Genomic DNA, 68,987 nt, shown 5'->3' with positions numbered 1-68,987 from the left:
TAAGTTAAATAAAGTAACAGTTAAAAATCTAACACAAAAATTAACAAAAACAATTAATTCAATTTTAATCAAATTTTAATAAATAATTGAAAAATAAAATTCTAACACATTAATTAACGAAAACATTAATTTGACATTAATCAAAATTTAACATACAAATTACCACACTATAAATTATTTATAAATTAAATAAGTTATCGATAAAAGCGTATCATATAATTTAATAAAAAAATTAATTTAATATTAATCAAATTTTAACATATAAATGAACTAACGCCTACAGTTTTTATAAATTAAATAGTTCAAAAAAAACACACATAGGTTAACAAAAAAATTAAATAAATTTTAGAGTTTTTAGACTTTTTAGACTTTTACTCACACGCTCAAGAATGTAATTATCTTTTAGTCCCGTGGTTTATGTATAAATTTAGATATCCTTTGTAGGAGTTTTACTGTTTATTCATAAATCAAGGTATGGATGCTAATACTTGTTTGTTTATAAATTATGATAAAAAATTCTACGGTTATATGTATTTATAAAAAATGGTAGGAGTTCTACGGATTACATAGAATTCTAATAAAACATATATGTAGTCAATTTTGCATAGTTACAATTACGTAAATATACGTTTTAATTATTTTATTTAAGTAAATTATCTTTTTTTTTTTAATTTTCTCGGAAGCATTTAGGTACAAATATAGGCTATTTTTTATATATTGATTAAATATGTGTATTTTTTGTGACGATTAAATACGTGTATAATTAATTATTGTTAAAAGTTTGGATATTTTTATTTGATAGGGAGTTATTTTAAAAAAATGATATTAATCAAATTGAACGGTGTAATTTGTTTAAAAATAATAAATTATAAAAAAAGATTTGATTTATACTTTTAAATTTTTTATTTAAAAAAAAGTCAGAGAGTCTAATACAATGTTAAAGTTTTTCAATTTCAAACAAACGCAAATCAAATTGTCTAATACAAATCAGTAAATACTGTACAACTAAACAAAAAATCGGAATACCAATAAAAAACACATCTTGACTCATTTTTGTTTGTGTTACATACTATCATGTAACAAAAAAAACAATAAGCTGTGTGTATTTCAACCAATTGTCACGGTAAATTTTAGAAGGTTAAATTTAACAATGTTTGTATAATTTTTTGGAGTGTTTGAGAATACTTTAGATGGTTTCGAAACATTCTAGAATGTCCTAGACGGCCCCGAAATATCCTAGAAGATTCTAGAAGACTCTGGAAGGTTATAGAGTATTTTAGAAGAGTGTAGATGTATATAAAAGTATAAAGAGTGGTATAGAATAATCTAGAAACATTTAGAAAGTTATGGTAGGATAGATATTTGTAAGGAAGGTTTTAGATGATTAATCTGGACCGTTGATTAGATTTAATTCTAACCATCCATTGAGGGGGTGGATGGCTATAAATAGGGGTGAGAGTTAGAGTTTGTATGTGTGAATCATTTGTAACAAACACTTGAGCAATAAAGTGTTCTTCCACCAAAGCTTTCTTTCTCTTGTGTACTCTTGTATTCTTAGCTTTCTTGTTAAGTATTGAGGGTTAGGCTGACTTGGTCTTAGCTCAAAGGTTGAGTGAGTAAGTTTGAGTGCCGACATGATAGCGTTGGAGTGTGTCCAAGGCCGTGACACAATGCTGTAATGTGGAAGTCTAACTATTTGCAGGTTATTAGTGACATGAATTAAAATTAAATTACTTTATTAAAGTTTTTTATTTTAAATAAAAAAATAAGTATGGGCTCGAATTATGAAGCCCAACTAGTAAAAAATATCATTTCACCTTTATTCATGTAAATTTTGCGTGATTAATGAATAATTATTTAATAAATAAAATATTATTTAAAGAAATTAAGAAATTAAATTTTATAGTTTAAAAAAGTAGAAATAGTTAAAATATGAATTTTAACATTAATTTTAAAGATTTTGATCCAAAATTAAATCGTCAGACTAAACCGGTTGAATCAGACCTACTTTAGGCCCAAGGCCCAACTCACTTACCACATAAATTATGAGTTTCAGCTCTTCTTCCGCTAATGATTAGGGAAACACGCCGAAACTTTCAAAGGGAGAATGGAAAGAACATTCAAACCCTTGCTCAAATCTTTTATTCCACCTATCTTTCAATTCAGAACTTTGATTGACAAGTCGTCAACGGCCACACGTTTGTCTCAGAATCCTCTACAAAAGCTACCGTACAATTTGGTAAAAAAATTTGATTTCGTGCCCAGTTCTTTCCTTTTCAGTTTCATGATTTGGGTGTTGCTTTTGAGAGATTATGTGATTTTGGTGGTTTAGGATGGAATTAGCTTTGTGAGTTTGTTGGGTCTTGTCCCAAATGACCGTGGGTAAGATGAGGAACTTTTAACTCTTGTGAAATTGTTGATGTAACAAACCCTATATTGAATTTGTGATAATTGTGTGGAATTAGAGTGAGTTATGTGGTTTGGAGATAAATTGGCAATATTGGAGGCTCGAGACTGAACCTTGGGAGCTGAGTTGGTGATTGGTGAGTAATTGGGGATTGAAACTTGTGAATTGAGGACCTTGGGGTGTTCCGAACTTTAGGGAGGAATCGACCAAGGTATGATTTTGGTTTCTCGTAAATAACGTATAATGTAACTTGAAAACTTACACTAGTTGGTTGCAAGCTAAGTTGAACAAGGTGTGATTGTTAAGGTTTAGTGATTTTGATGAAATTGTTGAGTTTGTTATAAAATGTGTTGATTATTGAGGTTGATGAGGATATGAGATGATTGATGATGATAAGTTGTGATGATGACACTTTGTTGAATAATGATTGTATTTGTGTTGAAAATTTATAGTGAGGACTTGGTTTTAGTCAATTTGAGAATGATCATTCACTTTTTACAAAAACCTCCAACGTTGGTTTCTTAGCAATTCTCACCCATATTGATGATCATGTGCTTGATGGGGATGATTTAGCTGAAATTTAAAATGCAAAAACTGTTAGTGTTGCAAGTGTGAGGAGTGTTAAAATTAGTCCCACATCAAAGAAAGCAAGGAAGAGTGAGGAGTTTATAAGATGAGAGACCCATTAACTTGACACTTTAAGGTTTTGAGTTGGATGTGGTGTCTTCTCATCTTATGGTGGAGGCTCACACTTGAGGGGGAGATTGTTAGTGTTGCAAGTGTGATGAGTGTTGAAGTTAGTCACACATCAAAGAAAGTAAGGAAGAATGAGGAGTTTATAAGATGAGAGACCCATTAACTTGACACCTTAAGGTTTTGAGTTGGATGTGGTGTCTTCTCATCTTATGTTATCTCACTTGATTCCTCTCCGAAGTCTCCTCGGTGGTCGAGAGCTCTCCACGGTTGGCCCAACAAAAACATCTCTGGATAATAGGTTTAAGATCATCAAAGACTTGAGAATCCTCAAATTTTTCATGGGGATATGACAAAAAATACACACAGCAAATCTGGTATAACTCTCTATCAATGGAAGTATACTTTAGATCTTATTAATGATTGGTGATTACTTGGGGGTCAAACTAGCTACAATGCCGATGGATTACACATCCTCCCTGTTTGAAGAATTAAGCTCTCCTCTTCGAGATGCCACTGTCTATAGAATACTCAATGGTAGATTCCTCTACTTGACAAACATGAGTCATGATATAAGTTATTTAGTGGGATGTGTAAGTCAATTCACTGAATCAGTTACTAATATTCATCTTAATACATCTTACATAGTTTTGAGATACTAGAAATAATTTTCTATTATTGGTCTTTTCTTTTTTGCCATGAACACCTTCACATTCACTAGCTACACACATTTAGATTCGGGAGCTTTCAAATACATCAGAAAAATTCATCTATGATTATTGCTTTTTTCTTAACCAAACTGTGATATCTCGGAAGAATAAGAAGCAAACCACTATTTTCAAATCTCTCTTTGAGAAAAAAATATCGAGCTTTAACTCTTGGCACTTGTGAGCTTATCTAGTTGTTCAGGCTATTAAAGAAATTTCATATTTAACCTTCTCTACCTATGGGCATGTTTTGTGACAATAAATCTTTCATCTAAATTGTCTCTAATAATGTTTTTCATGAAAAGAGTAAAATATGTTGAAATAGATTGTCATGTATGGGTGGCAACATGCACCCTATCCATGAGTACCCAACCCAACCCAATCCGGTTAGGTAGAGTTGCCAATCCGATTCGCAGCAGGTAGGGTAGGGTACAGGTAGGGTTCTCGTGCGGATCAGGTCGGGTGCGGGTTGTGCCTCAATCCTATTCGACCAACCTACATCCTATATATGTATATGTTATATACTTATATAAAAATATGTTTCAAGTAGATGTTGAACTAAAGACCTCTCACTAAATACAAAAGATTCTTAACTACTAAGGAAAGATCATTAGTTGATAATTTATTTATTTTTTACATAAAAATCAGTTCTATTTTAAATTATCATCAAGTTATATAATAATGTTGCATCTTTTTGGTAACTCATGGCTAGGGTCGAGTACTCGCATGTTAAAAATGAATAGGATTAAGATTGGAATATTCTCAACCCACGGATAGGGTTAGGGTTAGATCCAAACCCTACCCTACTCATTGATATCCCCATTGTCATGTGGCTCACAACAAGTACAAGAAAGATATTTTCAATCTCCAGCACATTGCTTCAACCTCTTTTCATCAATTCACCTTTTTCCTCCAGCTTTCTCTCATGTTCTCTTGTTCTTTTACTAGAAGGGAACCGGAGATAGTGGCAATTTTTTTGGAAAATTGTGACAGCTTTAAACCACTACAAAATGACATACCAGTGGTTCTATAACTATTGCAGATTAGGGCATTGCTATTTGATTTTGCAGCGATTTTTGCAAATTGCTGGAATGCTGGCACAACCACCACAAATTAGATAATTTTAATTTTGTGGCAGTTGCAGAACCGCCGCTATTTTGATCAGTGGATTTTAAAAAAATATACCGCAGTTTTGAAACCATTGTAAATTTATGTAGGTTTTTAAAAAAAATGCGACAGTTTTGAACCGCTGCAATTTCATACATGAGTTTTAAAACAAAATTGACTAATTACAAGTGGCATTATTTAAAAAAGGTGTAGATTTTAATTGCAAAAACTTTTCTAAAACCATTTTTTTCCTTTGTAATTAAAAAACACTAAATTAAATGTAGAACTGCAGCTGTCTACACATACAAAGCAAATATAAATGGTTTGCCAGCATAACCTTCCCTTTAGGTTCTTCAAGAGCAAACTCAACATATAAATCCTTCAGAGCAATCATAACTGTAGTTATCAACAGCTCCATAATAGCTCCCTGCAAAATAACACACTCCTTCAATCAATCTAACAATGTTATGGAATACAAGAAAGTCTATCTATACAAGTTGATATATAGATTAAACAAAACATGATCAAAATGATGCCTTCAAAACTTTCAGAAGTTAGAATCTCTTGAGAATTCGACATTTTGTACCGGAAATTATTAACAAGTCAATACATCTTATTGCCTCTCCAAAAATAAAAATTGAAAGGAAAAAAGAGTAATGATATACCCTTCTAATGGCCTTCCTACATATCCTTCTAATTCCTAAATAAGATTTAAAAAGAGAAACCAAATGTGTTTATTATGCCAAAATTATAAAAAGCAACCATATTTTTTTCAATCATGGTTACATGAGCTATTTATTGGACCTTAAATGCTTGACACATTATATTTTAAAGTTGTTAACAAAAGCATAGCCTACAAAAGTTCACACCATAGTAGCCAACTCCAAAGCTCAAAAGAATAAACATGACAATATCAAGTTATGCAGTTAGACTAGCCTTCAAGCCTAAAACAAAAATATTTCAAGTGAAGTAAGCTACTCTAAAATGCCTAAATTACTAATACTTGATAATTTTGTTAAATTTTGAAATAATATCAGCTTATTGAAACCTTTAGCGTAACAGCTTAAGAAGCTCGAACTAGTTACATAATTATCGGAAAATGAAATCATGGTGTTTAAATATTTGCCTCTAGTGGTGATGGGAACAATGTCACTCCCCCAATGATGCTAAGTCCAGTGAGATATGCCCCAATACGAACATGGTTTCCACTCTTTTTTTTCAACAAATTAAGTCACAACCTGAACCTCCTTTATTATTAGAAGGAGTGAAGTATCGTTTTTATCCTTAATGTTTGGGATAAGTCTTTAAGTTGTCCCTAACGTTTAAATTGTCCTATTTAATTCTTTAACGTTTCAAAATTGTCTTAATGTTGTCCTGCCGTTAGGGATCTATTAACAGAATTTATGGTAGGACAAAATTGAGACGATTTTAAAACATTGAGAACATAAATAGGACAAAAACGTTGGAGACAAAAACGATATATAGAAATAAATTTTAATTTTATCCTTCAATAATATCAATTTTTTACGTTACATAGTTATTCAATTATTTTTTAATCACGTCTAACTAAATTACACTTAATCACATTACTTTCATTCTAAATAAATTTATTTTTTTTATAATTTTACTCTTAAATATTTTTACTCATAATGAAATATTTGTAGAATGACTAGTACATAAACATGTGGAAGAAAATGATACATATACAATAATATCTAATGTATCATAAAGTATACATTGTACCTTTTGTCTCTAATGTATCAAAATTCTTTAATGTTTAATTTATTTAAACTTTATTTTTAATTTTATTCTTCAATAATATCAAATTTTTATGGTAGATAATTATTCAAGTGTTTTTTTAATTTTATTCTTAATCACATTATTTTTTTCTAAGTGAATTTATTTATTATTAAGAGCAAAATTAAAAAATAAATTAAGTAATTATTTATTATAAAAAAACTGAAATTATTGAAGAAAATATTAAATTTATTAAAAAAAAAACTTTTCTTCAATAATTTTAATAATTTTAATTTTTAATAAATTTTAATCTTTTTTTTTCGATTTCAATTTTAATCAAATTAAAATATTGATATTATTGAAGGATAAAATTAAAATTTATTTCTATGTATCGTTTTTGTCTCCAATATTTTCGTCTTATTTATATCCCTAACATCTTAAAATCGACTCAATTTTGTCCCGCCGTCAATTCGATTAACAGATCTCTAACGCCAGAATAACATTGAGTCAATTGTGAAACATTAGGGACTTAAATAGGACGATTTAAATGTTAGGAACAACTTTAAGACTTACCCCAAATATTAGAAAAAAAAATGATACTTTACTCTTATTAGAACTTACTCATTCCCTACATTAATATACAAAGAAAAACTCTCTTATCCTTTGTTACCCTCTTGTGTGCAGTCTCAGCAACTGATGTTGTGAAATCTTTAGTTCTCAAGGAGAGTTCATACTATTGATCAAATAAAGAAAATATCCTAAGTCAATAATCTCAAGGAAATAATCAACACTTATTTGGCACAAATCCAGGAAGCAGTTAAAATTGGAATATTTACAAGGGTCAAAACTCAAAAATATATAGAGAACATAATAAAATACCTTTTTGAATTGTCTTAGGTAATAGTTAAGTATTTTTTTCATCACCAGCATGCTTAACTATGACAGTGATGAATGGATATTTTATACCTTTTTTGACATTGTTTATATAGTGATTTTAGTTATATTTTGTTAAGTTTTATTATATTTTAGTATGTTTTAGTGCAAAATTTACATTTTAGATGCTACTTTGAGTTTTTGTATTTTTCTTATGATTTTAGGTGATTTTTGGGTGAATTTGGCAAGTTTTGGCAAAATCTGATTCAGAGGCAAAGAAAGGATAGCAAATGCTGTCAAATCCTGATCTCCATGCATTCAAACGAGTATTTATGGAGCTACAAAGGTCCAATTTACGTGCTCTTAACAGCGTTGGAAAACTAACTTTCAGGGCTTTTCAGTAATATATAATGATTTATACTTTTCTGTGGAGACAACTGCCCAAAACGGGCGTTGAACATCCAACTTACTCCCTTTCTAGCGTTCAACGCCCAAACAAGACCAACCTCCCAAGTTGAACGCCCAAACTGGAGTTCAACGCCAGCCAGGGAGCAGGAACTAGAGTTGAACACCCAAAACTTGATTTGAACGCCAGGCATCAGCCCAAACACTCACCAAGTGGGCCCCAAAGTGAATTTTAGCCTTTCTTAGTTTATTTTATTTTTCTTTTGTAATTTTTAATTAAAAACAATATCTTTTAGGTTTAGTCTTAGAGTTTTTATTATAAATAAGAGACTTCCTTCCTCTTGAGAATCAGACCTCCCAGGAGGGGAGAAGCACAGACACATTACTTCTGTTTTCTCTATGAAGTATGAGCAACTAAACCTTCTAGGTTAAAGATAGGAGCTCTGCTCATTCCTATGGATTAATGTTATTATTTTTCTACTCTAATATATGTTTGATTCCATTCTATAATGTATTATCATTCTTCATCTTTATGAATCTGGGGTGGAACGAAAGTATAACCCTTATTCTACATGAGTTTCTTACGAGTCCTGACCCGAATAGTATTGAGCTACAGCTTAAGAGTACATCACCGGTTCCAACAAGTTATTTGGGCTAATTGGGATACATGACATGAAATCTCATTAGTCATGGGTAATTGAGGTCCGTGTGGCGTTAAGGCTAGAATCATAGAGCTTCATTCTCCGATCCGGAAGATCCGACCTTGTCTGTGGCGTTTTGAGTAGGATCATCAGAGATTGAATTGCGTAAGCTTTACCCTCCTCCAGATTGACTGACCTGTTCGAGCGTTTGGTTTGGATTAGAGGTGATTAATGACCACGACCCATGGCTTAATCACTTACAGCCTTGCCATTGAATGAATCACTCATTGTTAAAGTAGGAAGTAAGAAGTATCAATCCGGAAGAACAAGCATCTTCGAGGCCTTAACTGATTTCTCACTATTGGTTTTATATCAACTCTTTATTGCTTTTGTTATTGTTTTGTTTATGCGCCTACGACAACAACAATCAACTTTCTATTCGTCTGACTAAGATCTGCAGGATAACCACAGCTTGCTCAATCCAACAATCCTCATGGGATTCGACCCTCACTCACCTAAGGTATTACTTGGATGACCCAGTGCACTTGCCGGTTCAGTGCAAGTTTCATTTTCGTGGACCAGACAACACCAAGAACACAAACACCAGCACAACCACAAATGAATGTCACACGATTGCAACCAATACATTAGCATATTAAACTATAATCATCCTATTTCCACATATGATATTAGGTAATAAATGAAACTGAATTTAGTTTAGGATTTTCCAAACAAAAGTTCAAAACCTAGTTCTAGTAGTTCCGTCTACAATGTAAAGAGCAAGCTTTAGCAATTAACATCATATAATTGAACACATTTTGAACCAACCCTTCAAATAAAAAATAAATTTAGTACTAGTCCCAGACTCCCAGTATTACCTAAATCTTCTAAAGCAGAATCACCAGCCTTAACAATATCAGAGCATAAGCTAAGATCACTGCCATTCTTGGTGACTTGATAAGCCTTGAAAACCAAAAATGCTGTCCCAAGAGCCCCAGTGTAAAGGGTATAATCCCTTGCATGCCTCCCATTTTTCAAGAGAGTACTATAGCTGACTTTACGACTTGTCTGTATCGAAACTAAAACGAAATACAAAACCTGTAAGTTGAATTCATCATGATTCCTGCATCCTAACATAAGTTGCAGTTACAGAGTAAATGATAGCTAAGCAAATATATCTAAATTAAAGCATAAATTCTAATTCATGATGAGAATAAGATTCAGTTGCACAAACAAAATTACAGCACAAATTCACAAGTTGACTAATTCAAAGCTAAGGTACTTTTTATTTTTCTTGATTAGGACTCGATCAATAATGGTATTGAAAGGTTTATTAACTCACAGTGGCTGTAGCATTATTAGGTAGTGGCATAATGTATGATTTTACATGTCAAAATTTAACAAACCAGAAATAGAAAAACTCAACAAGCCTTGCATTACTAATTACTATATATACTTCCCCACTTCAACTAATAAATGAACCCTCTATCTAAGAATCAAAGTTCTAGTACTGCTATTGTCATAGAACATATATAGTTAAGAGATAGAATTGAAGCAAGCGCTATAACTAAACGCCAAAACTTAATTATGTCTTTGGTTGAAAAACCAACATGAACAGCAAAGACACTTTTCACTCGCCACAATAACACCCCAAGACACAGAGAGACATATTAGAATATCATAATTAGGGAATAAAATCAGGAAAATATTAAAGAGGATTAGAAAAAAAATCAATGTAATTTATTAGGATATTATTCCATAACGAGTGTACCTTTAGCGTACTGTTGGTCTATATATTGGTAAGAACCTTGTAATCATAGAGAAGAAATATGAATAATAAAAATAATACTTTTTTAAATAATTCTTCGTTTCTTTCCTAAACCATTTGTACCATGGTAACATAGTATCAGAGCAGAGTTAGGTTTTAGGGATTCAAAATTCTGACGAATTCACATTACAAATTGTAAATATGCCATGCAATAGTTTTGGCATGCGATCATCACATACTAATTCTGACAATTTGTCAATTGGTTTCAAACTAAACGGATATAATTATCCATTATGGGCAACTCTGATGGAAAAAGCAATTGGTAGAAGAAGAAAGAAGAAACACACCAAATAAATCTGCTTTAAGATTGTGGGTTACCTAAATTAGTGGAAAAACAGTCCCAAGTCATCAAGAAATTAGAGTAAGGGAGTCACCGCTGTAAGCATCCCAAAGGTCACAGCAGCGGTGGCGAGGCCAGAAGAGAGGAAGCAAGTCACGAGGGCAAGGCAGCAGCGGCAGTAAGGGCAAGGACTACTAAACTCCTTGGCTGCTCAGCCCAGACTGCGACTCAATATAAAGGGGAGACACAAAATCAGAATCCAATTAAAAAGATAAATGAATGGATTTTCGATTGTGGGGCTATCGATACTATGACTCGTGACCTTCATGATTTTAACAGCTTGACTATACCCTCAAAAGCCCATATTGAAACAGCTAGTGGAGAATTAATTGATGTTAAAGGAGGAGGCTCCATTATTTTTTCAGAAAAATTGAAATTAAAAAATTGCCTCTATGTCCCTGCACTATCATCAAAATTATTGTCTGTTAGCCAAGTAACAAAGGAACTAAATTGTGTGGTACTCATGTACTCTACCTTTTGTCTTTTACAGGATATTCTTACGAAGGAGATCATTGGACTTGGTACTGAGCGAGAAAGCCTTTACTACGTTGATGAAGTAGCACACCAGGGTCATGCCATGCTTGCTCACGGAACGGTTACTAGGCAACTTTGGTTATGGCACAGGTGTCTCAGACATCCTTCATTTGGGTATCTCAAGTTACTATTTCCTAGTCTTTTTACAAGTAGTACTGAACCCCTCAAATGTGAAACTTGTATTCGTGCAAAAAATCACAGAGTTTCTTTTTCTCCAACCAACACTAGAGTCAATTCCATTTTTTCTCTAATACACTCAGATATGTGGGGTCCAGCTCCTATTTCCCATAATAATTTTCAATATTTTGTGTTATTTGTGGATGATTTCTCTCGCATGACTTAGGTATATTTTTTAAAACACAAATCTGAAGTACCTGATAAGTTCTTTGCTTTTTACCAAATGATTCAAACTCATTTCAACAAGAAAATCCAAGTACTTCGCTCAGATAATGGTGGGGAATTTATAAACCAATCAATGCGCGCTTTTTTTTTTATGAAAAATGGTCTTATTCATCAAACTTCCTGCCCAAATACACCCCAACAAAATGGTGTGGCTGAGTGGCGAATTCGTAAGTTACTTGAGATGACCCGAGCCATGCTTTTTAATGCACAAGTTCCAAAAATTTTTTGGCCTGAAGCTATAGCGACCTCTGTCTACTTACTAAATCACCTACCTATCCAAGTTCTCCACCATAAAATACCCTTACATGTCTTGGCTACTCAAACTGCAATCTCTCCTATTCTAACCTTACCACCTCGAGTATTTGGATGTTCCGTCTTTGTCCATATTCCCAAAGCCAATAGAACCAAACTTGATTCTCGTGCAGAAAATGTATTTTTGTTGGGTATGCTACACACCAAAAGGGGTATAGGTGCTACAATCCAATCACTCGTCGTATTCATGTGACCATGGATTGTGTTTTTTTAGAATCCGAATTTTACTTCAGCCACTAACATGGCATTCAGGGGGAAAACAATAATGAACCACCAAGTCGGCTAAATAACCTTTGTTGCCTAGAAACTGTTCAAACAGAGCAAGTAGATGGAGCCACCGAGCATACTTCACTCAACATAGAAAACAACTCGGTATACACAACCAGTGAGAGTCCTTTTGAGAATGTCAGACAAGAGGTAAGTAATTGTTAATCTGATAATTGAATCTCTATTTTTAATGAGGCCACTAACAATAGCAGTATAGCACTGGAACATGAAGAACTAGAGCCCAATACCTTTATTCTTCCTCCAAGAAGAAATAGAGGGATGCCTCCCGATCGGTACTCACTAGAACATGTTTCTCGTAAGTCAAGATACCCGATAAGAGTGGCTAGAGAAGGGATAGCAGATGTTGCAAAGACTTTTTTCGCCAGACTCTTAACAGAAGACATTCCAAGAACTGTTCGCAAAGCCAATGAAAAAGTTGAATGGCAAAAAGCCATGAATACAGAAATGGAAGCTCTAGAGAAGAACAAAACTTGGGAAAAGTGTATCCTACCGCTAGGAAAAAATCCAGTCGGGTGCAAATGGGTTTTCACCATTAAACACAAGGCAAATGGCACTATTGAACATTACAAGGCAAGGTTGGTGGCCAAAGGTTATACACAGACCTATGTTATCGACTACACTGAAACTTTTTCACCAGTTGCAAAGATTAATGCTATCAGGGTGTTGTTTTTAATAGTAGCAAATGAAGATTGGCCACTCCATCAATTTGATGTCAAGAATGCTTTCTTGCATAGAGAGTTGAAAGAAGAAGTGTACATGAAAGCTCCTCCAGGTTTCTCAACAGGATTTAGAAAACATGAAGTTTGCCAGTTAAAGAAGGCTCTTTATGGACTTAAACAATCTCCACGTGCTTGGTTTGGAAGATTTATAGATGCCATGAAAAGGTATGGGTACAAGCAAAGTAACTCTGATCATACCCTTTTTCTGAAAAAATGGGAAAATTTAATCACTTGCCTAATAATCTATGTAGATGATATGATCATAACAGGAAGTGATGCTGAAGAAATTAAAAAATTGAGAAGGAACCTATTTATAGACTTTGAAATGAAGGATTTGGGAAGACTAAAATATTTCTTAGGAATAGAGGTTCTACGATCCAGCAAAGAAATCTTTATCTCCCAAAGAAAGTACATTTTAGACCTTCTACCAGAAACAAGAATGGTGGATTGCAAACCAATAGATATGCACATGCAAGTTAATCACAAGTTGAAGATAGTAGAAGGTGCCACCCTAGCAGATAAGGAAAGGTACCAATGACTGGTTGGAAAACTAATTTACTTATCACATACTCGGCCTGACATAGCATATGCTGTGGGAATAGTAAGTTAGTTTATGCATAAGCCACAAGAAGATCATATGGAAGCTGCCATGAGGATAATTCGATATTTGAAAGGAGCTCCAGGAGGTGGAATCATTTTCAAAAGGAATGGTTATTTGAAGGTTGAGGCATACACCGATGCAGAATGGGCGGGCAACCTAAATGATAGAAGATCAACAGCTGGTTACTTTATACTTGTTGGAGGCAACCTGGTAACTTAGAAAAGTAAGAAGCAGAAAGTTGTAGCTCTTTCAAGCGCAGAGGCAGAATTTCGAGGGATCGTTAAAGGCATCACTGAAGTATTGTGGATAAGAAAATTAATGACTGAGATTGGGTTTCCACCACAATTGCCAAGCCAGTTGAAATGTGACAATAAAGCTGTAATCAGCATTTCAGAGAATCCCGTACAACATGATAGAACAAAACATGTTGAGGTGGATCGACACTTTATCAAATAAAAAATTGAAAATGGCATTATTGAGCTTCAATTTTTGAGATCAGACGATCAGTTGGCTGATATTCTTACTAAAGTAGTTTCAAGACAAGCCCTTGTTACAGTTCTAACCAAGCTGAGTATTGGTGATCCCACTACTCACCTTGAGGGGGAGTATTAGAATATCATAATTAGGGAAAAAAATCAGGAAAATATCAAAGAGGATTAGAAAAAAAATCAATGTAATTTATTAGGATATTATTCCATAACGAGTGTACCTTTAGCGTACTGTTGGTCTATATATTGGTAAGAACCTTGTAATCACAGATGAGAAATATGAATAATAAAAATAATACTTTTCTAAATAATTCTTCGTTTCTTTCCTAAACCCTTTGTACCATGGTAACAAGACACACACACAAAGAGAGAGGAACTTACCTGCAGACGATGCGGTCGTGACGGGCTTGAGGAAGACAACGACGCGCTCAAAGGAAAGGGGCTCTTGTGACAAGCACACAGGAAGCTTCGACGATGAGGAGCTCACAGCGACGGCGATGAGTCTGTGGAAGAAGAATAAGAACATGCAATGAGTCAGCAAAGAGAGAGAGATAGAAACTTACCTGCATATGATGGCATGACAGTGGGGTCGGAGGAAGACAACGACGGGGTCAGAGGAAAGGGGCAACGGTAACGAACTCAGAGGAAGCTACAACAATGACGGGCTCACAGCGACAACGAGCAGAGAAAAGAGGCGTTATAGAAGTCGACGGGTTTAGGGTAACGGAAGTCAGCAGATTTTCTTAGGCTGTGAAGAGCTGGAGGTAATAGATTTAGAAGTAAAATAGAAAATTCTAAACCTAAAAGATGTTTATATAGTTTTCATATTTATTAATTTTAATATATTTATATTATATATTTTATATTATATTATATAATATTAAAATTGTCTTTTATGATAGTTAACTGTAAAACTGCTGCTTATTTATTAGATTTTGCTGCGTTTGATAAAATCGTGGATCGAACCGCCACAATCTTTTAATTTGACGGTGGTTATATAAACCAACACCAAATGACCACTGTAATCCTCCGCCTTTGTTATAGTGTTTTTTCTACTTCTCATTCTCTTGTTCAGTTTCACTTTTCAATTCACAATCTTCGTTTATTTGATATTATGGTCAATTGCTACATTCTTTGATCTATTTCTTGAGCAGCAAAATTTTGATACTATTTTACACTTTTTATGAATCATTTTTAATAAAAAGTAAAAAATATATTAAAAATTAAAATATATAAAAAATAATAAATATAAAAAAATAATAAATATAACATTGTTCAGTACAACGTATCCTAAAGCTAAATGCTGAGGTCGTGTGGCTTGAAGATATAGAAAAGAGAAACAGCCTCACTGATAAAGATGGCACAGCGCAAATGCAATAATGCATAGACATATTCAACAAGGTGCATGCTATGGTGCCTATATATATTTGCCTAACTTACTAAAATGAGATAAAATTTAATATTTAAATTAAAAAATATAAAAGTAAACAATTTTTTAATATTTAAAACTTACCATAAAAAATAACTTCCACAATTTCGGCACCAAAATGACAGGCACCATAGAATTAGCCATTCAACAATGTGTTCAATGAGGTATTAGAATACCCACGCATTACTTGTTCAAAAAAGCTAATCTTCACCAACAATCCAGCTAATGCATTAAAAATCCATCCATGTTTTTTAGTTATTATATTGAATATTGTTGGTAGTTAAATTAAATATTTTATTGCTGCAATAATGTATAAATTTTGTATTTCTGTACAAGTTTTCCACAATTACAATAAATATAGATCAAATTTTAATCATAGTTATCATATGAATTTATATATAAAAGCTTTTTTTTAGAGATATAAACCAAATTATTTTATTGGTGACAAAAAGTCTCCAAATTTTATTATCGATAATATATTTTCAAATTATTTAAATTTGTGATAAAATTATACATCTGTGAACTAAAATATTCTACATAGTGATGTAGTAACAAAATATATTATGTGACAAGTAAGATTCTGATAATAGTAAGTGAGTCACGCTACATTTTTTCATTAACAAAGTAGGTATCTAATCATATATAATTAGATCTTTTTAACATATTTTTGAATTATTTAAAAGTATTTTTATCAATAATAAAATTTGAGAATATTTTTGTCACTTTTAAAATATTTCAGATACATTTTTGTTGGTTTAACATACAAAAAAAAAGCTATACAAGTTAGCTCCCCAACTTAAGCTCAAATTAAAATTCTGTTCAGATCTTAATTAACACTAAGGATATATTTGGTTCCGAAAAATAAAAAAATAAATTAAAGTTAAAATATTTTATGGATGAATTTTATTTCGTATATAAAAGTATACATAATATAATATTCATTGATGAAAAATTGCCAATCCATGTTTACCTACAAACCAAACCTGCTATAAATATTAGATTAAACATACTTATTAAGAACTGATAATAATGTAAATTACAATTAATATTCTACTGTAATAATATTTTTTATTATTAATGCAGATATTTTTGTTGATGAGTCCTAAAGTGGCAAGCGATGGAAGTGGAGAAGACACGACACAGTAGCGTGGAAGTAAGGACAGAGGTGCAACGCTGGAGCAATGGCTGAACAAGGCCTCTGACTTGGCGACGGTACGACATCACGAAGAGGAGAAGAAGATGCGTAGCGGCGGTATCGCTTGCAGGGAGAACAAAGGTGGTGCGACGTATGGGAGAAGAAAGTGCTGCGGCAGCGTCAAGAATAGGGGGCGCGATGCAGGGAAGAAAAAGAAGGTACAGCGGCGGCATTGATTGCAAGGAGCACAGGGACGGCGTGATGCATGAGAGAAGAAGGTCCAGTGGCAATGTGGCGCATTGTTTCTTCAGACGGTGGCGGCTGATGACATGTCATCATATACCCATTTTCTATGCTTTTTCATACAAGAAATTGATTATTTGTGCTTAAATATTGAATGCTTTTTGTACTTAAATGATATATTTTCTTGATATTTTAATTTTATAAATCTTGTAGGAAATAAGAAGAAAAAGAAGCAAAGAAGCACAAAAAAAGGAGAGAAAAAGAGCTTTGGGACACACTTTGAAGTTGGGGTACACTTTGGAGCCTTAGGCCACGCTTTTAAAAGCGTGGCCCATGACCAAATCAAGGAAGATAAGCAATCAGCGCACATTGCCCTGCCCTTGCCAAGGGCAGGGCAGAATCGTGATGCAAAATTGAGATTGGGAGCAAGAATTTGGCTAAGTTAAAATCTGGGCGCTCACAGCATGACCATGCCTACTTCAAAGGGCTATAACTTGAGCTACAGACGTTCGATTGATGTGCTTCCAGTTGCGTTGGAAAGGTGACATTCAGAGCTTTCCAACGATATATAGAAATCCATATTTGGCGTCCAATTGAGGCAGGAACGAAAGGTATCTTTAAGAGCCAAAAACAAGCGAAAACAAACCAAAATGCTTCCACCAAGGCTCGAAGAGGGAGACACAAGGAACCCAAGGAAGTCTGCCCTCAAGGAGAGCAGAATGCCCTCTTGGAGGGCAATGTCGTGTTTTCTTCATGAAAATTCAAGGAAAATTGCAACAACTTCCTCCACCAAGTTTCGAACACAAGACTCTAGGAAGCCAAGCCTTAGGCGTGAATTAGGTGCCAAGAAGCCAAGAAAAAAATGATGAGCGTGTGCTTCTGCCGTGTTTCGAACTTGGGACGTGAAGGAAGGAACATTGCCCTGCCCTTGGCGCGGGCAGGGCAGCATCTTGTGTGGCGCACCAAGAAGCAACTTTGGGCACCAAGTTTCTCCCCTGGCAGCACCAAGCGCGCGCACCAACACATTTTGGCGCACCAAACTCTTCCTGCCCTGCCCTTGGCGCGGGCAGGGCAGCATCCTTGCGCACCAACAAGCGTCCCACGCACAAGGCTGCACCAACACGCACCAATTCTCGCACCAAGCATCATTTTCTGCCCTGCCCTCCACAAGGGCAGGGCAGCCTCCTGGAAGTGTCATGGGCCAAAAATCAACCAAAATTCAATTTAATCAATTCCTCTCCAAATTGAATCAAGGCCAACCAAACCCATTTCTCCTCAATCCAAAGCAAGAAAAGCCCACATCATCACTCAAAGGCACATGGATCAATTAGATTAGGATTTTCATTTTAATTGTAATTTGTTTTAATTTTTCACTTGTTCTCTAGTCTCATTGATTCCCTGAGATCTTGTCTCTTTAAATTTCACAATTGAGCTGAGTTACATTCTGTGTTGCTTCTTCAAGCAATTTTCCATTTCTGTTTAAATCTACTTCACTTATTCCATCTTTTAATTCTCTGCTTGATTGCTCTTTACTTTTCTTGTTGAAGTTTTAATTCCCAGCACCCAATCCCTTTTACTTTTCATGCAATTTAATTATTCTGCAATTATTCTAAGTGCTGCTTATTGCTTTCCTTTAAATTTCCTGCACCCAATCCCCTTTACATTTCCTGCAATTTACATTTCTTGTCATTTAAGTTTCTGCAATTTACATTGCTTGTTCTTTAAGCTTCCTGCCTATTTACATTCTGCACTTTAAGTTCATTGCTATTTACATTTTGCTGCCACAATTCTCACTTAAATGTTAGCTTGACTAAACTAATCACCCACTAAAGTTGCTTGATCCATCAATCCCTGTGGGATCGACCTCACTCTTGTGAGTTATTATTACTTGATGCGACCCGGTACACTTGCCGGTTGGATATGTGTGTTGGAAATTCGTTTTTCCACAAAAACACCATCAAGTTTTTGGCGCCGTTGCCGGGGATTGATTAGATCAACAATGATTAAGTGGGTGAGAAGTCTAGATCAAGCATTTTCTTTTTTGGTTCTCTGTTTTAAAGTTGAAATCAAGGTGTTTGTGTTTTTGCCTCACTAAGCAAAACTCATCTGATGAGTAATTTCAATTTTCATTGGTGTTGTGTTCTACAAATTCAAATGGAGTTCACCTCATCTTTTAATCAAACAAACTTCATGGGATATTACCCACCATCACAATATGATTCAAGTCATTATTCTAATTATGGTTGGGAATACCACCAGGAAGACACAAATTCTGAGCACTCCAATCCATGGAGGTTTGCTTCAGAACCCCAAGATGAGCAAGAGAATTGAGGGATACCAACCACCACCACAAAATGATTCATATCATATCCTCATGGTGGATGGGAGTATCACCAAGAAACTGCAAATTCTGAGCAGTCAAATCACATGAAAAATTATCCACCCGTACTTCCCAGTTTCTCATTTCAAAATTCTTCATCATTTGATTATGCCTCAACACAAAATTCCCTCCAAGATCCATACAACTCATCTCACCAACCACAAAATTACTCTCAACCTTTATCCTTTGAGCTAGTGGCTGAGGATCCCCTTCAAAAGTCCCAGAATTATTGGAAGACAGAACATTATGGAAGAACAAAAACAACGCTGGACAGAACAAGAATTCCTCCTCAAGAAAACAGAAGGGCATGTAGAGCAAAGGATTCATTCAGGATCACCAAGTTTTAAGGATGAGGACAATCTGTGAGTGAAGAAGAGGAAGAAGAGGTTCCTATATCAATTAAAATTTCAATGGAGGAAGAGCAAGATGAGGAGGCTACTGTATCAAGTGAACTTCAATGAAGAACAAGGTGGTTGAAAATGAAATTGCACTTGAGATGACAAGGGAACATGAAGACTCACAACTCTCACAAACTTTCCTGACCCAACAACTCTCAACACTTGAATCCATGATTGAAAGGTATGAAGAGGAGATGAAGAAGCTTGGGAAGATCACAAACCTCCTCCATGAAAGAGCTACTAAGCAAATGTTGAGTGTAAAAGAGGAAGGGGAAGAACAAGCTAGTGAGGAGGACAATCAAGAACGTCCAAACTCAAGGGAAACAGAGAGGCTCATGAAGGACAAGCTCATTGAACCATCACTGCAAGGAAATCTGGATGAAGATCAAACTCCAAAAATCACACAGCAACCATGTCTTAACAACAAAGAAGTGAAGGCAACTAACAAGAGCACCAATTCTGTCCCTAAGTCAGCAAGCAAGCTCAACCAAGCCAATTTCAAAAGAAAGCTTGCTGAGAGGAAACCAAGAAAGGGGACAAAAGCTGAAACTTCTCCCCCCATGAAGTCATTCCTCTTAACTAATTGGAAGAAGAGGAAGAAAGTGAAGAACAACATGTCAAGCTAATGACACTAAAAGAGCACTTGTTGGGAGGTAACCCAACCGTAGGTATAATTTCTTCTCTGCTTTGTTTTTGTTCTTTACTTTGTTTAAATTCAATAAATGGGCATATGGTTACATTCTAAGTTTGGTGTTGCCTTGCAACAAAATTGTTTTCAATCTTTTTGGATGATTGCATCAAATCAAAAATGAAAGTGACACACCAAGATTCTAAGTTTGGTGTGCCACTTATTTTTCTATGCAATTCATTCAGCAACACTACTTGTCTGCATAATCATAATGCCTCTGCAGTTTTATTTTTTTCTTTTAATTTGACACTTTTTCATTCTACTTTCTTTAGTCATTTTTCTGTTTGCTTTCATTTTAGTTTGCTTATTTACTGTGTTTGTTAATACTTTACCAAGAGAGCTTTATTCATGACAGATTATCGGCTTGGTGATTGTCTTTAACATACAACAGTTTCATTTAGTTTTGTTTTAAATAAAATTGACATATGATTGCATTCTAAGTTTGGTATTGCTATGCAATAAAAATTTGCTTCCAATCTTTACTAGATACTTGCATTAATTCCAAGTGAAAGTGTCACACTAAGTTTGGTGTGCCACTTATCTTTTATGCAATGTATTGCTCACCTTCTTATGCTTGCAATCAAAATGTCGCTGTCTCTTGTGCCTTGATTGTTATTTTTCATTTTTGCTTGCTTGCAACACATGTAACGCTAACATTTCATTATGTAAGACATTCATGATCTATCTTAGCCCCATAGCCATTGTTCTAATTGTTGCTTGAGGATGAGCAAGCATTTTGAGTTTGGCAAGGGAAAGAGGAAGAATAGAGGAAAAAAGACAACAATAATGAAGATGAACTACAAGGTTGTAGAGTTCCTTTTCTTCTAATTTATTTCCAGCACTCTAAATTGCATGATTGTCTTTATATTCTCTTTAGGCATGTGTGGTATGACTAAGCATAGCTTGAATTTTATTTGAAATATGTTGTTGTGACATTATGATTACCAACTTGAGTTTTGTGAATTCAAAAGCAAAAAGCATCATGATCATAAACAAACAAGGAATTAAAGAAGAATTTAGCATGTGCATACAAGTATTGGAAAGCTAGTATGATTGATTGTTGCTCAATTGCATTGGATTTTATTTAATTGAAGTTTTTCATCTAGTGCATTTTGTGAAATCTTTTGAAATCATGAAAACCTTGAAGAAGCAATACAATTAAAGCAGAAAAGAAAAAGGGAAAGAATGAGAACGCTGAAGGCTCTGAGTACCAATGGCAATTTATTTGCTAAGTGCTTGTGGTGTTTATGTGTCAAGCCAAATGCTTGAAAACAAACACTTAGAAGTCAAGGCTAGGCTCAAGTGCAAAAGCACTCCCTCAAAGCTCAAGGTTCTGAGCATCAATGATTAGAGAGTCAAGAAAAGAAAAAAAATGTGCTTAATGAAGTCCTCTAATTAAATGAGGAAAAAAAAAAAAAAAAATCAAAAGCTTGTTTCAAGGAAGAGTTATAAGAAAAAGATTTCATAAAATAAGCTAGATAGAAGCATCAATCATTTACTCTTTTGTAATTGTAGCATGCATAGAAAACTAGCTTGCCAGAACATTGAGTTGCTATTCTTCTTACCTTGGATTGTCAATCTTTATTGCATGATTCTTTTCTTGCTTGGGGACAAGCAAGATTTAAGTTGGTGTTGTGATGACATGTCATCATATACCCATTTTCTATGCTTTTCATACAAGAAATTGATGATTTGTGCTTAAATATTGAATGCTTTTTGTACTTAAATGATATATTTTCTTGATATTTTAATTTTATAAATCTTGTAGGAAATAAGAAGAAAAAGAAGCAAAGAAGCACAAAAAAAGGAGAAAAAAAGAGCTTTGGGACACACTTTGAAGTTGGGATACACTTTGGAGCCTTAGGCCACGCTTTTAAAAGCGTGGCCCATGACCAAATCAAGGAAGATAAGCAATCAGCGCACATTGCCCTGCCCTTGCCAAGGGCAGGGCAGAATCGTGATGCAAAATTGAGATTGGGAGCAAGAATTTGGCTAAGTTAAAATCTGGGCGCTCACAGCATGACCATGCCTACTTCAAAGGGCTATAACTTGAGCTACAGACGTCTGATTGATGTGCTTCCAGTTGCGTTGGAAAGGTGACATTCAGAGCTTTCCAACGATATATAGAAATCCATATTTGGCGTCCAATTGAGGCAGGAACGAAAGGTATCTTTAAGGGCCAAAAACAAGCGAAAACAAACCAAAATGCTTCCACCAAGGCTCGAAGAGGGAGACACAAGGAACCCAAGGAAGTCTGCCCTCAAGGAGAGCAGAATGCCCTCTTGGAGGGCAATGTCGTGTTTTCTTCATGAAAATTCAAGGAAAAATTGCAACAACTTCCTCCACCAAGTTTCGAACACAAGACCTCTAGGAAGCCAAGCCTTAGGCGTGAATTAGGTGCCAAGAAGCCAAGAAAAAAATGATGAGCGTGTGCTTCTGCCGTGTTTCGAACTTGGGACGTGAAGGAAGGAACATTGCCCTGCCCTTGGCGCGGGCAGGGCAGCATCTTGTGGCGCACCAAGAAGCAACTTTGGCGCACCAAGTTTCTCCTGGCAGCACCAAGCGCGCGCACCAACACAATTTTGGCGCACCAAACTCTTCCTGCCCTGCCCTTGGCGCGGGCAGGGCAGCATCCTTGCGCACCAACAAGCGTCCCACGCACAAGGCTGCACCAACACGCACCATTCTCGCACCAAGCATCAATTTCTGCCCTGCCCTCCAGGGCAGGGCAGCCCCTGGAAGTGTCATGGGCCAAAAATCAACCAAAATTCAATTCCTCTCCAAATTGAATCAAGGCCAACCAAACCATTTCTCCTCAAATCCAAAGCAAGAAAAGCCCACATCATCACTCAAAGGCACATGGATCAATTAGATTAGGATTTTCATTTTAATTGTAATTTGTTTTAATTTTTCACTTTGTAAAGCCTATATAAAGGCATCAATTCCGTCTCACTAGGGGGGCTCTCTTAGTTTTTGATTCTAGCTTGGATCTTGGGTGAGAATTAAGAAATTCTGTTTCAATCTCACCTTGAGATCTCTGTTTACTTTTTCTGCATAATTGAAATTCACATACTGCTTCATCTTCTCTTTAATTCTGCAATTTATTTTTCTTCTTTCTTCTGCAAATTGTTCTCTGAATTGATCAAGGAAGGGCTGAGATCTAGACTTGTTCTCTAGTCTCATTGATTCCCTGAGATCTTGTCTCTTTAAATTTCACAATTGAGCTGAGTTACATTCTGTGTTGCTTCTTCAAGCAATTTTCCATTTCTGTTTAAATCTACTTCACTTATTCCATCTTTTAATTCTCTGCTTGATTGCTCTTTACTTTTCTTGTTGAAGTTTTATTCCCAGCACCAATCCCTTTTACTTTTCATGCAATTTAATTATTCTGCAATTATTCTAAGTGCTGCTTATTGCTTTCCTTTAAATTTCCTGCACCCAATCCCCTTTACATTTCCTGCAATTTACATTTCTTGTCATTTAAGTTTCTGCAATTTACATTGCTTGTTCTTTAAGCTTCCTGCCTATTTACATTCTGCACTTTAAGTTCATTGCTATTTACATTTTGCTGCCACAATTCTCACTTAAATGTTAGCTTGACTAAACTAATCACCCACTAAAGTTGCTTGATCCATCAATCCCTGTGGGATCGACCTCACTCTTGTGAGTTATTATTACTTGATGCGACCCGGTACACTTGCCGGTTGGATATGTGTGTTGGAAATTCGTTTTTCCACAAAAACACCATTAGCGGCGATGGTGAGGTGCATTGGTGACGGCATGGAAGAGGAGAGAGAGTGAAGCAACTACGGACAAAAAAGAGAAAGATAGAAGATGACAAGTAGGATTATGATGGATAAATAGAGTGAAATATTTTTTGTTTTAGTGAATCTTTTTGCAACCTATTATTTAGGTTGTTTACATCTATTATAGAACTCATTTTGTACACCAATGTGTATCTAGCGATTTTATAGCTAACAATAATATATTGGTGCTGCCCTAGCTTAGACGAAATCAAACATTATCAACCTTCTATTCACAACTTAGAATTGAACCAATTTTAATTATTAAAGATAGTTGTTGTCTTTTCTGACATAACGTGTTAAAGTCGGTTTTTTGACATAACGTATTAAAGTCGGGGGCATATTTTCATGTTTAATATATGGAAAAGGATGAGAAACTAATGAAATATAATATTTAAGCCAACAGCACATTTACTAACTATCCAATTTTCTTTTTCACTAAAAGTATAGTAAGTTAGTAACCCGGCCTCTAACAGTCACAGAAATATACATGCACATGCTATCATAGTTATTATATAGTGGCTTATACAATATTAAAAAATATTATTAAATTAAAATGACACTTTTTTAATATTTAAAAATAAAATAACAAAGTATTGCAAAAATATGAAGAAAAGATAATATTTATTTTAACAATATTTTTTGAGAGTTTAATTTTGATACACTAACAGTGTAAGACATTTTAATCCGAAAAGATAAACATTTCCAAAACTTTAACTGCTCTCATATATTATCTTTTTACCAAATTTTTAATTGTTTTTTTATTTTCTTGATTATTTTGTTTTATGCGAATTCAACAACAACAACTCTTTTTCTATTTGCCTAATTAAATCTAGCAAGATAACTATTACTTGCTCAATCTAACAATCCTTGGAGGATCGACTCTCACTCACCTGAGGTATTATTTGGACGATCCGGTGAACTTGCCGGTGAAGTTGTGCGAGTTCTAATTTCACGCACCAACCGTGAGGCACTCGTCGTTGAACCTATCGAGGTATTTCCTCGTAGATTCGTCTTGTCTCTAGGTGATTCCAAGTAAGTTGATGGGGTGCTTAGTTTTGGTAATTCTGGTGGTGAATTGGGCCATAATTTTTCTGGAGATGTCGTGAAAACTAGCTATGGAACTGTTCGGGAGGACGTTGAACCATTTGATCGCGGGGCTGGCTAAGGTTACCGAGAAGGCCTTGCACAGGACCGCATCGGCAGCTCATTCCAGGTTCATTATGGCCTCAAAAGCCGTTAGTTGTTCTTGGGGATCCTTGGTCCCGTCGTATATCATGTTCTTGGGCTTGTTGAAGCCCTTTGGAAGCTTGGCCCTTAAAATTTTTTTGATGAACGATGTGGCTCCCATTATCATATGTTCGCTTCTTGCTCATTTGACTTCCCGATGGTGTCGTTAGTCGTCTTCTTCGCGTCGGCGTCTCGGGTCTCGGGAAATGCTACGGTCGTGCCTGTTGCTGTATTGCCGTTCAAGTGACCTGTTGTTCTTAGTTTCACGATGAGATTGGGTTTTGGAGGTCGCACAGCTTCCGTGTTCTGCACAATACCGTTCCTTGGTCGTAACCCAGCCTTAGAGATCTTGCACCTAGAGGCATAGTTCTTGGATTATTTGAACTACCTTTTCTCCCAAGTCATCGGGGGCCCGATTTTCAGGGGTGGACAGTTGTCTTCTTTTAGTTGTTATTGGGCGGGGTTGGTTGGGGATATACAGCGCTCATTATCCTCCCATGGGTCAGAGGGGTGGTACCCCAGTGTTTTGGAGTTGGGCTTCGTGTGTGTGAGTTGCAATGGTGGCTTGGATATTGCTCCTCAGGGTTATCCTCCATGCCGCCACAATGTTGCAGTACCCACAAACGGCGCCAATGTACTGGAAGTCTAAGGTATGGGTTGTGAGATGGATCGGGGACTTGCGGGTCGAGGCGGTTGCCGGATTGTTTAACTGGAACAATAGAGTGGTACTTGCAAAGATACTCCGATGCTCAAGTCAGAATGAATCTGATAGGTATAAAGTGTGAGGGGTGAATGACGTACCAGAGGAAACTTTTACCTCCCCTTTATATAGCTAGTGGTAGTTATTTCATCTTATCTTATCTGTCTAAGGTAAGGGAGGAATTTGAATTCGAATATCGGTTAAAGGATGTGAGACCGTTTTAGGCCTTTTAAATGAATAGGGGGGCCGACCTCAGGGATCCGGGTCTGAGGTCGTCTGGGTGTGGGACCCAAGAGTCGGATCCGTAATAATTTCAATTACAATGAGAGAATGATACGTAGTACATTTTTGTTGTAAAATTAGTAATATATAATAAATATAATAGATTATTAAAAAAATTATCAACAATTATTTCTTACACATTCGATGCGCAGAAAAAATATAATACAAATAATTAAAGTTTTGAAATTTTTACTATTTATTAAATCGCTCTAGTCATTAAATTATATTATTAATTTATTGGTTAAATCGCTTTAATCATAGTCCAACTATAAAAATTATTTTATATTAAAATAATAAATAAATTATTTCCCTTGTTCTCATAGTCCAAAATCTCATGATCATTGCCATATTGAGCAGCAGTTTGTTCGCTAACATTTATCATCAACCCAATTGCATCATAGCTTCTATCACATGGGCTCATGAATATCCCAAAATCCTGAAACATTATTTTGCAGTAGTTAATAGAGTGGGAAATTCAAATCTACTTCAAGAAAGTAATTATCCGACAATACTTCAATTATTGTAATTTCGTTATCAATTTTGGGGTTAGACAGAGATGTGTTTATGAACCAAGGAGATTTTCAAAGAGATTTTCACCTTGAAGGTGATTCAAGGCTTTTCCTAAAAGGTGTTTAATTAAATCTAAAATAAAAAAAAAAGAGTCGGTTAGAAATAGTGTACCAATTGTCATCAAATAATCAATACTTCAATAGTCACGATCTCTAAGTACAATTAAATTACAAAATAAAACAGTAAAACATAATACAAAAAATCAGTAAAGAATCAGAACTAATCATTAATCAATAAAGAACCAATAATCAATAAAAAAACCAAAGATAATCACAAGACATTTATTAATCAATAAAATCATAGGAAGGTTATCAGGTGTACCAGGAACACCGGTATTTCAGTTGTTTTAATCGTTGATCTGAATTATAAAAATTATATATAATATATATTAATTAAAATCAACGGTTAAAACAACTGGAACACCGATGTTCTGAGGAACACCTGATAATTTTCCAAAATCATAACGTATAAAATTTGTAAAAAATCAGAGCTAATCATATCAGTAAAGAACTAATAATCAATAAAGAACCAGAGTTAATCACAAGACATTATTACCAATAAATAAAATCACAACACACAAAACCAAAACCAATAAATGAAGCAAAGCATAAAAAAACGAAAAACAATTGAACAAGTGAGCAAGATATTCATTGACCTTCAAAGACGACGTCAACAGATTCTTAATTGACGGACGATGCCGACCAGACGACGGCAAAAAAATGAAAAGATTAAGAGATGCGCCGACGGCACCTAAAAGAAGAGAGCAAGAGTTTGAGATTTAATTTGAGGGCAGTGGCTACACAGACAGACGGCAGCCGAGCTCGACAGACGGACGACAACAGTAGATTGACCAACCACCGCTAAGATTGGAGAAGGAAAAGTAACGTGGTTTAGAGTTATGCAACTTGAACGAGAGAGTGAGGTGTAAAGAGAGCTGCTTAAGTGTTGTGATTTTACTTTCAGAGTTGTTTAAGCCAAAAACGACTCTATTTTTTTCGAATTGGCCGATTTTCAATTCGGTTCAACTGTCTAATTTTTAACCAATTCAACAGTTTTTCAATATTTTTTAATCAGTAATTTCAAAAAGCTAATTATTAGACTATAATTACTAGAATCGGTCAAATCGACTAATCCAATCCAATTTTGAGAACCATGCAAATAACTTTAGGAAATTACATGCTTGTTCAAATCAGCTACTTTATTTTTAATTTGGAATATAACTCACACTTCAAGATATCATATTATCATGTTTAAAAGAAGGGCTTTCAAAGACAAATAAAATATTCAATAATTTTATTTTTAAATATAAAAAAGTCATGTCATATAATATTTACAAAGCTAAAGTTAAGATGGTCAGCCAATCGTCTAATTAATAAGAATATATTTTATTTTCTTCAAAACGGAAAATCTTAATACCTAACTTTGTCTCCAAAAGGCCAAAACCTTCATTATTCCTTTTATACCCCTTTGAGGAGCCAATGACTCAATAGTATTACAATATACTCATCTATAAATAGTTCCTTCTTGCATTTTCATCTCAATCTCAACCTCAATCAACAACTAACAAGTCTTTCATTCTCTCTTTCTCTCTCTCTCTAACCGTCACTTCCATATGGCATCATCACAAGTCACCATGTCCAAGTCCCTAACCTTCCTCCTTCTCCTCGCCCTCTTTGCGGTGGCCGCCTCCGCACAGGGCACTGTCCAGTCACCGGCGCCTCCTCCTAACGCCGGAGCAGCCGGATCTGTTTCAACCTCTGTGGCCGCTCTTGGAGCCTCGGTTGTGTTGTCAATGCTAGTCATCATTTTAAACCACTGAGTCTTCTGAGTGGATTTGTTTTGTTTTGTTTGTGTATTTGTGTACAAAATCGATTCGCTTCTGCAGAGAGATTCATGTTTTTTTTAGTTAATTTTAATTACCGAGTGAATTTAATTGTCTCTGTATATTGTGTGCCATAGAGTGAATTATATGTTACATTGTTTACTATCGATTTTTTTTTTTTTAACATTGTTGTTGAAATTTGTTTATATATATATATATTATCATTGTAAAATAATGAAGGATATATAAATTTTCCTAGTTTAATCTTTCTGAAATTCTTTCTTAATCTCTTTTTTTTTCTACCTTCTTCTGATTCATCCTTGTCACAACTTAGATTAATCATTAGTGAAAAAAAAAAGTTGTAAACTCTGTTAAAAAAACATAGATATAAAAGGATTTGTTGACCCAATATTTCGGTAAGTTGTTTGCTTGTATTAAAAATTTGAATTTATTTTAAAAAGTCAAAATACCTTATTAGGATTAATTTAAATATGTTAGAAATTAGATATTTTAATTTAATTTATTTTAAAAAGACTAAAATATTTTTTAAAATTATTAGAAAGGTTAATATTAATAATTAAAAAATTTTAAATCATAAAATTTAAAGTTTGGATGGGATATATTATCCAATCCAAAACAAAATAGTTTCAATTAGATTGAATTTAAAAATAAGTTTGAATGAATAAGATGTAATTAAGTCACAATCATTTGAATTATACTGGATTAGATTAAAAAAAAAATTAAACCTTTACAATTTAAATGGTAATAAATTATATCGATTTTATTTTTTAAATTGATCTAAATTATATTGGAGATATTTTTTTTAGTTTTTGAATAATCTGATATTGTTGTCACTGAAAAAAATATGTGTAAAAATAATTTTCTCATCTATCTCATTTATGATGACAATTAGTTTTAGAAAATTTAAATTCTAATTCTAAATAAATATCATTTTGTCTGAATATAAATTAGAATTAATCTCTACATACAAGTTTTTTTACTATATAAGTCATACAAGTTTTTTCACTATACAAGTCATACAAGTCTTGAAAATCCCTAATTCTTAAAACGCGCCTCTTATAGCATGTATGTTTCACGCGCCTCCTTAACAGATTTTTCAATCAATCAATGTGCAAATATATAACTTCTTTTTCCGAAAGAATTTTGTTTTCTTTTTTGAATTCCTTATGCGTTGTCTTGTCTTCTCTCTTCGATCTCTTTCGTGTGTTTCTCTCTCCCTTCTCCTTCGCCGTTTACGTAAGTTTCTCTCTCTGTTCTCTTTCTTCGTTTTTCTCGTTTTCCATTATGTCTGAAATTAAGCTCTGAAATCGTTTTGAAGATAATGGATGATTCAACTTCAGATTATCAGTTGAACCAAAGCGAAGTGGATTTTGAATTTGAATCCAATGAAGTTCCTGAGGTGTGGTTTAATTCCAGTTAATAATTGAATTTGAATTTAAATCCAGTTAGTAGTTTATAATTGTATAGTTGAATAATGTGTGAACCTTGTCTGTGAAATTTGCTGTTCATTATTCCTTGTTTGAATTGAATCTAATGTACTAGTTCTGATGAATTTTCTGCATTTTATATCAGACGTTCGGGTGTAAATCAGAAATATTTGGATGTATTTTAGGAAAGTTTGGGTGTATTTACAGTTTATGACTTTTTTATCTTACTGAGGGTGAATTGTCTTATTCTTTTAGTTGAATTATTTTAGTTTCTGTTTAATGATGATTCATGAATCTGATTTTTGTTATTTTTTATGATGGTTTTATAATTCTATTTGTATTCTATCGCTTATGCTTGTTTTAATATATATGGTGTATTTTGGATATATTTTGCAGCCCCTCTGTAGTATTGATGAGCAGTTTGTTCTCCACATACAAGCGTTTTTCTCATACAAGTCTTTACAAGTCTTCTCCTCCTTTTATTGTTTTGAATCCAATCAAGTGGCTGAGGTGTATGGTTCAATTCAGAAGAAAAAAATTTAGCATTAGAGAAAATATTTTTCTGTACAAAAATATTATTTGTGCACTAAAATCAGCTACTAAAATTAGTCACCAACGTATTTGTGTATAAATATATGTGTGGTTTAATTTATTTTCAATGTATATTTGTATTCCAATATGTATTTTATACTGGTGGCTGACTTTGGTGGCTAATTTTAGTGTACACGTAGCATAACTTATTTCTGTATTTGCAGCAAATTTGGGTGTAAAACAAAGATATTTGTGTGTAAAAACAAAGATATTTGGGTGTATTTTAAAGAATTTTGGGTGTAGTTTTATTTTGATAAGTTCTGCATAATTTAAAACTCTTTCTCTTCCTCCTCTTCATCTTCTGTTGCTTTTTTTTCATCAGTATCACCATCATCTTCTTCTTTTTTTCTTATTCATCTTTTCCTTTTTGTTTTACCTTCTCAAGTTTCTTCTTACTCTCTTAACAAGAATAAAAATAAAAAATCAAACAAAGAAGAAGAAGAAATATATAATGCTCCAAAATTACTTGAAAAAGGATGAACTTACATTCATTTAACTAAAAGAAAGAAAGAAATAAGGAAAAGAAGAAAAAAATACAGTATTAGAGGAAATATTTTTTTGTATAAAAATGCTATTTATACACTAAAATCAACCAATAAAATCAGCCACCAATGTATTTGTGTATAAATACATGTGTGGTTTAATTTATTTTCAATGTATATTTGTATTCCAGTATGTATTTTATAGTGATGGCTAACTTTGGTGGCTGATTTTAGTGTACACGTAACATAACTCATTTCTATATTTGCAGTAAATTTAGGGACTAAAAGACAAATAGGTCCCTGACCTTTTAAAACGGGGACATTTTCGTCCCTCAAGATTGGAAAATACATTTCGATCCCCCACGTTTTAAAACGGGAGACAATTATACCCTTCCGTTCGTTTTGGCCAAAAACGGTAACAGAGCTGGCTGACATGGAGGGGCAGTGAATGACGTGGCCGTTACGGTCGCTGAGGTGGCTTGGGACGAAATTTAAGTGGACAAATTCGTCCCTGAAGTGCCAAACGACGCCGTTTCCATCACTGAGCCCTATTTCATCCAAACGCAAGGTGAAACTCATGGCCGCTGCTTGTGCGATCGTCCATGATGAGCGAGGGGGTTCTTCATGCACAAGACCTGGACGGGGATCTTCATGCGCTGTTGCAGGAGGTCATGATCCAGATGGGGTTGCGCCGAAGTGCTTCTGCGGCATTTATGCCATTTTTTACAAGTCAAGAACAACATCTAATCCCAATAGGATGTTTTTCGGGTGTCCCTTCTTCAAGGTGAGCAATTATTTTGTATAGCAATTGGATGAGAGTGTTCTGTGTCTAATTATGGTATTATCTGAAAAATTGCTCCAGGTTAAAGAACGGTGTTGTCGGTATTTTGTCTGGCTTGATGAACACTTGAAAAAAATTAGGGCCATGGAGTCTGAAGCATTGGATGCTGTGGATGATGTTGGAGGTGTAGACATTGAAGATCAAGTGCTGCGAAGTCAGGAATTAGAAAAAAAAATTCAACTGGTGCAAAGCCATGAACTGGAGAAAAAAATGAAAAAGTTGGAGAGGAAACTGTTATGTATGGAGAAGGAGAAAAAAATGAGTATGTGGCAGATTGCTTTGATTAGTGTAGTTTTTGTTGTTGCTGTTTGTTTCTTAAAGTGGTGAGGATGATGAGTTGATGTACAATGTTGATGATGTAATGAAAATTGCCATTGTTGGCTATTCAATGAAAATTGCCATTGTTGAAGAAAAAATAAGGTAATAATTCTGTGAATCAGCTATTATATAAGATAGTAATTCTGCATATATTATGAGCAAAATATGAACAACAATGTATCTGTCTTAATCCAAAATATAAACAAGTTTGTCACAAAATAACAAAATATCTGGTTGGCATATAAACAAGTTTGCCAAACTACAATAAGTAGACAGTGTTGTTTAATTCATACGTAAGACTATGACAAAAAACAGAAATTCATTCAGTGGTGTTCAGTTCTTCTGATTCTTGGATCCAGCAGTTGGGATGAAATTCATTCCTATGGCCTCACTGCCAACGACTTTGAAGGTCTCTTCTGATGTAGCGACACTGGCACTGGTGCTTTGAGTTTGGGTGGTATCCGAGGGTGGAGTTGGAGGTGGATTTGCACTTGCTTGGGGCATTCTGATTGTCTGCTTGGGTCTAATTTGGGGGGCAGCAGCTGGGGTTTTGGGTTGACCATTCTTGGCAGCTGGGGATGGAGGCCTGAATGGAGTTTGGACTGGAGCGGATGGTGTTGTTGCTGCAGCATTCTGGCTCATGTCATGATTCTGCAAAAGCAACGGAATTAGTGAGTTGTTCAAATGCATTGACATGAATAAAGTGATTGTGATTATGGCATTATTTAGGTGTGGGAGGCTTACTGTAGGCTTCTCTTGCACAGCACTATTCTCAGCCAAACTTTCAGTCTGTGTCTGGCTTTGATCTATGCAACATAGTTCAAACAAGGAAACAACATGGACAAATTAGTCTTAAAAAAAAGTTAAAAGGACATCTTAACCACTGACAAATTTAAAAGTACAGATCGATCCTAAACAATAACAGGGATACCTCTGGTTGAGGGGCTGATTGTGATAGGGGAAGCTGCTCAAGGGTTGTGTGTTTGCATCAGTCTTCTTAGCTTTTTTCTTTTTTGGTTTCCAATTTGGGTTGCTTGGTGCTCCCTTACATGTCTTGTAGTTGTGGCCTTTCTCATTGCACTTGCTGCATGTCACTTGGAAGCTTCTCTTGAGCTTGTCACCTGAATATGAGCCTCAGCAGGATCCTTGTTGCGATTGTGTACTTTAGGCTCCCAATAGGTCGCTTGATGGGTGGTGGAGCAGGCCTCAGCTGGTCAGTGGTTACCCAAAATTCCTTATTGGTACGGTTTTATGCAATGTGCATATGTCTTGTGAATAGATTCCATACATAACCAGGGATGCACATAATCATCTACCTGGTCATGCCTCTTTCTAATTGCAGCAATACCGTGAATGCATGGCATGCATGAAATAAAACCACATACCAATTACCTAGCATTATATTAGATCAGCCCTAAAATCATTCAAACTCTACCTGGTCATGCCTCTTTCTAATTGCAGCAATACCGTGAATGCATGGCATGCATGAAATAAAACCACATACCACATTACCTAGCATTATAGATCAGCCCTAAAATCATTCAGAACATATTATCTAGCAATATATTACATCATCACTAAAAGCATTCAAAACACATATAATACCTAGCACTATATTAGAGTAGCCCTAAAATCATTCAAAACATATTACCTAGCATTATATTAGATCAGCATTATAGAAAATCACTGAAATTTAAAGATATACCGGTCAGTTGCCAAGCATTGCATGAAACAAGTGTTTTGATCAAATCCACATCTACTTGGTTTTTTCTGCTAACTTGAAATCTCTTTCGTTCGTTATCTCCCACCCATTCAGCAATCCACCTGCTGCTGGGTTTTATCAGCCTCTGCAACCTTTTCTCCTGAACGGGTGCAAGCTTTCCACTATGGTGCTCTAACAGCCTAATGCTTGGTCATTCTCGCATTAGGTAGCACCTAATTTCCTCAACACATAGTCAAAACTGGCTTCATTCTGTACTTAACGACTTTTAAATTAAATACCTCGCACATGTTGTTAGTCAGGTTATCCACCTTGGGGCCATGACTGAAGAAAGCCTTAACCCAAGTGGCTGGTTCAAACCTCAGATATTCCCATGCTGCATTCTTCACCCCCTTCTCCATGGTCTCTTTGAACTCTGGTTCAGTGGTGCACCTAGCACAGTCCCATACGATGTCTCTAATGTGCATCTTTGAACCTATTTATGAAGTTTTTCCACAGGTGCATCACACAGTTCCGATGATGTGCTCTCGCATTACTCCTTTAAGGCTGGTAGCAGACCCTGCCAATTACACATAATATTGCAATAACTTCATTATAAACACATATATGCAGCAGTTTAAATTGCAGTCAGTAATATGCAATAACTTCAATTAGTCACACACATATTTGCTCTATTCAAAATATCATTCACACCTATGCACTAATACCCATTGCAAACACATATATGCACTAAATTCCATTTCAAACACACACATGCAGTGATTTAATACCCTACACCAATATGCAGAAATTTAACATCTACCACATACATGTATTATATTAATATCGTACACTAATATGCAAAAATTTAACATGATACAATAATATGCAGTGCTGTACGGGTCTGACCTTTTGTTGGTCGGACATAAAGTTCCAACCAAATTGATGTGCATCACCCAGATCTTCCTGAAGCAGTGTGAGAAACCATTTCCAGGATTCCTTCGTCTCCGATCTTGCAACTCCATATGCTACTACGTAGAATTGGTTATTAGCATCCTGTGTCACCGCTGATAGTAGTTGACCTCCATGATATGTCTTCAAAAATGCTCCATCTAGATGGATGAAAGGCCTACACCCAGACTTAAAGCCTTGCTTACAACCCTCAAAGGAGATATATATTTTGTCAAAGACAGGTAGGGATTGAGGGATTGGGATCACATCAACTCTTGCAGTCGATCCCGGATTACTCTTAATGATCTCCATGGCATAGTCCCTAAGCTTCTCATACTGTTCCTTTTCATTTCCCATAATCCTCTCTTTGGCCTCTTTCACTGCCATGTATACCATCTTCGGATGCAACACTAGATTAAAGTCTTCTCTAAGAAACTCAATTGCCTCATTAGTAGTCATATGAGGTTGACTAGCCATTCTCTTCTCCACTTTCTTACTGACCCAGTGTTGATCAGCTGCATTGCTGCCCAAGTCTCTAGCACATGTATGCTCTGCCTTGTAAGTCTTTACCTGATAACATAACAATGTCTTGTTGTAGGATAGATGTGCTAGCCATGGACATTCTTCACCTTTGCAGCCAACCTTTACCCTTTCTTTATCATTTTTGATCCACAGCAGTTCCCTCCCTTCAGAAATGAACATGTCTTTTACCACTTCTTTAAACCCATCAATTGTTGCAAACTTTGTTCCTATCTCAAACCTACCCTCCCCGACCCATATCATTGAAAACTGGAAACTGCTTTTCTCCCTCATCGGAAGACACAGGTGTGTGGAGTTCCTCTGATGCATACTCATAAATCAGATCATCATCATCTAAACCTCCTCACTCACATAGAGTCCAATGGAGGCATATCCCTGGGTTGCACATTAGGAAGAGGTTCTTCAGCATCTACAGCAGGCCTACTTCTTTGTTGATTTGCATTAGGCCCATTCCTTCTGGGCTTCGGAGCAGGCCTGGTCTTTTTGGACTTTTCTCTTGGCCACTTTCTTTGGGCTTGGCTGTTCCTCTGGTCTTCACAGTAGGCCCACCTTTGGCAGCACTACCCCTTGCACTCCTTACTCCACCTCTGTTTTTAACTCCACTTGACTCTGCCCCTGTCCCTTCTTTCACACTGCTATTTGTCTTTGGCAGAACCTTGTCCTTTCCTTTCACACTTCTTTTTCCTCATCCTATTGTCTTCATCAACACTGGAACAGTCCTCATCCGAACAGTCTCTGAGTCACTTGGAGGAGGTTATACTTTCATCCTCCCACTTTCTTGCCCATCAGCTTCTGTGGATGGTGATGGTTGGAGCTTTCTCATGATGCTGCCCACATCAATTGGGTCATCAAACTCTTCCACCACTACTTCTGCCGCAGTAGCTTCATCCACTATCTCTGGCTCATCAACTGGATGGTCGAAGTAAATGTAGAATTCATCCGTCGTTGAATTCTTCATCTAATTGGAAATTTTTCAACTTTTCCACCAATATACTCAAGAGCTCCACTGGGTTTTCTACCAAAACGGCCTCCGTGGTGAAAAACAGGTACCACATACATATCATCCATCTGCATTGTCCACAGGTAGATAAACCAGAGATTAAACTCTACCTAATCAAAATTTCTAAATCAGTTAACTTCACATACATTTTCCTCATTCTTTTACCCCAAAACAAAAAAAAAAAACTGCAGTCCCCCCATAACCCAACCCCATGCATTCTCAGTTAAACAACACACAAACTCTTCATTATCGCCCTTACCTCTGTAGATGATGGCAGCTTCTTCTCCATGCAAAGCTTGCCGTAACCTTCAACACCAATCACCTCCACTGACCACACTACCGCTTTCAACTGTAGGAAGTCGTTCTTTTTTTGGAGGGAGAAGGGCGTTTTTGTTCTGGTAGGGTTTTCTGTAATATATGGAGTAAGGGTTGGGTGTTATGGGGAATGCGAAGCTTCAAATATGGGAGATGGTGGAAACGACGTCGTTTGGCACTTCAGGGACAAATTTGTCCACTTAAATTTCGTCCCAAGCCACCTCAGCGACCGTAACGGCCACGTCATTCACTGCCCCTCCATGTCAGCCAGCTCCATTACCATTTTTGGCCCAAAACGGACGGAAGGGTATAATTGTCTCCCGTTTTAAAACATGGGGGATCGAAATGTATTTTCCAATCTTGAGGGACGAAAATGTCCCCGTTTTAAAAGATCAGGGACCTATTTGTCTTTTAGTCAAATTTAGGTGTAAAACGAAGATATATTTGGGTGTAACACGAAAATATTTGAGTGTATTTTAAGGAATTTTGGGTGTATTTATATTCTGATAAGTTCTGCATAATTCAGAATTCTTCTTCTTCCTCCTCATCTTCTGCTGGTTCCTTTTTTTTCATCATTATCACCATCTTCTTCTTCTTCTTTTTTCTTATTCATCTTTTTCTTTTTGCTTTTCCTTCTCAAGTTTCTTCTTATTTTAATCTCTTAACAAGAATAAAAACAAAAAAATCAAACAAAGAACAAGAAAAAACACATAATGCTGCAAAATTACTTGGAAGAGGATGAACTTACATTCATTTAACTAAAAGAAAGAAAGAAATAAAGAAAAGAAGAAGAAGAAAAAATGTAGCAATAGAGAAAATATTTTTCTGTACAAAAATACTATTTGTACACTAAAATCAGCCACTAAAATAAACCACCAATGTATTTGTGTATAAATATATATATGCTTTAATTTATTTTCAATGTATTATTTGTATTCCAGTATGTATTTGTACTGGTGGCTGACTTTGGTGGTTGATTTTAGTGTATATGTAACTTAACTCATTTCTGTATTTGCAGCAAATTTGGGTGTAAAACGAAGATATTTGGGTGTAACACGAAGATATTTGGGTGTATTTTTATTCTGATAAGTTCTACATAATTCAGAACTCTTCATCTTCCTCCTCCTCATCTTCTGCTGTTCTTCTTCATCTTCTTATTTCATATTCTCATAATTCTTTTTGAGAGGAAAAAATCAAACAAAGAAAAAAAATACATAATATTGCAAAATCAAAAAAAGAAGGGAAAAAAACACGATGATAAAGATGAAATACGCGAAGAAAAAGAAGGAGAAACACAGAAAAATGAGAAGAAGAAGGAAGAAGAGGAGGATGAGGAGGAGAAACGCGAAAAAAATGACAGCTATAATTTTCATCAAGAAAAAAGAAGAGTCGTTCTTAATGGTGAGAGAACGCTTTGGAAACGTGATGCGCGTATTAACACATTTTTGTGGGTGAGTGTAGCTTTTGTTGGGTTTGACTCAACTTATAAGACTTGTAAACTAAAAAGATTTGTATGTGTAGCATGACTGAATAAATTAATATAGTTTGATATGATTAATAATATGTATATTGGGGTACGTTTATAATAATTAATATTTAATTTATTGAAGGTTAATTTATTATCTAAAATCTTTTTTATAAAATTTGTAGTCAATGTGAAAATAATTTTATTTTTTCTATTTAATGAGTCACTCTTAGTTTTTTTCATTATGTGATTAATTTACTTAATAATCTTTATTATTGTTTTTCATCGATTACAAAAAATCCATTTATTCATATATTTTTCAATAACAAGAAGTAAAAAAAAATATATTGGCACTATTATATATATGTATGTAAAAAAATATTGGCACTATTATATGTATGTATTATCCTACATACATGATGACTTAAAGTTGTCTTAGGAGAAAAATTAACCAACAAAATAATGTTATAAAGATAGTATAATTTACACATAAATCCACTATATGATGTAATCATATCAAATAGTTGATTCGATTGGTTATAATTAATGCATTATGAATTAAATATATTAAATCAATAAAAGAGTATGATAATTAGATATATCATCCATTATCTATTATATATTATTAAAATTAGATTTTTCAATTAATAGCATAACTTATCTAGTATATTTTTGAAAGTGTTTCTTAATTTATTTTATTTTATTTATTTAAATACGTTAGTTAATTAATTAATTAATTATTCATTTAATTTGATTGAAACAAATATTAAGTTACTTAATATTTTGTTTGACCACATTAAGTTACTTAATGTTTATGTTTATATATGTATATAAATTCTTTATCTTATATATATTATATTTGTCTATTTTAGAAGTTGATTTGAAAAAATAGGTTATCAATTTTTTATTTTGATTTACTTTTAGGTCGAATTATATATATGTATATATATTTTTTGGTCAGTATTTATTTCGCAGGCCAAACTTAGAGTTTGTTATTTATATTTTTAGAATTCTAATCTTATATATATTATCTTTTTTGTTTGATATTATTTATCTCTTTATCTTTATCTGATTGTGAGTGTTGTACTGCTCTGTTTGTATTTTGTTTAATTTTTTTTAAATTCTTAGTTAAATTTATATATATATATATATATATAGATATTATATATATATATATATATATATTATATATATATTACTTTTAAATGTTGTAGTATTTTGTTACCTTTAATTTACATTTTAAATATAAAATTTTGTGTAATAAAATATTACATTAAAAATTCTAAACATAAAATTTTATGTGAAAAGATGTTACATGAAAGGTTCATATTTAAAAGGGTATGATTAATAGGATTTGCTGAGAGCTGAGTCGTTCTTGAAGGTTGTTGGAAGGTTCCCTTTTTGTTAAGAAATATTGGGATTTGCAGCTTCTTCTAATTGCTTCTCTTTAATATTGGCACAGGTCCTGCTGGTTTTTTTTCAATGAATTTTTTGTTTTATTTGTGCATTCATGTATAGTCTATTTAAAAACTTTAATGATATAGAATTGAATTAAATTCTATCAAAAATTAAATTTTAATAAAAATTAAATTAAATTCTAATATTTGAAATAAATTAATAAAATTATATAATTGAATTAAATTTTAGTATTTGGAGTGTTTATCAAATAAATTAAAATTTTATAATAGATAACTTTATTTTTTATTAATATAACATCATATTTAAAAAATAAATATATATTTAAAATTATATGAAATAATTTAAAAAATTGTATTTTTTAACTAAAATTTTTTTTCAAGTAAAATTTGTTTACCTCTTTAAAAAAATGGATTAATCTAAAAAATTAAATTTAAAAAATATTGTTATTAATTAAAAAAAATTAAATAATTCTTCATGGTTAATTATTTCATCAACAACAAAAAACAAACATGAACTATCAAGAACTAACTTATTGAGTGGTCTAATTAATTTGCCCCACTAGGTGGGTCGGCTACATGAATCAAACGACGCCATTGAACTCTATCATTTATCATGTTTATAGAGAGATCGTTTATATGTAGATCTCGTTTGACCATCTCATGGATGGTCTTCTTAGGTCTTCCTTTACCTTTTACCCCTTGACCATCTTCCATCTCATCCACCCTCCTGACTGAATTTTCTGTCGGTCTTCTTCTCACATATCCGAACCACCTGAGATGCGATTCTACCATCTTTTCCACAATAGATGCTACTCCAATCCTCTCTCTTATATCTTCATTCCTTATTCTATCCAATCGCGTATGACTGATGCGTGAGCATCTTTTTAATCTTTTCCTAGTGAATTTGCATCTAATTTGTTGAGTTTAATAAAGAATTAATTATCTTTTAGCCAATATGGATGCTACTTTGAGTCTTTTGCAATTTTGTTTATTTTAGGTAGCATTCGGCTGGATTTGGTGGAGTTTCTGCAGCACAAGAATCAAAGGAGATGGCAGCGAGGAGCGACGCGTACATGTAACTGACGCGTACGCGTGATTTGGAGCTTTCTACGGCGACGCGTACGCGTGACTGACGCGGATGCGTGATTTGAAGATTTACTTAGCGACGCGTTCGCGTGACCGATGCGTCCGTGTGACTTGCGAAAAAGACCATCGATGCGTACGCGTGACTGACGCGTACGCGTGACATGCGCCACATGTAGAAAATGCAGAAAAATGCTGGAGACGATTTCTGGGCTGTTTAGACCCAGTTTCCAGCCCAGAAAACATAGATTAGAAGTTACAGAATGGACAAAACAAGTGGTCCCCACCCATCAGTTGAAGACTTGTTAATTAATTCGAATTTAAATTCAAATCTTATTTTTAGGAAAAGATATTATTTTTAATTTTAGATAATTAGATTTTAAATTTATTAGGATTAGTTATAAATAGGAATTTAGATGCCATCAGATGGGAACTCTGTACATTTGAGGAGAATCCTATTTTTCTCTGAACCATGAGTAGCTAATCCTTCATTGTTAAGGTTAGGAGCTCTGTCTATTTGTATGGATTGATTCGTTTGCTCTTTCTAATTTAATTCATGTTTTGATTTATATTTCAATAATTGTTTTCGTTCTTTATTTTATGAATTTGGGTGGAATAGAAGTATGACCCATGTTCTAATTGAGTTCTTGTATAACTTGAAAAAGCTCTATACTTGAACAATAGCTTGAAAACATATTATCCTGAATTTCTAATTGTTTGTATTTAACGGGATACGTGACATATAATCCCCTTATTTTTGGATAATTAGGATTCTTGTGGCATATAAACTGGAATTTGATCATCACTTCTAATTGGAATTAATTGACCAAGGAATTGGCAGTTAATGAATTTTAGAGGAGACTAAGAAGGTCTAAAGAATTAGGGTCCAGTTACAAATAGTTTGCCATGAATTAAATATGGCATGATTAAAATAGTTGGTAAGAAAAATCAATCCGGAAAATAGATAACTCTGAAGCCTTAACTGTTTTCTCCATATTTTATTCCCAACTTATTTATTTGTCTATCCTTTTGATATTCTGAGTTCGAACTTAAACCTTTTGAACATCTCAAAACCACTTTCTGCTTGCCTAACTAAGCCAATCAATCAATCAATTATTATTGCTTGATCCATTAATTCTCGTGGGATCGACCCTTACTCACGTAAGGTATTACTTGGTACGACTCGATGCACTTGCCGATAAGTTGTGGGTTATAAATTCCGCACCAAGTTTTTGGCGCTGTTGCCGGGGATTGACTGTGATTAACAACCATTAGTTATTTGATTGCTTAGATTAGGCGTTTTATTTTTTATTTTATTAAAATCTATTTTTAATATTTTCAAAAAAAATTTTTAATAGCATTAATATTTTTGGTAATTTCTGAAATTAAGTTTGGTGTTACCTAGTTGATTTTATTTTAATATCTCCCTGTTATTTTTCCTGATAATTTTTGAATTTTTTTTATTTGATTTTTATTGAGTTTTTACTGTTTCTCTGATTATGCAACTATGTTATTCAGGAAACCGAACACCTCAAGCTAAAAAAAAAAGAAGAGGGCACACGACGCGCAAGCGTTGCTGACGCGTACGCGTCAGATGGGTGTGCGTGAAAAATAAATTTGAACAGAGGGTTGCGCGGGAGTGGTGCAAAAATGATGCCTCTAGCACAAACAAACCCACGCGTATGCGTACCTCACGCGTGCGTGTCGTTTGTGATTTTCACCATTCACACGAGCACGTCAGCGACGCGTACGCGTGACCTGCAAAATCGACGTAAAAGAGTGTTTGTGCAGAGAGTTATGTTGGCTTGGAGCAAGAAGTATGATAGACGCACAAATTTTGTCACGCGGATGCGTCCCTGACGCGTGCGCATCATTTGACCAAACGGCCATCCACTCGTGCGCGTGCATGACGCGCATGCGTCGTATGCCAATATTGGTTCCCTAGCCACGCGAACAGAGAGATGCTCGTGCGTGCGGCTGGCTTCGTGCGAATCGCACAAAATCCATGGCACGCGGATGCGTGCCTGACGCTAACGCATCATTAAGAAACTTCGCGACCCACGCGTACGAGTGCTGCATCTTTCTTGTTCCTTTATCCTTTTATTCTTCTTTCATCTTATTATTTGTTTTTGTTTTCAGATTTTCTTTGCTTGAGGACAAGCAAACATTTAAATTTGGTGTTAACGCTTCGCTTAAAGCTTTTCTGTTTAGCACCAAAGGGAGATGAAAGTTCTTCATGGAGGAATGAGATGGCCACCAACAGAACTAAGGTGGTTAAGTTTCTTTCATTCTATTTCTCTTCCATTCCTATTTTATTGTCCTCTGTTTCTGTTGCTTTGATTGCATGCATGATTTTTAGTACTTTTAATTCTTAGATTTAGATTTAATTATAATAAATTGTCTCATGTACCACTCACTGAACTTAAATCTAAAAAGAAAAAAATTTTAAATAATGTATTGCATGAGAAATTGAGTTTAATTTTAAGAATAGTCTTATTTACTTAAAGGTGGTGGTATTTTTTGAGATTTTTGAATGCATGATATGAACAGTGCATATTTGAATGTGAATCAAGGGATGTTGATGTATAAGGAACAGGAATTTAGAGAATTATTATGACTTCTCTGAAATAAACAAAAATTTAATCCTTGAAGCAAAAGAAATAGCAAAAGAAAAAAAATAATAAAAGCAAGGTCCAAGGCTCTGAGTATCAATGACATCGGAGTTCAGACATGATTAAGAGCTCAAAGAGTTGTTTCCCTTGTCATATGCTTGTGGTGTAATTGTGTCAAGTAATCCTTGAGACAGAACACTTAGAGTCGAGACCAAGTGCGCTTAACAGAGTATGCCAAAGGCTTTGAGCACCACTGTCTGGGAGTAACTGAAAGAAAAATCAAAACTCAAAGAGAGTTTCCCAGTTAAGTGCTTGTGGTGTTTCTGTGTCAAGAAAAGTTTGAGACAAAACATTTAAAGTCACGGCTAGGCTCAAGGTGCAAAGCACCAAAGAAAAATAAATTAAAGTAAATTTTGCTGTGTTCAAGGTTTAAACGGAAATATAAAAGATCAGAGATTCATAATATTATTCGGATTCTAATTCTGAATGACAATGACATCCTTCTAATTCAAAGGAGAGTGAGATGCCAAACCTATTCAGGATTACAGTTATAAACCCCACTATAAAAAGAGACATGAGCTTAATCGAACTCTCATTCTCATGCAAATTCACATCCTAAGCTTATATTAGTTTTGGTTGCTTGAGGACAAGTAACAATTCAAGTTTGGTGTTGTGATGCGTGAGCATCTTTTCAATCTTTTCCTAGTGAATTTGCATCTAATTTGTTGAGTTTAATAAAGAATTAATTATCTTTTAGCCAATATGGATGCTACTTTGAGTCTTTTGTAATTTTGTTTATTTTAGATAGCATTCGGCTGGATTTGGTGGAGTTTCTGCAGCACAAGAATCAAAGAAGATGGCAGTGAGGAGTGACGCATACGTGTGACTGACGCGTACGCGTGATTTGGAGCTTTTCACGGCGACGCGTACGCGTGACTGACGCGGACGCGTGATTTGAAGATTTGCTCAGCGACGCGTCCGCGTGACCAATGCGTTCGCGTGACCGACGCGTCCGCGTGACTTATGAAAAAGACCATCGACGCGTACGCGTGACTGACGCGTACGCGTGACATGCACCACGTGTAAAAAATGCAGAAAAATACTGGGGACGATTTCTGGGCTGTTTTAACCCAGTTTCTAGCCCAGAAAACACAGATTAGAAGCTGCAGAATGGACAAAACAAGTAGTCCCTACCCATCAGCTGAAGACTTGTTAATTAATTTGAATTTAAATTCAAATCTTTTTTTTAGGAAAAGATATTATTTTTAATTTTAGATAATTAGATTTTAAATTTATTAGGATTAGTTATAAATAGAAATTTAGATGCCATCAGATGGGAACTCTGTACATTTGAGGAGAATCCTATTTTTCTCTGAACCATGAGCAGCTAATCCTTCATTGTTAAGGTTAGGAGCTCTGTCTATTTATATGGATTGATTCGTTTACTCTTTCTAATTTAATTCATATTTTGATTTATATTTCAATAATTGTTTTTGTTCTTTATTTTATGAATTTGGGTAGAACGGAAGTATGACCCAAGTTCTAATTGAGTTCTTGTATAACTTGGAAAAGCTCTATACTTGAACAACAGTTTGAAAACATATTATCCTGAATTTCTAATTGTTTGTATTTAACGGGATACGTGACATATAATCCCCTTATTTTTGGATAATTAGGATTCTTGTGGCTGGTGCGCGAAATTGTGATCACTACAACTTCACACAACTAACCAGCAAGTGCACTGGGTCGTCCAAGTAATACCTTACGCGAGTAAGGGTCGATCCCACGGAGATTGTTGGTATGAAGCAAGCTATGGTCACCTTGTAAATCTCAGTCAGGCAGACTCAAATGGGTGTAGGTAATAAACGAAAATAACATAAAAGATAAAGATAGAGGTACTTATGTAATTCATTGGTAGGAACTTCAGATAAGCGCATGAAGATGCCTTCCCTTCCGTCTCTCTGCTTTCCTACTGTCTTCATCCAATCCTTCTTACTCCTTTCCATGGCAAGCTTATGCAAGGGTTTCACCGTTGTCAGTGGCTACCTCCCATCCTCTCATTGGAAATGTTCAACGCACCCTGTCACGGCACGGCTATCCATCTGTCGGTTCTCAATCAGGCCGGAATAGAATCCAGTGATTCTTTTGCGTCTGTCACTAACGCCCCGCCCTCAGGAGTTTGAAGCACGTCACAGTCATTCAATCATTGAATCCTACTCAGAATACCACAGACAAGGTTAGACCTTCCGGATTCTCTTGAATGCCGCCATCAGTTCTCGCCTATACCACGAAGATTCCGGTTAAAGAATCCAAGAGATATTCACTAGAGCCTCGTATGCTTGTAGAACAAGAATGGTTGTCAGTCACCTTGTTCATGGGTGAGAATGGTGATGAGTGTCAATCATCACCTTCATCAAGTTGAAGAACAAGTGATATCTTGGATAAAGAACAAGCGGAATTGAATAGAAGAACAATAGTAATTGCATTAATACTCGAGGTACAGCAGAGCTCCACACCTTAATCTATGGTGTGTAGAAACTCCACCGTTGAAAATACATAAGAGCAAAGTCTAGGCATGGCCGAATGGCCAGCCTCCCAAAGAGGGTTCAATCATCAAAACATGATCAAAAAAAAAAATACAATAGTAAAAGGTCCTACTTATAGAAAACTAGTAGCCTAAGGTTTACAAAGATGAGTAAATGACATAAAAATCCACTTCCGGGCCCACTTGGTGTGTGCTTGGGCTGAGCAAATGAAGCATTTTCGTGTAGAGACTCCTCTTGGAGTTAAACGCCAGCTTTTATGCCAGTTTGGGCATTTAACTCCCAATTAGGTGCTAGTTCCGGCGTTTAACGCTGGAATTTCTTGAGGTGACTTTGAACGCCGGTTTGGGCCATCAAATCTTGGGCAAAGTATGGACTATCATATATTGCTGGAAAGCCCAGGATGTCTACTTTCCAACGCCGTTGAGAGCGCGCCAATTGGGCTTCTGTAGCTCCAGAAAATCCACTTCGAGTGCAGGGAGGTCAGAATCCAACAGCATCTGCAGTCCTTTTTGGTCTCTGGATCAGATTTTTGCTCAGGACCCTCAATTTCAGCCAGAAAATACCTGAAATCACAGAAAAACACACAAACTCATAGTAAAGTCCAGAAAGTGAATTTAACTAAAAAATAAAAATACTAAAACTCAACTAAAACTACTAAAAACATACTAAAAACAATGCCAAAAAGCGTATAATTATCTGCTCATCACAACACCAAACTTAAATTGTGCTTGTCCCCAAGCAACTGAAAATCAAATAAGATAAAAGAAGAGAATATACTATAAACTCCAAATTATCAATGAAACTTAGCTCCAAATTAGATGAGCGGGACTAGTAGCTTTTGCCTCCAAACAGTTTTGGCATCTCACTTTATCTCTGAGGTTCAGAATGATGGCTTCTTTAGGAACTCAGAATCCAGATAGTGTTATTGATTCTCAGTTAAGTATGATGATTCTTGAACACAGCTACTTATTGAGTCTTGGCCGTGGCCCAAAGCACTCTGTCTTCCAGTATTACCACCGGATACATACATGCCACAGACACATAATGGGTGAACCTTTTCAGATTGTGACTCAGCTTTGCTAAAGTCCCCAATTAGAGGTGTCCGGGGTTCTTAAGCACACTCTTTTTGCCTTGGATCACAACTTTATTTCTTTCTTTTTCTTTTCTTTTTCTTTCTCCCCTTCTCTTTCTCTCTTTTTTTTTCTTGTATTCACTGCTTTTTCTTGCTTCAAGAAATATTTTTATGATTTTTCAGATTCTCAGTAACATGTCTCCTTTTCCATCATTCTTTCAAGAGCCAACAATTTTAACATTCATGAACAACAAATTCAAAAGACATATGCCAACAAATTCAAAAGACATATGCACTGTTCAAGCATACATTCAGAAAACAAAAAGTATTGTCACCACATCAAACTAATTAAGCTAGTTTTAAAGATAAATTCGAAATCTTGTACTTCTTGTTCTTTTGTGATAAAAACAGTTTTCATTTAAGAAAGGTGATGGATTCATAGGACATTCATAACTTTAAGGCATAGACACTAAGACACTAATGATCATAAGACACAAACATGGACAAACATAAGCATAAAAATTCGAAAAACAAGAAAATAAAGAACAAGGAGATTAAAGAACGAGTCCACCTCAGTGATGGCGGCTTGTTCTTCCTCTTGAAGTTCTTATGGAGTGCTTGAGCTCCTTAATGTCTCTTCCTTGTCTTTGTTGCTCCTCTCTCATGATTCTTTGATCTTCTCTAATTTCATGGAGGAGAATGGAGTGTTCTTGGTGCTCCACCCTTAGTTGTCCCATGTTGGAACTCAATTCTCCTAGGGAGGTGTTTAGTTGCTCCCAATAGTCTTGTGGAGGAAAGTGCATCCCTTGAGGTATCTCAGGGATCTCTTGATGAGAGGGGTCTCTTGTTTGCTCCATCCTTTTCTTAGTGATGGGCTTGAGGTCATGCCTTCTCAGTTGAACCGGCTTTGGATGCCATAAATGGTTATGGAAAAACAAAAAGCAATGCTTTTACCACACCAAACTTAAAAGGTTTGCTCGTCCTCGAGCAAAAGAAGAAAGAAGAGAGTAGAAGAAGAAAGAAATGGAGGAGAGGGAGATGGCTTTGTGGTTCGGACAAAAGGGGAAGAAGTAGTGTTTAGGGTGTGGGAAAATGAAGGAGTGATGTGAGTGGTGAATGGGGGAAGAAGAGAGAGAGTGGTGGTGGGGTAGGTGGGGATCCTGTGGGGTCCACAGATCCTGTGGTGTCAAGGAAAAGTCATCCCTGCACCAAATGTTGCTCAAAATCACGTTTTGAGCCATTTCTGGCGTTAAACGCCGGGCTGATGCCCATTCCTGGCGTTTAACGCCAGGTTCTTGCCTTTTCCTGGCGTTTAACGCCAGTCTGGTGCCCCTTTCTGGCGTTAAACGCCCAGATGGTGCCAGACTGGGCGTTAAACGCCCAACTGCTAGCCTCACTGGCGTTTAAACGCCAGTGAGTTCTTCCTCCAGGGTGTGCTGTTTTTCTTCCTGTTTTTCATTCTGTTTTTGCTTTTTCAATGGATTTTGTGACTTCTTATGATCATCAACCTACAAAATAACAAAAAATAACAAAGAGAAATAGATAAAATATAACATTGGGTTGCCTCCCAACAAGCGCTTCTTTAATGTCAGTAGCTTGACAGATGGCTCTCATGGAGCCTCACATTTTCTCAAAGCAATGTTGGAACCTCCCAACACCAAACTTAGAGTTTGAATGTGGGGGTTCAACACCAAACTTAGAGTTTGGTTGTGGCCTCCCAACACCAAACTTAAAGTTTGACTGTGGGGGCTCTGTTTGTCTCTGATTTGAGAGAAGCTCTTCATGCTTCTTCTCCATGGTGACAGAGGGATATCCTTGAGCCTTAAACACCAAGGATTCTTCATTCACTTGAATGATCAGTTCACCTCCATCAACATCAATCACAGCCTTTGCTGTGGCAAGGAAGGGTCTGCCAAGGATGATAGATTCATCCATGCACTTCCCAGTCTCTAGGACTATGAAATCAGTAGGGATGTAATGGTTTTCAACTTTAACCAAAACATTTTCTACAAGTCCATGGGCTTGTTTTCTTGAGTTGTCTGCCATCTCTAGTGAGATTTTTGCAGCTTGTACCTCAAAGATCCCTAGCTTCTCCATTACAGAGAGGGGCATGAGGTTTACACTTGACTCTAAGTCACACAAGGCCTTCTTGAAGGTCATGGTGCCTATGGTACAAGGTATTGAAAACTTCCCAGGATCCTGCCTCTTTTGAGGCAGTTTCTGCCTAGATAAGTCATCCAGTTCTTTGGTGAGCAAAGGGGGTTCATCCTCCCAAGTCTCATTTCCAAATAACTTGTCATTTAGCTTCATGATTGCTCCAAGGTATTTAGCAACTTGCTCCTCAGTGACATACTCATCCTCTTCAGAGGAAGAATACTCATCAGAGCTCATGAATGGCAAAAGTAAATCCATTGGAATCTCTATGGTCTCATTTTGAGCCTCAGATTCCCATGGTTCCTCATTAGGGAACTCAATGGAGGCCAGTGGACGTCCAGTGAGGTCTTCCTCAGTGGCGTTCACTGCCTCTTCTTCCTCCCAGAATTCGGCCATGTTAATGGCTTTGCACTCTCCTTTTGGATTTTCTTCAGTATTGCTTGGGAGAGTACTAGGAGGGGGTTTAGTAACTTTCTTGCTCAGCTGTCCCACTTGTGCCTCCAAATTTCTAATGGAGGACCTTGTTTCAGTCATGAAACTTTGAGTGGTTTTGATTAGATCAGAGACCATGGTTGCTAAGTCAGAGGGGTTCTGCTTAGAATTCTCTGTCTGTTGCTGAGAAGATGATGGAAAAGGCTTGCCATTGCTAAACCTGTTTCTTCCACCATTATTGTTGAAACCTTGTTGAGGTCTCTCTTGATTCTTCCATGAGAAATTTGGGTGATTTCTCCATGAAGAATTATAGGTGTTTCCATAGGGTTCTCCTAGGTAATCCACCTCTTCCATTGAAGGGTTCTCAGGATCATAAGCTTCTTCTTCAGATGAAGCATCCTTAGTACTGCCAGGTGCATTTTGCATTCCAGACAGACTTTGAGAAATCAAATTGACTTGTTGAGTCAATATCTTATTCTGAGCCAGTATGGCATTCAGAGTATCAATCTCAAGAACTCCTTTCTTCTGACTTGTCCCATTGTTCACAGGATTCCTTTCAGAAGTGTACATGAATTGGTTATTTACAACCATCTCAATTAGTTCCTGAGCCTCTGTAGGCGTCTTCTTCAGATGAAGAGATCCTCCAGCAGAGCTATCCAAAGACATCTTGGATAGTTCAGAGAGACCATCATAGAAAATGCCTATGATGCTCCATTCAGAAAGCATGTCTGAGGGACATTTTCTGATTAATTGTTTGTATCTTTCCCAAGCTTCATAGAGGGATTCTCCATCCTTCTGTCTGAAGGTTTGGACTTCCACTCTAAGCTTACTCCATTTTTGAGGTGGAAAGAACTTTGCCAAGAAGGCATTGACTAGCTTTTCCCAAGAGTCCAGGCTTTTTTTAGGTTGTGAGTCCAACCATATTCTAGCTCTGTCTCTTACAGCAAAAAGGAATAGCATCAGTCTGTAGACCTCAGGGTCAACCCCATTAGTCTTGACTGTGTCACAGATTTGCAAGAACTCAGCTAAAAACTGATGAGGATCTTCCAATGGAAGTCCATGGAACTTGCAATTCTGTTGCATTAGAGAAACTAATTGAGGCTTAAGCTCAAAGTTGTTTGCTCCAATGGCAGGGATAGAGATGCTTCTCCCATAGAAGTTGGGAGTAGGTGCAGTAAAGTCACCCAGCACCTTCCTTGCATTGTTTGCATTGTTGTTGTTTTCGGCTGCCATGTCTTCTTCTTCTTTGAAGAATTCGGTTAGGTCCTCTACAGAGAGTTGTGCCTTAGCTTCTCTTAGCTTTCGCTTCAAGGTCCTTTCAGGTTCAGGGTCAGCTTCAACAAGAATGCCTTTGTCTTTATTCCTGCTCATATGAAAGAGAAGAGAACAAGAAAATATGGAATCCTCTATGTCACAGTATAGAGATTCCTTGAGGTGTCAGAGGAAGAAAAATGGAAGACAGAGGTAGAAAATTCGAACTTATCAAAGAAGATGGAGTTCGAATTTTGCATTAAGGAATAGTGTTAGTCCAGAAATAGAAGGATGTGAGAAGAAGGGAAGTAATTTTCGAAAATTAAGTAAAAGATTTTGATAACATGTTGAAAAACACTTAATTGATTTTCGAAAATAAGAGTGGAAAAGAAATCAAGTGATTTTTGAAAAATATTTTGAAATTAGAAATAAAAAAAAATTTTGATTGAAAATTATTTTGAAAAAGATGTGATTAAAAAGATTTGATTGAAAAGTTATGGTTTTAAAAAGATATGATTGAAAAGATATGATTTGAAAAATAATTTAAAAGATATGATTTGAAAACAATTTTTAAAAGATATGATTTTAAAAATTAATGACTTGCCTAACAAGAAAAGATATGATTCAAACATTAAACCTTTCTCAACAGAAAAGGCAATATACTTGAGATGTTCAATCAAATCATTAATTGTTAGTAAGTATCTTTGAAAAAGGAAAGAAATTGATTTTGAAAACATTTGATTGAAAAGATATGATTTGAAAAAGATTTGATTTTGAAAAACTTTGAAAACTTGAAAAAAAATTGATTTGAAAACAAAATCTTCCCCCTTTGCCATCCTGGCGTTAAACGCCCAGAATGGTGCACATTCTGGCGTTTAACGCCCAAACTACTACCCTTTTGGGCGTTAAACGCCCAGCCAGGCACCCTGGCTGGCGTTTAAACGCCAGTCTGTCTTCTTTACTGGGCATTTTTGAATGCCCAGCTTTTTCTGTGTGATTCCTCTGCAGTATGTTCTGAATCTTCAATTCTCTGTATCATTGACTTGAAAAGACACAAATTAAAAATATTTTTGGATTTTTAATAATAAGGAATAATCAAAATGCAACTAAAATCAAATAACAATGCATGCAAGACACCAAACTTAGCAGTTTGTATACTACTGACACTAACAACATGAGAATGCATATGAGAAACACAAAACACTCAAGTCAATCGAATTCAAAGATCAAAACAAGAAAATCATCAAGAACAACTTGAAGATTAATGAAGACACATGCATGAATTCAATAAGAACAGAAGCATGCAATTGACACCAAACTTAAAATGAGACACTAGACTTAAACAAGAAATATTTTTTTGGTTTTTATGATTTTGTAATTTTTTTTTTGGATTTTTCGAAAATTAAGTGGAAGAAGAGAATAAAGGTATCAAAATTCTTAATGAGAATTCCAGGAATCATGCAATGTTAGTCTAAAGCTTTAGTCTAAAGGAATTAGACATGGCCGGCCAAGCTTCAGCAGGACACTGCATTCAAGAGCTAAATTGATGAGAATCAATCAGCCTTGGTGATGATAAGAACATCACCTTGAAACACTAGAATTCATTCTTAAGAACTCCGAAGAAAAATACCTAATCTAAGCAACAAGATGAACCGTCAGTTGTCCATACACAAACAATACCCGGCAACGGCGCCAAAAACTTGGTGCGCAAAATTGTGATCACTACAACTTCACACAACTAACCAGCAAGTGCACTGGGTCGTCCAAGTAATACCTTACGCGAGTAAGGGTCGATCCCACGGAGATTGTTGGTATGAAGCAAGCTATGGTCACCTTGTAAATCTCAGTCAGGCAGACTCAAATGGGTGTAGGTAATAAACGAAAATAACATAAAAGATAAAGATAGAGATACTTATGTAATTCATTGGTAGGAACTTCAGATAAGCGCATGAAGATGCCTTCCCTTCCGTCTCTCTGCTTTCCTACTGTCTTCATCCAATCCTTCTTACTCCTTTCCATGGCAAGCTTATGCAAGGGTTTCACCGTTGTCAGTGGCTACCTCCCATCCTCTCATTGGAAATGTTCAACGCACCCTGTCACGGCATGGCTATCCATCTGTCGGTTCTCAATCAGGCCGGAATAGAATCCAGTGATTCTTTTGCGTCTGTCACTAACGCCCCGCCCTCAGGAGTTTGAAGCACGTCACAGTCATTCAATCATTGAATCCTACTCAGAATACCACAGACAAGGTTAGACCTTCCGGATTCTCTTGAATGCCGCCATCAGTTCTCGCCTATACCACGAAGATTCCGGTTAAAGAATCCAAGAGATATTCACTAGAGCCTCGTATGCTTGTAGAACAAGAATGGTTGTCAGTCACCTTGTTCATGGGTGAGAATGGTGATGAGTGTCAATCATCACCTTCATCAAGTTGAAGAACAAGTGATATCTTGGATAAAGAACAAGCGGAATTGAATAGAAGAACAATAGTAATTGCATTAATACTCGAGGTACAGCAGAGCTCCACACCTTAATCTATGGTGTGTAGAAACTCCACCGTTGAAAATACATAAGAGCAAAGTCTAGGCATGGCCGAATGGCCAGCCTCCCAAAGAGGGTTCAATCATCAAAACATGATCAAAAAAAAAAATACAATAGTAAAAGGTCCTACTTATAGAAAACTAGTAGCCTAAGGTTTACAAAGATGAGTAAATGACATAAAAATCCACTTCCGGGCCCACTTGGTGTGTGCTTGGGCTGAGCAAATGAAGCATTTTCGTGTAGAGACTCCTCTTGGAGTTAAACGCCAGCTTTTATGCCAGTTTGGGCGTTTAACTCCCAATTAGGTGCCAGTTCCGGCGTTTAACGCTGGAATTTCTTGAGGTGACTTTGAACGCCGGTTTTGGCCATCAAATCTTGGGCAAAGTATGGACTATCATATATTGCTGGAAAGCCCAGGATGTCTACTTTCCAACGCCGTTGAGAGCGCGCCAATTGGGCTTCTGTAACTCCAGAAAATCCACTTCGAGTGCAGGGAGGTTAGAATCCAACAGCATCTGCAGTCCTTTTTGGTCTCTGGATCAGATTTTTGCTCAGGACCCTCAATTTCAGCCAGAAAATACCTGAAATCACAGAAAAACACACAAACTCATAGTAAAGTCCAGAAAAGTGAATTTTAACTAAAAACTAATAAAAATATACTAAGAACTCAACTAAAACTACTAAAAACATACTAAAAACAATGCCAAAAAGCGTATAAATTATCCGCTCATCAGTGGCATATAAACTGCAATTTGATCATCACCTTCTAATTAGAATTAATTGACCAAGGAATTGGCAGTTAATGAATTTTAGAGAAGACTAGGAAGTTCTAAGGAATTAGGGTCTAGTCACATATAGTTTGCCATGAATTAAATCTAGTATGATTGAAATACTTGGTAAGAAAAATCAATCTGGAAAATAGATAACTCTAAAGCCGTATCTGTTTTCTCCATATTTTATTTCCAACTTATTTATTTATCTATCCTTTTGATATTCTGAGTTCGAACTTAAATCTTTTGAACATCTCAAAACCATTTTCTGCTTGCATAACTAAGCCAATCAATCAATCATTGTTGCTTGATCCATCAATCCTCGTGGGATCGACCCTTACTCACGTAAGGTATTACTTGGTATGACCTGGTGCACTTACCGGTAAGTTGTGAGTTATAAATTCCGCACCAAATTTTTGGCGCTGTTGCCGGGGATCGACTGTGATTAACAATTATTAGTTGTTTGATTGCTTAGATTAGGCGCTTTATTTTTAATTTTATTAAATTCTATTTTTAATATTTTCAAAAAAAAATTTAATAGCATTAATATTTTTGGTAATTTCTGAAATTAAGTTTGGTGTTACCTAGTTGATTTTATTTTAATATCTCCCTGTTATTTTTCCTGATAATTTTTGAATTTTTTATTTGATTTTTATTGAGTTTTTACTGTTTCTATGATCATACAGCTATGTTATTCCAGGAACCGAACACCTCAAGCTAAAAAAAACGAAGAGGGCACACGACGCGTACGCGTCAGATGGGTGTGCGTGAAAAATAAATTTGAACAGAGTGTTGCACGGGAGTGGCGCAAAAATGATGCCTCTAACACAAACAAACCCACGCGTACGCGTACCTCACGCGTGCGCGTCTTTTGTGATTTTCACCATTCACGCAGGTGCGTCAGCGACACGTACGCGTGACCTGCAAAATTGACGTAAAAGAGTGTTTGGGCAGAGAGTTATGCTGGCTTGGGGCAGGAAGTATGATAGACGCACAAATTTTGTCACGCGGACGCATCCTTGACGCGTGCGCGTCATTTGACCAAACGGCCATCCACGCGTGCGCGTGCATAACGCGCACGCGTCGTATGCCAATATTGGTTCCCTAGCCACGCGAACATAGAGATGCGCGTGCGTGCGGCTGGCTTCACGCGAATCACATAAAACCCATGGCACGCGGACGCGTGCCTAACCCTAACGTGTCATTAAGAAACTTCGTGACCGACGCGTACGCGTGCTGCACGCGTATGCGTCGCCTGCGCCGCACAACTACACTAATTCGCCGCCTAGTTTTAATTTTCTTTCTCTCTCTCCCAATCCTAATTCTCTCTTGTTCCTTTATCCTTTTATTCTTCTTTCATCTTATTATTTGTTTTTGTTTTCAGATTTTCTTTGCTTGAAGACAAGCAAACATTTAAGTTTGGTGTTGACGCTTTGCTTAAAGCTTTTCTGTTTAGCACCAAAGGGAGATAAACATTCTTCATGGAGGAAAGAGATGGCCACCAACATAACTAAGGTGGTTAAGTTTCTTTCCTTTCATAACTAAAATCGGATGGTATTTGGGCTTGGAACGTGAGGCTCAAGTGCTCAATGGGATGGTCTCTGACTTGATCTGCGTCAAAAGCCGCCATCTGAGTCGTGTGTTTAAAGAGATGGGGGTGGTACCTGCAAGACACTCTGATGTCTAAGTTAGCAAGGGGCTAAGCAGGTTTAATATATTGGGACTTAGATGTACCTGAGTGTGTCAGGGTATTTATAGGGGATGAGCTAATAACCACCGTTGAAGTGGTTCCACTTCTGATGGTGGATAACCATCCCTTTATCTTAGGGTTGTTGAGATCTCCCTTCTAGAAGTGGGTGAGAGATTCAGGGAGGCAGTTACTCACTTAGTTAAGTGTGAGTTGCCTATTTCAATATGTTCTGACCTCTTAGAAGAGATCGGATACGTAGACGAGGCTGTCCTACTGGATTGGGCCTTTTAACCGTATTGGGCCTAACTTATACGGTTAACCAACTGGAAAAAGAGGAAGAAAGTCAGCAATCGAGTGTCAAGCTAATGACATTAAAGAAGCACTTGTTGGGAGGCAACCCAACCATGAGTAAAGTATTTCTGTTCTTATTTCTTTTGCTTATTTTTACTTGATTTTATTTTAATTTATTTTTAGAGACTTCCCTTGCCTTTTAATGTTTGTGATCATGTGCAGTAGTTAGAACAGAAATAGAAATAGTCAAAGCTGGAAACATAACACCCTGGAGCTGAGACCTTGCTAGCGTTGAACGCCAGACAAAGAGCCAGAGTAGGTGTTCAACGCCCAAAAAGGCAGAAGACCTAGCGTTGAACGCCAGGAAGGAGGTCCCTCCTGGGTGTTCAAAGCCACAAATGAAAGGCTAGCTGGCGTTCAACGCCCATAAAGAGGACAGAAAATTTGAATTTCCTAGCCTCTCAGGACTATTAGGTCCTACAGAATCCCCACCTACCCCACCTTCTTCTACGCTATTCTTCCCCATTTTCATATTTGCTCGAGGGTGAGCAAAACTCTTAAGTTTGGTGTTGCAAAAGCTTTGCTTTTTGACTTCTACCACTCCTAAAGGGCTATGAGGGAAGAACAACAGAGACAAAGGCGTGACATTGAAGAGATCAAGCACTACATTAGATCTTCAAGGAGGATTAATAGCTGCCATCACTAAGGTGGATTCCTTCTCTTAATTTCCTTTTCTCATGTTATTTTTTTTGTTTTCTATTATGTTTTTTGTCTGTTCTCTTGTTCTTGTTGCATGATCATCTATGTCTTAAGTCTATAAAATGTTCCATATATCCCTCACCTTGCTTAAAAGAAAATTTTTAATTGAAAAATAATTGAGAGATACATAAATTTCAAGTTATCAAATAAGAATAGTTCAATTATTTTGATGTGGTGGCATTGCTTTTGTTTTTTGAATGTATGAATAAACAGTGCATATTTGAAGTTGAAATTAAGGATGTTGGTTCTTGAAAGAATGAGGAAAAAGAAAAAGTATTATTGGTATTCTGAAAAATGCAAAAATTGATTCTTGAAGCAAGAAAAAGTAGCAAAAAGAAAAAAAGCATGTTGCAAAAGAAAAAAATAATATATGCATGCGAAAAAGAAAAAGAAATGATATAAAAGAAAGAAGCAGAAAAAGCCAATAGCCATTTAAATCAAAATGCAAGAGTAAAAGGATTCAAGGCTTTGAGCATCAATGGTTAGAAGGGCCTACAAGGAATAAAATCATGGCCTAAGCGGCTCAACCAAGCTATCCCTGACCATATGCTTGTGGTGTGAAGGTGTCAAGTGAAAAGCTTGAGACTGAATAGTTAAAGTCGTGATCCAAAGCAAATAGAGTGTGCTTAAAAACTCTGGACACCTCTATCTGGGGATTCTAGCAAAGCTGAATCACAATCCGAAAGGGTTCACCCAATTAAAGTGTTTGTGGCATTTATGTATCCGGTGGTAATACTGGAAAATAAAGTGCTTAGGATCACGACCAAGACTCTAAAAGTTGTGTTCAAGAATAAAAAATAACTAAACTAGGAGAGTCAATAATATTATCTGGATTTTAAGTTCCTAAAGAGACCAACACTTCTAAGTTTCAATGGATAGTGAGATGCCAAAACTATTCAGAGGTAAAAAGCTACTAAGTCCCGCTCATCTAATTGAAACTGAGCTTCATTAGAAACTCTGAGATTTATTGTATCTTACTCTTCTTTTTATCCTACGGTGTTTTTAGTTGCTTGGAGATAAGCAACAGTTTAAGTTTGGTGTTGTGATGAGCGGATATTTTATACGCTTTTTTGCATCATTTTTATATAGTTTTTAGCATGTTTTGTTTAAGTTTTATCAAGTTTTCATAGGTTTTAGTGTAAAATTCACATTTTTGGATTCTACTTTGAGTTTGTGTGTTTTTATGCAATTTCATGTATTTTCTGGCTGAAATTGAGGAGATGGAGCAAAAGTCTGATTCAGAGACAGAGAAAGCACTGCAGATGCTGTTCGGATCTGACCTCCTTACGCTCGAAAGAGCTTTTCTGGAGCTACAGAAATCCAAATGGAGCGTTCTCAATGGCTATGGAAATCGAACTTTCAGAGCTTTCCAGCAATGGATAGTAGTTCATACGTTGCTTCGGAATTGAAGGCCCAAAACTGGCGTCCAGTGCCCAAAGGAGGAGACCAGCGTCCAAACGCCCAAAGAACCCCCCCTAGCTAGCGTCCAATGCCCTAGAGGCCTCCTAGCATGTGGATCTCATCAAAACTCAGCCCAAACACTCACCAAGTGGGTCCCAGAAGTGGATTTTAGCACTAAAAGACTGCTTTACCCTTTCTTATGTAATCTTTAGTCATTTGTTTAGTATTTAAAGAACTTTTACATCTCTCATTAATGGGGGTCAGCCATAATTTCGTTTTTCACATTGTATTTTCTATCGGTATAAGTTTCTAAACCTCCTAGGTTGAGGAGAAGAGCCCTGTTGTGTTTTATGGATTAAAAAAAGTACTACTGTTCTTTCTCAGTTTGTGTTTGATTCTCTATTCTAAGATGTATCTTCATTCTTCATCAATATGAATGCGTTGAAATGGCATAAGGTTATCACATTCTACATGGGTTCAGAGTGAGTCTTTCATCGGACAATGATGAACCACCATCTTGATTATACATATCTTATATGGCTAATCCATGACTTCATTGGGGACTTCTCGAAACACCAGTTCACCGAAGTATGGGGGTCTCTCTGGTAGAGGCTAGAACCCAAAGGCGCAACATTCTCTGATCCGAAAGATCTGACCATGTCTGTGGCATTTTGAGTAGGATCATTAAGGAGAATGGACTACAAGAGCTTCACCCTCAATCAGAATGGATCCACACTAACCCTGGGGTTCAGATCTGGAGAAGTATTGGCGGCTGCTCAAACCAGCGTCAATCACATACAGCCTTCCATAGCATAATCTTTCACAGTTGAAGAAGACAGTAATACCAGAGTTAATCTAGAAGAACAAAGTATCTCCAAACCTTAACCATCTTCTTATCACACTGGTTACATTCGAATTCACAAAGTATTTTATACTCTATTTCACTTTTATGCATTCAAATCCAATAACTCTTCTATCTGCCTAACTATCATCTACAAGATAACCATAGCTTGCTTCAAACCACAATCCTCGTGAGAACGACTCTGACTCACTTAGCTATTACTTGGACGACTCAATGCACTTGCTGGTTCAGTTGTACGAAGTGTGGGAATTCGTGCACCAAAGTTCAAGAAATAAAAGTACAAGAAAGTAAACAATTAGAAGTAAAAATAAAGGAAAGCATTGGGATCCAGAGATATTGCACTCTCAGGATCAACAATTCTTATCTCCTCTTCAATCATGCAATCATTGATCTCTTGGCAAATCATAAGTAATCAAACCCCAATCTCTTGGTGATTTGATTTCTCTTAACTTGATCAATTGCCAATCTCTTCATCTTATTGGTCATGAGAAGAGATGAAGAATAGTCTCTGATTTAGAGTCACACAATTTCATGAATCAAGTATTGGGAAGATTATATGTCACGTACCAATCCCAAATCCAATTTCATAACCATTGTGAGAAAGAACTTCAAGCACAATTATATGTTCCCTCTCTCGAGGCTCCCATAGAATCCAAGTTAGATTCAATTTCTTTCTCAAGACAATTCAATCCTTGTGATGAAGAACGAAAATTCTTTCTTAATAAACAATAAAAGAAGAATTGAAGATGAAGAATGAAAATAAATCAACCCATTAAATTGCAATAGAGCTCTCTTTCCCAATGGAAAGAGTTAGTGGCTCATAACTAAAATATTTACAATGTAAGAAAGAAAATGGAGGAGAAGAAGAGTGTGTTAAGGGAGTTTCCTTGTAGGAGCTTTACAAGTTGTTGCATCGGATCTTCTGCTAAACTAGCTCCTATGATGGTCTTTTTCCCGGATTCTTGCCCAATCTGGACTTTTTCTATTTTTTCTCCGGGCTATGGTCGTAATTCTTCTCTTACTCGAACTCCTCCGAGTTCAATTGTATTGACTTCCTTGCCTTTATCCCTAAGGTTTAGGCTTTTATTATAACACTTCCTTACCAACTTCTGGTCTCCCCTATTGGTAGCAATCCCTTTTTATGTTGGGAACTTCATGCAGAGGTGAGGAGTAGAAATAATCGCTCCCAACCGATTTAATGTCGTCCAGCCTATCAGAGCATTATAAGTGGAGGCCACATCGACGACAATGAAATCGATGCTTAGAGTCTTAGACTTCAACCCCCTTCCAAAAGTTGTGTGTAAGGAGATGAAGCCTAGTGGCGTGATAGGAGAATCTCCCAACCCAAAGAGTGTATTTGGGTAGGCTTTTAGCTCCTTCTCGTCTAGTCCCATCTTATCAAATGCTGGCTTGAACAATATGTCGGCTGAGCTCCCTCGATCCACCAGAATTCTATGTGGATGAGCATTAGCGAGGATTATTGTAATTATCACCGAGTCGTCATGCCCGGTATGATTCCCTATCCATCTTCTCTGGTGAAGGAAATTGTGGGGAGGTCGGGTCCATTATCCCTGACCTGGTAAACTTCCTTTAAATGCCTCTTCTGAGATGATTTGGTCAGCACCCCCTCTACCAAATCCTCCTGATATCATATAAATGTGTTGTTTTGGAGTCTGCGGGGGCTGACCTCTCCGTTCGTGGTCTTCATCATCTCTTTTCATTTTCCCATGATTGTCCGACCTTTCCATGAGATATTTATCCAACCGATCTTCTCTGGCCAGCTTTTCTATCACATTTTTTAGTTCATAGCAATCATTTGTGGAATGTCCATACAACTTGTGGGATTTATAATATTTGTTACGACTTCTCCCTTTCTTGTTCTTAATGGGACGCGGGGGAAGAAGCTTTTCGGTGTGACAGATTTTCCTGTAGACATCCACTAATGAAACTTGTAGAGGAGTATAAGTGTGGTATCTTCTGGGCTTTTCGGGTCCGACTTCTTCTTTTCTCTTGGGCTCCCCTCTTTCTCCTTCGGTTGTTGAGGGAGTCCTGATTGCCAGCTCGGCTCTCGTAACTTGGCGTTCTCTTTCATCTTGATGTACTTTTCAGCTCACTTCTGTACATTGTTCAAAGAAGTCCGATGCCTCTTTGATATGGATTGGGAGAAGGGTCCTTCTCGGAGGCCATTGACAAGTCCCATTATTACCGCCTCAGTAGGCAGGTCTTGAATTTTCAAGTATGCTTTGTTGAATCTCTCCATATAATCTCTTAGGGGTTCTCCGACCTCCTGTTTTACTTCGAGTAGGCTAGGAGCATGCTTGACCTTGCCTTTTTGTATCAAAAATTGGGTAACGAATTTGCGCGAGAGATCGTCGAAACTAGATACCAATCTTGGGGACAGGCTATCAAACCACTTCATAGCTACTGTAGTCAATGTTGTCAGAAAGGCTTTGCAGCGGGGTAGCATCCGAGGCGTCTGCTAGGTACATCCGACTTTTAAAATTGCTGAGGTGGTGTTTTAGGTTGGTTGTCCCGTCGTACAGGTTCATGTCAAGGCTTTTAAAGTTTTTGAGAACTCTAGCCCTTATAATATCCTCAGTAAACGGATCTTCTACCCCCAATGGACTATCTTCCCTGAGCAGTATGAGAATCCTTATTGCAAAGGTTGGATTCCAGCTTTGAGAGCTTGTCCTCCAGCTCTCTTCACCTTTTGATCTCTCTCTTCAAGCTTCTCTCCGCTTCGTGCTGTCGCTCTAACTCCTGTTCCAACTGCTCAAGTCGGCCCTGATGTCCTTGTAGCCATCCCATGAGGTCGGCGTCACGAGACTGTCTTTCCTCTTTGGGGAGGCGAACTTCGAATGGGATTCTCCTTTGGTTGTCAGAGGGGCCCTCCCCATGCGGCTCCTCCATTCTTGGCTGGGGTATTACTAAGGCTTGGTCATTGTTGACCATGTCTTGGTATTCTTGATCTTACTCTAACGCTGTGCGTCAATAATCATACTGGTCATCCGCCATTGGGCGTCGATCTCTAGGTCTCCGACAACGCGCCAATATTCCGAGGGTTACCTGAAACTATATAGTATTTGGGCTTGGAACGTAAGGCCTAAGCACTCAGTGGGGTGGTCTCCAACTTGATCTGCGTCAAGGAGCCGCCGTCCGAGTCGTGTGTTTGAAGAGATGGGGGGTGGTACCTACAAGACACTCCGATGTCTAAGTTAGCAAGGGACAAAGCAGGTTTAATATATTGGGACTTAAATGTACCTGAGTGTGTCATGGTATTTATAAGGGATAAGCCAATAACCACCGTTGAAGTAGTTCCACTTCTGATGGTGGATAACCGTCCCTTTATCTTAGGGTTGTTGAAATCTCCCTTCTAGAAGTGGGTGAGAGATTCAAGGAGGCAGTTATTCACTTAGTTAAGTGTGAGTTGCCTATTTCAATCTGTTCCGACCTCTTAGAAGAGGTCGGATACGTAGACGAGGCCGTCCTACTGGATTGGGCCTTTTAACCGTATTGGGCTTGGCTTATATTTTGGGTCAGGGTATGAACAACAACTAATTCATGTTATTAAAATGGAACAAAATTATGCCATTTTTACTAGTGTCATGATTGATACAACTTCACTTGAAATGTTTAAACGTATCTTGGTTTGTTTAATCTAAGTTAAACACATCAATTTTATACGTGTGGATATTTTTTTAGATCTACATAGTAGACCTTCACACAAAAAAGATATATATATAGAGATATATTATATTAAGTGACTTAAAAGAAAGAAAATGAAAATGATAAAAAAAAAGAGAGAATATGTGTTGAAAAGTGGGAGGCATTAAAAGAAAAAAAAAGTTAACAAGAAGTAATTAAACTATAAGAACATTTTAAACATTTTAAATTTTAAATAAAATTTCAATGCAATGAAATTCCAAATCAAATCTATTTGGATTGAAATTAATTTTAAAAAAAATAATAAAATTAAATTACATTCTATCTAAACTAATTTAATTATTTTTATTTTAAATAATGAAATTGAATTCAATTCCTCCAAAAAAATTTTGAACACCCTTGTAACTCTTAACTTCTCAAAGTTTTGTAGCTTGGATTGGCTTATTGTGCAAACCGAAGTAGTAGAGGGTAGGGATATACATAAAATAATCAAATTGTGGTTAATCAATTAAAAATTATAATAATATTTTAGTTAATCAATTTAATAAAACTATTTTAAAAGGTATATTCATATTATTCAAAAATGATTAATCAAAATCAAATTTTAAAAATCGATTTTTAACCCTCCAAAAAAATTTTGAACACCCTTGTAACTCTTAACTTCTCAAAGGTTTGTAGCTTAGATTGGCTTATTGTGCAAACCGAAGTAGTAGAGGGTAGGGATATACATAAAATAATCAAATTGTGTTAATCAATTAAAAATTATAATAATATTTTAGTTAATCAATTTAATAAAACTATTTTAAAAGATATATTCATATTATTCAAAAATGATTAATCAAAATCAAATTTTAAAAATTGATTTTTAACCGATTAATCAAAACCAAAATCAAATTTTATATAATTCTTGTATTTAAATTGGTTAACCATTTTTTTGTAAAAGCCAATTTTTAATCGGTTAAAATTAATTTCTAATAAGTTAAAGACTAATTTCTAATTTTTTTAAAAAAAATTTAATTTTTTTATGTAAAAATCAATTTTTTTAAAAAATTTTTATTTTTTAAAATTAATTTTTATTTTTATAATTGGTTAGAAATCAATTTTTAAATTTTTTAATCAATTAATAATCAATTTTATTATATAAAAATAAACTAATTTAATTAATTAATTAAATTATATTTTTAACTAATTTAAAAATAGATTTAATTTTTGAATTAACCAAAACTATATGCCACCTAATAGAAGGAAGTAACGGTAGTGAATGTGATGGACAGCTGAGGTTTGTAGATGGCTGGTGCAGTGGAAGGACTTGAGGTGTGTTAAATACATATTAAGGTGAACTTTTTTTAAAAGAGTTGTAATTATTTTTTTGTCAGAATAAATTTGTTTAAACATTATAATTATAACATTCAATACGATTTAAAAAAAAGTTTAAAGTAATTTTGACTTTAGAAAAAATTCGTAAGAATCAAAATAGTATTATTCTATTGCAAAATATCGTCATCAAATAAAAAATTATATTTTTATCATTCTCTTATATTGATTGGTGAAATATATGGTAAAGATGTTGTTTTAAAGATGTGCTTATGTGGCAAAATCTAAACCACATATTCTAAAACCACACTTTTAACTTAAAACCGTAACCCTTCACAAAGAAAAGCGTCACCTAATGGAAAAAAGTAAATTAGAAGATTTAAGAGAAGAAATAATTAAATTATCAAAACTAATAGATCAAAAATTAATGATTTTAACCAATGTTAATTGTAATGACACTGAATTCTTAAAATCAATACAAAATGATTTTTCTCAAAATCTTTATTTTACTATAAGTTTTATTGAGGGACTTCAAAAAACTAAAAAAACTTATTTTTCACATGGAATTTCTAAAAAATGCTACCATGGAAATGATTCCCCACATCTTCATCATACTTTTAACCCACAATTAAATTCTATAGTAGATATGCTTGAAGAAATATTAGTATCTATAAAATTTCAAAGAAATAAGGAAAAAGAGAATCCCAAAGAAGAAAATTTTCAAAATATAATCAACATAACAGAGTTAAAAGTAAAACCACCATTGAAATTATGAATATTGAAGAAAAATTAGAAGAAGTTACAATGCTTTTTAAACAATTAAAAATAGCTCAAGAAAATAATATTATGGAACATGGTTTTCAAATAGAAGAAGAATTAGTAAATGATGAAAATATAGAAAATGAAGAACACATTCTAGACTATTCAAGTGACGAAGAACCAGCAATTCCAATACAAGTAAAAAATGAAGCTGGAACATCTAAGGATAATCAATCTCAATTTAAATGGGAAACAGGTTTTGATAATTATGCTTTTAAAAAAGGATTTATAAATAAAGATTCAAAATATACAAAAATACCATCAAAATACGTTCCTAAAATTCAGGAAATGGAAGGAGAAAGAATGCTCGATTTAGACTGCAAAAAGAACGAAAAAGAAATTTTCGAAAATTGGTTGAATTCCTTCTTATTAGAAGCCTTTACTAATCCAAAACTTAGTGAATTGTCTGGAAGAGACATTTGGAATTACATAGGATTTCATACTAAGGGAACTATAAGAGATTATATGACATCAATAGAAAACCAAATAATAGAAGAATTAGAAACAAAAACAGTAGCTTATGATAAGATATTATATATAATGATGATTCTATATAAAGAATTTTTTGGAAAAAATATTATAGATCATAGACAAGAAGTCTATAATAAAGAATATCAAGAAGCAAAAAACCATTTAGCTAATATTCAGATATATGATTTATGTAATGTGGAGTCTTATATATGTGAATATAGAATACATTATTACAAATTAAAAGAAGAAGATAAAAATCATTATCTCAGTATGTATATAACAAAACTTCCATATCCTGCTAATGAATTTATAATGGGAAGATTTATAAGAGAAATAAATAGAGGAACAATTGAAAATAATTTTGGTGGAGCAACCTCTGCAATAAGAGAGGAAATAAAAGAACGTTGTATGCAAGAAGCAACTCAAAAAAGATTTGCAAATATAATTAGAATTTGCTGTCAGGATAATGAAGAGATACCTCAAAAATATGGTCTTAATAAAAATTTTCAAAGAAAAAGAAAATATCAATTTAGAAGAAGAAAATACTATCCAAACTGGAGAAAAAAGAGATATTTTAGGAAAGAAAATAACAATAAAAACAAAAGACAAAGAAATAACTATTGCCCGAATAAAAAAGAAAATTGTAAATGTTGGTATTGCCAAGAAGAAGGACACTACGCAAATGAATGCCCAAAAAAGAAGGATAAAAAGGATCTTACTAAACAAATAGAAATTGCTAAATCTTGTCTCATGGAACCACTAGAAGAATCTGATGATAACTTAGACTATATTTTTGAATATGTCTCAGAAACAGACTCAGAGACTGAGTAATAATGCTACATTTATTACTATAAAAATAACAGAAAAATTTATAAATGCTTTCATAGACTCTGGAGCAACACAATGCTTTGCTAGTTCAAATATAAAACTTGATTGGAAAAAATTAAAGAAACCATTAAGAGTTAGAATAGCTGACAAATCAATACATAAAATTGACCAAAAAGCAGAGATGGTTGAAATTTTTATTCAAAATTATAGATTCATTGTTCCATCTATATATATGTTAGATTCTGGAATGGATTTTATCATAGGAAATAACTTTTTAAAGCTATATCATCCATTCATTCAAGAATTAACATATATAGTTTTAAAAGCTCCACACGATTCTTCAATAAATCAAAAATCAAAACGTATAAAAATACCAACTACTACTATAGATAAGATCTTAAAATTTAAAATATTTTCTATATTAGAAACATGTTATTTAAATCTATACTTTCAGATAAATATTCCAAAAAATAATCTTGAAATAAAGATAGAAGAACTTTTGAATGAAATTTGTGCTGAAAATCCTTTAGATATTAAAAATACAAATAACGAATTAGTAAGCATTAAATTAAAAGATCCCACAAAAGAGATAAATGTTCCAAATAAAATTCCTTATTCCGCAAGAGATAGAGAAGAGTTCTCACTAGAATGTAAAGATCTTTTGGAAAAAGGAATTATAAGATTAAGTAAAAGTCCTCATGCGGCTCCAGCTTTTTACGTTGAAAACAATAATGAAATTAAAAGGGGAAAACGAAGAATGGTAATAAACTATAAGAAAATGAATGAAGCAACTATTGGTGATGCTCATAAACTTCCAAGAAAAGATTCTATTTTAGAAAAAATCAAAGGAGCAACTTGGTTTTCATCTCTTGATGCAAAATCAGGATATTGGCAACTTCGTTTAGACGAAGAAGCAAAGAAATTAACTGCTTTTACTTGCCCAACAAAAGAATCAACAAGTGTGTTGCTCTATGAATGGAATTTATTACCATTCGGATTAAAACAAGCCCCAGGTATTATCAAAGATTTATGGAAGAAAATCTAAAGGAGTTAAATGAATTTGTTTTAGTGTACATTGATGATATACTAATTTTTACAAAACAGGATAAAGAAGATCATCTTCAAAAATTATTAATAGTTTTAGAAAGATGTAAAGAAAAAGGATTAGTTCTTAGCAAAAAGAAAGCAAGAATAGCAAAACAAGAAATAGAGTTTCTTGGATTAATTCTATCCACTGAAGGAAAGCTAAAACTACAACCAAATGTTCTAGAAAAAGTAAATTTATTTCCTAATAAAATAGAAGATAGAAAACAATTACAAAGATTTTTAGGGTGTATAAATTATATTTCTGATCAAGGATTTTTAAAGAATATAACAGAATACACTAAAAGCTTATTTCCAAAAATAAGTACTAAAAAAGAATGAAAATGGGATGAAAAAGATAGTATGCAAATTCAAAGAATTAAAGAATTATGTGAAAAACTTCCAGAACTTTATATTCTAGAAGAAAATGACTACTTAATAGTAGAAACAGATGCCTCAGACATAACCTGGTCAGGATGTCTAAAAGCTAAGAAAGCTATAAAAAGCTTAGAACAAGAAAAAGAATCACTAGATTCTAAATATCCCCCAAAGGAATTACTTTGCAGGTATATTTCAGGAACTTTTACTCCAACAGAACAGAGATATACCACTCATGAAAAGGAAACTCTGGCAGCAATTAAATCTCTTAAGAAATGGAAAATCGATTTACTACCCAAAGAATTTATATTAAGGACAGATTCAAGTTACCTAACAGGTTTTATACGATATAATTTAAAAGTTGATTATAATCATGGACGATTGGTAAGATGGCAATTATTTTTGTTACAATATCCAATAAAAATTGAATATATTAAGGGTGACAAAAATGTTATTGCAGATACATTAACAAGAGAATGGAGTTCGTCTACAACGCATTAGATCAAGAAATTCAAAAATACGAACAAGAACTCGAAAAATGCAAGCATTGTCAGCAAATAAAGATACAGATCCAATCCCTCAAGAAGGCCATCGAAGCAATGAAATCAACACAACAACCAAAACCATCAGAGTTCAGCCAGCTAAGCGTGGTGGACAAATCAGGTGAAGCTGAAAAAATTTCAGAAAACAAAACAATTGCTGAAATTATCAAAAAATCCACCCAAGATAAAAAAATATTATGTAATTTATAATGGCCCCATGAAAGGAGTATATGATGCCTGGGAAAAAGCAGCACCATTTACACATTAATCAAGGATAATTCATAAAGGAGGGTTTTTAACACTGGAAGAAGCAAAGGAATCTTTCAGGGAATATGAAGCTCTTCATCCAGAGCAAACCCTAAAAAGAGCAGATAAAGCTCCAATTCAAACCCAGAGAACAGGAATAATAAGAAACATTCCTACAAGGGCTGAAATCAAGGAAAAGAAAAGGGTCTGTAGATCAAATCTCAGAGAAACCCTTAACATAGTCCTGAATTGGACTGAAGAAAAAAGGGCAATCTTGGGATATTATCCTATTGCCAAAGAACAGCTAACAAAGCTGGTTATATTTCCAGATGCTTCCCCATCTGACACC

At 35.4% G+C, this 68,987-nt stretch overlaps 1 protein-coding gene and 1 non-coding gene across 2 annotated transcripts; one reads left to right on the top strand and one right to left on the bottom strand.

Annotated features, from left to right (window-relative positions):
* Positions 1 to 34,665: 34,665 nt before the first annotated feature.
* On the bottom strand, positions 34,666 to 35,905 carry LOC130946009 (uncharacterized). The gene is made up of 3 exons (XM_057874693.1): positions 35,051 to 35,905; positions 34,870 to 34,891; positions 34,666 to 34,721 (listed from the first exon to the last, which is right to left on the bottom strand). The coding sequence occupies exons 1-3, from the start codon at positions 35,903 to 35,905 to the stop codon at positions 34,666 to 34,668; spliced, it is 933 nt and encodes a 310-aa protein (XP_057730676.1).
* A 14,544-nt stretch (positions 35,906 to 50,449) lies between these two features.
* On the top strand, positions 50,450 to 50,557 carry LOC130947033 (small nucleolar RNA R71). The gene has a single exon (XR_009072447.1). It is a non-coding gene; the product is annotated as a small nucleolar RNA R71 (small nucleolar RNA).
* Positions 50,558 to 68,987: the final 18,430 nt, after the last annotated feature.

This window comes from Arachis stenosperma, chromosome 8 (genome assembly GCF_014773155.1).
Source record: "Arachis stenosperma cultivar V10309 chromosome 8, arast.V10309.gnm1.PFL2, whole genome shotgun sequence".
Classification (NCBI taxonomy): domain Eukaryota; kingdom Viridiplantae; phylum Streptophyta; class Magnoliopsida; order Fabales; family Fabaceae; genus Arachis; species Arachis stenosperma.
This window is presented reverse-complemented; position numbering and strand designations above follow the sequence as displayed.

What these genes read in the sequence shown, in the direction of transcription:
- LOC130946009 (XM_057874693.1), bottom strand. Translation starts at nt 35,905, where the DNA reads ATGAGGGAGAAAAGCAGTTTCCAGTTTTCAATGATATGGGTCGGGGAG. An exon ending in TTATGTCCGACCAACAAAAG is followed by an intron (nt 34,892 to 35,050) that starts GTCAGACCCGTA and finishes AATGGAATTTAG; the next exon opens with TGCATATATGTGTTTGCAAT. An exon ending in CATATATGTGTTTGCAATGG is followed by an intron (nt 34,722 to 34,869) that starts GTATTAGTGCAT and finishes TGTAATTGGCAG; the next exon opens with GGTCTGCTACCAGCCTTAAA.